Source organism: Trachypithecus francoisi, unplaced genomic scaffold, assembly GCF_009764315.1.
Source record: "Trachypithecus francoisi isolate TF-2019V2 unplaced genomic scaffold, Tfra_2.0 Lachesis_group5, whole genome shotgun sequence".
Classification (NCBI taxonomy): domain Eukaryota; kingdom Metazoa; phylum Chordata; class Mammalia; order Primates; family Cercopithecidae; genus Trachypithecus; species Trachypithecus francoisi.
The window spans coordinates 123,144-188,446 of NW_022681470.1; the positions used below are offsets into that span (position 1 = coordinate 123,144).

Below are 65,303 nucleotides of genomic sequence, written 5' to 3' on the forward strand. Positions count from 1 at the left end.
GACAAATACATGTGATACCCAACCAAGGATAACCTGCAGCCTCATTCCAACTTTCTCCATCATAACCTCAAGCTAACAGATAAAAATGTTGTCTCTTGCTTTCTTTAAAAAGAGGGAAAAGATCGTTTTGCAGTGAGAATAGGCTTTGGAGTGAATCCTGTCTCTGGCTCTGCCACAGAGCACTGTGTGAACCTGGACACACTGTTCCACTCGTCTGAGCCTTGGTTTCAGGAATGTGCAGGGAAGATGGCAGTGCCTGCTTCTCAGGATGGAAATGGAGACAGCATGTGTGTGACACGCCTGTTGCAGTGCAGGCACATAGCAGTGGACCTCCCTTGTCCATACTAGCAACATGTGCAAAAATAGGCAAGAGTTTGTGGTTGGTGGAACAAGGTCAGTGGGGCCAGTCAACCTGTTGCAATGCTCTGCATGTGCCAACGTGGAAGTGAACATCTGCTAGCAACAATGTAAGGTGTGTGCACATCTTGCGTTTTTCCTCCACCACCTCACCTGAGGAGACGTCTCACAGGGTGACTGAATGTCCAGAAGCCCCCAGAGGCTTGGACCCCCAGATTGGAGACTCCCCACAGAGTCCTTAGTATGGTTGTATAGAAAGAAGGGTAGCATCTTCATTTTTACTACCTTCTATCTGAAACGTAGCCTTTCCTTCCATGATAAATGGAGCCCACAAACCACAGCAAATCTACCCACCAGTAGTCATCATCGAGGTTTTCTTATGACGTGGCGTCTGCAGATGTCTGAACGTATTCTTTGCCTTCATCAGCTGCTCTAGGCTACCTCCTTATCAGTCCCACTGACAGGTCCTGCTATCTGGTACTATCCCACATGTTAGGGGAAATTTATGACTGTATTTTAGTATAATGATAATCCCGTGTGATTGAATTTGTTTAATGAGAAGGGGTTCTTGGATCCACAGCCTGCCACATTCCCATGGCAGACATGGTTTCTACCCCACTTCTGAAAACAGCAAAATCAGCCTCTCCCTCCCAGAACAGTGCTCTGTCCCTCTGCCCATGCAGAAAGTATGGCCCATGCTATACATTTTATGATTATTTTCTTTCCTTGGCCCATTAAACCTCTCCCCTTTTTCCTAATAATACTTACCCGTGAACTCTGACCAGCTGAGGTGGCTAGAAATAAGGATAGTTTCTGGCACAGGAATTTCAGGCCAGGAAGCCACACTTACAGTGTAGTCTTGGTTAAAATTTTGCAAGTTAAGTCCAACTACCTGCTGCAATGCAGCGATGCTGGATGCCTACCTGGGCTGGCTGTCAGCGTGGCCTGGAGCCTGAAGGGCAGACTGGGGTCCGTGAGGAGGGATAGGCAGAAGGAACTCTTTTGCCACTGCTGGTAGAAAGCCAGGGTCTGCATCTCTTATATCACATGGAGAATAGAATGTAACAGTTATTAAATTTGGGACCGCCCACCTCTGTGCCAACTTCCTACTTCCCCAAGCAGGTCCTCAGCAAACTGTGGCCCAGGGAGCACAGACCTGGGCTTACCTGTTGTTACTGTGGCAAAGCTGCCAGCGGCCCACCTGGGGACACCATTCCTGCAGAAACACAGAAGAGAGTCCAAGACACTTATCGGGCACACGGGGATTCACTGTCTATCACCTCCCACACCTTCCAGCTTCAGAACCATCCCACAGATCTCCTTGCGAGCATCCCGCTCTCTCAGGGCAGCGGAGATCATTCTTGGAACCAGAAACAACATTCTGCTCCATATTCCAGATGAAAGCACTCCCCAGGGGAGCACCATGGCCACCCTCCCTCAGCCCAGCTCCCGGGCTCGGTTCTGAGAGAGGCACACTCTCTGTTCTCCCAGTTAGACAAAGATTGTCTTCTGCACCAAATTCTACTTCAGGCTCTCTCTCAGCTCTCTTCTCAACTAGGCCTTGATTTTTGGGCTTCCATGTGGTTCTACCTTGTCCAATTTTAGCAAGAATCCTGTGATTCTGGGTGGGTGAAGGGTACTGAGAGCAGGATGCAGGAGCTGGGAGTGTAGAGACAGAAGAGCCAGGCCCAGGTGGAGTGCCCTGGGGGCCTGCAGAATGCCTGGCCCTGCCTCCACTGTCCTCACTAACCTGCCATTCTAGCCTTTATTATGTTATAACCCCTGGCATAGCATAGGAGGCCTCATCTGAAGGTCTGAACAACTGCCAGTTATCCTCATCAATTGAAACCCAAGTATCCAAGTATCAGCAGGTCACAGGCAGGCCAAGGCAGGAAGCAGTTTCACTCTGGAGAGGTTTCATTTTTACTTACCAACTGCAAGTCTTCTGTAAGAACTCTTTGTCTAGCCCTTTGACCATTCATATATTAACATCTTAACATTTTTTCCTTAACATTTGATGACAGTCATACATATATATAAAACTTATGTATATGAACTTACATATGTATATAAAACATGTATGTAAACATATACTATAACTTCTATATAAAGATATCCATTTTTATCACATTTATTGTTATTTGGTTCAAGGTCTATCATTTAACATTCAATTTGGGGGATCTTTGTTCTGGTTAAAATGCCATTAATTTTGATATAAGCAAATCTTGTAGCTTTTCCTACCTGTGAGCTCCATGGGATAAGATTTCCATCTGCTTTGTTCACTCTTGCATCTTTAACAAATGTGATGCTGATACTTAATAGGTGTTTGATAATTTTTGTTGGTGAATGATTCTTCATCTAATAATGGCAATGTTCTATTATTTGAGGCTTTCTGTGTAACTCTTCAAACATGGAAAACAACATGGAGTACTATGTGGTGATAGATTTCGACTTTATGGGCCACATTTATTGATTTTAGACTTTTAATAGAAATCCGCTGTCAAAAAATTAACCAGGCATGGTGGCGGATGCCTGTAATCCCAGCTACTCAGGAGGCTGAGAATCGCTTGAGGCCGGGCGCAGTGGCTCAAGCCTGTAATCCTAGCACTTTGGGAGGCCGAGACGGGCGGATCACGAGGTCAGGAGATCGAGAATTGCTTGAACCCGGGAGGTGGAGGTTGCAGTGAGCCAAGGTCATGTCACAGAACTCCAGCCTGGACAAGAACAGTGAAACTGTCGAAAGAAGAAAAGAAGGAAAGGGAAAGGGAAAGGGAAAGCAAAAGGAAGGAAAGGAAAGGAAAGGAAGGAAAAAGGAAAGGAAAGGAGAATCACCTGTCAAACCCCAAAGACTAATGAGCCAATGTGCCATAGTCAACATAAAGTTTTTATTTCAGCTAAAACCACTGAGAAGATGAACAGGTCATGTGGAATCAGCCACACTCCTCATCTCCTCAAATTCTGGAGCATCTTCTGTCCCTAGAAATGTGTGCAGGCAAGAGATTACAGGCTCGTTTTTTATTCATTATCACCCTCCCAAATGTAAAGCAATAGGCAACTATTCTGCAGCTTCTCCTCAGTCAGCACAAAAAAACACTTTCAAAATTCCATTCTCTGACCTGGAACTTCACCAACTGGGTGTCCCCAATCTCTGAATTTTCACCTCCTCTAGACATTCCTGATTATTGTGTAGAAATAGAACATATTTGGCAGCTCATGTACCCAACTTTTACACATGTGGTTAGACTAACAGAAGCATGTAAACTAAGCATTATTGGTTGTTATGACTGAATGTTGCCCCTAACAGTGTACACATTGAAGACCTAACCCCCAGGACCTCCGGATGTGACTGTACTTGTGTTACTGGAAGGAGGAGCTTGAGTGAGTTGTCCAGGTCCTTGGCATTTTGAACAAAGAATTTGGACGAAGCGCACAAAGCAACAAAGGAATGAAACACAGGAACAAAGTAGCAAAAGCAGGGATTAAAGCCAGAAAGCACTCCACAGGGTGGACTGGGTCCCAGCAAGCCACTCAGGGACCCAGTTACCAAGTTTCCTGGGCTTCGTGGGTTACCCCTTATCTGGATGAAGGATTTGATCTGTGGCTAACTGAAGGCTGAGGTGAGCTGGTAACCTGTGCAGACGAAGGGGTGGTCCCTGCTTGGCCCTCAGCAGTTCAAGGCACTCTCCCTTTGGCTGTAAGCCCTGGTGGGGAGGGAGGCATGGTAGGGAGCACAGCCTTTGATCCTTCGTTATCGGTGTGGGAAGATGGGCTTTTCCTTTCGGTTTAGCTGTAGGAAGTTTGAGTTCGTTGGCCTTAGGGGCCTCCAGACCCAGGTGTTTTCCTTTGGACCCAGCGTTAGGAAATAATCATGAATTGGCCTCAGATTCCTTGCCCCCAGACCTTGGAGCTCTTCCTTGATTTGGCATGAATTGGCATGAAGTTCCCTGCCTCCAGACCCTGTTTATTCTCCTGCCCCAGATCCTGTTCTCCTGCCTCATTTGGAGATAGGGTCTTTACAGGATAATTACGTTATAGTGAGGTTATTAGTGTGGGCCCTAATTCAATATGTTGACAAAAAGATTATACATGTTGTTATGTTGTTATGTTATCATAAACATTTGTGTACAAGTTTTTGTGTTTACGTGTTTTCAGATATCTGGGGTATATACCTACAAGTGGAACTTCTGAATAAGATGGTAGCTCTATGTTTAACTTTTTGTAAAATTGCCAGTGTCTTACAAAGTGGCCACATTATTTTACATTTGTTATTGTCTTTTTTATTGTAGCCATCCCAGTATTGGGCCCCAGGACAAGATGTACTCTGGTGGTGGCTCCAGTCCCATTCCTGAACCCAGCATAAATTCTTTCTCTGGAATAATAAGGTTATATGGACTCTAGGCAGCACCTGATACTGCACTTAGGGACTGTGAGCAACCTCGGGCTGTGAGGTATAAAGTATCAACTCATTGTGGGTTTTTTTGGTATCTTTTTTCTTTTGTTTTTGAGACAGGGTCTTGCTCTGTCACCCAAGCTGGAGGGCAGTGGTGCAGTCACAGCTCATTGTAACCTCAATCTCTTGGGTTCAAGCGGTCCTCCTGCCTCAACCTCCCAAACAGCTGGGCCTACAGGCACACACCAGCACTCCTGGCTAATCTCATCGTGGTTTTGATTTGCATTTCCGTGGTGGCTAATGATGTTGAGCATATTTTTATGGGCTTGTTGGCCATTTGTATATTTTCTTTGGAAATGTGACAGTCTTTTGTTACCTTTCCTTTTTACTTTTAATGGCTAAACACGATCTTTTCCCTTTTTGAGCTATTTAAGAAAAGCAGCACCTTAAAATAACATATCAACCATTAGATGAAGCTGTGGTCCAGATAACTCTCCTTTGCTGATTCTGTTCTTTGCACTCAGAAGTGCCAGTGTTCATGAAGACCTGCAGTCCCCACATGATGAGAGGCAAAAACAGGAGAATTATTAGTTTAGGTCACATTGAACACTGAGTTTTGTGGTGGGTGGTTTTTGTCTTATTTAGGGAAGTTTAAAACAATACATATTTCATCCTACTGACAGAGTTAAGCTTGCTTCATCTGCCTAGTGTCCTGAAGAAATTTCACAAGAGGTTATGAGAAAATGTAGTTTCAAAACCAGCAATGGCAGCAATATCCACAGCCGGTTATAGATATTTTATAAGCTTTTCTGTCTGAAAACCAGTTTCTAAAAATGAATTGGTTGCAAAATCATATGTATTTTAAAGAGAATGATAATTATATGGGGCAGTAGAAGAAAAGCTGGAAAAAGAACACAAGCAAACTTGAATGTTGATGCAATTTCATGCTGCTCTTCATGTATGTCTTTATATCTTATAAAGACAAATAGGGAGGTAAAAATAGGGAGATAATCAAAAATGTACATAATTGAGTGAAAATTAAGCATAAGCACAATTATTTAATGTGTAGAGTTTGTTTTTGAGATTGCAAAAATGTTTCAGAGATGAATAGTAGAGGTGGTTACATCACATGGTGAATGTACTTAATGACACTAAATTATACACTTGAAAATGGTTTCAATGGTAAATTTTATGTTGTATATATTTTGCCACAATAAAAAGATTTTTTAAGAGTCAGTAGCTCAAAAGAAGAGATAGAGATCAAATGGCTAACTAGAGGTGCCTAGCACTCACCTTTTCCACAAAGAAGAACCAAAGTAACAAATAGATAACCACACATTGACTAGAATGTGTAAGGAAGAACACTGGAATTCAGCAGATAGTGTTCAAATTCAAAGAAAAGAAACTTTGTGGCACAAAAACTCAGGATGGCAGCATAGAGAGGTAAGCAATGCAGCCTACCGAGATGTGCTTGGAGCCAGGAGGGACTCCCTCCCCATTGTGGAGAAAAGGTTAGCAGGAGGTCCCCAGAAATCTACATTCCCACCAGACACCTGCAGTCCTAGCTACAGGAGAGCCCTCAGCCCTCACAGTCCCTTAGTCTAGTATAGGGTACTGCCTAGAGTCCACATGACTCTACTACTCCAGAGAGAGAATTTATGCTGGATTCCCCCAATGCCCCAGGACCCAGGGCTGCAGCATGGCACCATTTTGGGAGTGGAGCCATCACCAGAGTACATCCTGTCCAGGGGCCCAATTGCTCCTTCATCTCCATCCCTGGGGTCTCATCCACATCCCACCACAGGTATCCAGAGTGCTGCTGCATAAAGACACAACTTAGATCTATTATAGCAGTGCAGCTGTGACCCTGGCACCTGAGCCTATGCAGCCCCTTATACCCCGTGGAGCCAGAAGATTGGTGTGTGTGCTCCCCAGACCCTGAAAGCCACCTGCCCGGGCTTTTGCTGCTTCTGATGGAGAACACATCCACTCTAGTGGTAGTGTCATCCCACACCTGCACATACTGCCCAAGGGCCAAAGGAATGGCCTGCCTAGAGCCTGCCACCAGCAACACCAGCACCCATGAATGCCACCCTTGGGATAAAGACTGACAGTAAAGGGATGGAAAATAATAATCCATGCAAATGAAAATCAAAAGCATCCAAGAATAGCTAATATTTATGTCAGACAAAATAGATTTAAAGTCAAAAAACATAAAAACAGACAAAGAAAATCATTAAATAATGATGAAGAAATAAATTTAGCAAGAAGGTATAACAATTATATACACACCCAACACTGGAGCAACAATGTAAAGCAAATACAATTAGAGCTAAAGGGAGAGATAGACCCCTGATGTAATAATAGTTAGAGACTTTGTGAAAGGAAAATAAATCTTGAGGCCCCAAAATCACTAAGCTAAAGGGAAAAGTCAAGCTGGGAACTGCTTAGGGCAAACCTGCCTCTTATTCTATTCAGTCACCCCTCTGCTCACAGAGATAAATGCATATCTGATTGCATTTGGTCTTTGGAGAGGCTAGTCAGAAACTCAAAAGAATGTAACCATTTGTCTTTATCTACCTATGGCCTGGGAGCTCCCTCCCTGCTTCAAGTTGTCCCATCTTTGCTTTGAGTTGTCCTGTCTTTCCAGACTGAACCAATGTTCATCTTACATATGTTAATTGATGTCTCATGTCTCCCTAAAATGTATAAAACCAAACTGTGCTTTGAGCACCTTGGGCACATATCCTCAGGACCTCCTGAGGCTGTGTCATGGGTGTGCATCCTCAACCTTGGCAAATGAACTTTTTAAATTAACTGAGACCTGTCTCAGATATTCAGGATTCACATTTTGTTAACCATGAAGGGATTCTGAATGGAGATGCCCTTTGACCTTTGACAAATCTCCTATTGGTGCTTGGTACCAGCATGAGCTAACTTTATGGCTCAAACTAATAGGACAATTGGCTGAGGTCTGGGAGCACCCCCTCCAGATGATACAGGGGCTAGAAGGAAATTATTTAGGCAGTTAATGAGGGTAAGAGAGTCCTCAGCAAGGTTTCCCTTTTAATAAAAAGCAGACCGCAAATCATTTCTTTTCTAACAAAGAGCAACCTGAAAAATCAAGCTGCAGACATAGAAAAGCAAGCTAGAAGCTTGCATGGGTGAATGCTGGCAGTTGTACCAGTAGGAAAAGGCTACCTGGGGGCCAGGCATGTTCAACATGGAGGCTCCATCTTCCCTTTTCTTTGTCAACCACATGTACAGTAAAGGAACAGACAACGTGGTGCCTGCCAGGTAGAGGACCCATCTGCACAATAAAAGATTAGAATGGGGCAACCAGCTTCTTTGTGTACTATGTAAATGGCACACCTGCTCCTACCAATCTCTCATCCCCTGTGTAAATCACACTATGCCTTCTCGGCTAGCTAATCCTTAAAACCACGTGCATTTCATCATGAAACCGGAAGACCCACTTGGAACCCCTTCTCTCTCTGGAGAGAGTTTTTTTCTTTCTCTAGCCTATTAAACTTCCACACTTAACCTCACTCTAATGTGTTCATGTCCTTGATTTCCTTGGTGTCAGGCAACAAACCTCAGGTATTACCCCAGGCAAACAATACTACTTCACAGAGAATACCTGATCTCCCAAAATTTGGTTAAGATCTAAAGTTTATTTTGCTCTACAACTCCACTTTTTGAAGTTTTACTTGCTTCCAACAAAGAAGGCAAGATTTCTTGTTTCCATGATGATGGAAGGCAGGTAATTCCTCTATGGAGTTTGAGCTCGCTCCCAACAGGGAAGATGAGTTTGAGTTTTTTTCCTGACTCTAGGGTGGTAGAAGGTGTCTTCAGTCCAAGACCCATCCCTAAGTAAGTTAACAACCAGCTGTTCTTAATTTCTCTTTACCATTAGAATGCCCAGTAATCATATTGTTGGGGATTCTTATTGTTTGTTCCAGACTTTCTTCCATCAGATTTGACCAACTCTACCTGACTTGGTCAAATCTGAGTGAGAATTTCAAATTATGGGTAACAGAGCCTCTCTAATTTGGCTAAAATTCCTCTCCACTGCAAAAGAAGGGAGAAAAAAACAAACAAACACATGCTTGGTTTCTGAGCGTGCTTCCTGTCTTAAAAAACAAATATTTTTTCATTTACTTTTCTTTCACACTATACCTCCCTCCCCCTTTGCCATATGCAGTACTACAAAATCTAGAGAAGACTTCTAGTGACTCAAACCCCTTTAAAGAATTCAGAACAAAGGCACCATTCACCCCTTTGGGCGTATTTTTTGGTAAGAAGCTTAAAGAGAAATAATTTTATATGAGAAAGAATCTTGTATGGTATATTTAGTCCTAGAATAAAATTACTGGTTGTTTAAGAAAGAGGGATATTCAGGACAAAAAAAAAAAAAAAAAGAATCAGAATGTTCAAGCATGTCGTGAATGGTCTGCATAAGTCAAAGTAAGAGAATTTATTTTTAAAAAAACTGTTACATGATCAAGTTGTCTATTAATTAAAAGAAAATTATAATAGTCTATCTAGAGATTGGGCTTGATGTAAAAAAAGAAAACACACACTAATTGTTAGAATAATAAATTTTTCTTAGGGGACTGATTTACTCTCAATTATAAAAGATTTTAATTTTTTTAACCAAAAGTTCAAATTGTATTGCATCTTGCCATTTTTGGTTCATCATGAAACCAGAAGACCCACTTGGAACCCCTTATCTCTCTGGAGAGTTTTTTCTTTCTCTAGCCTATTAAACTTCCACACTTAACTTCACTCTGGTGTGTTCGTGTCCTTGATTTCCTTGGTGTCAGGCAACAAACCTCAGGTATTACCCCAGACAAACAATACTGCTTCACAGAGAATACCTGATCTCCCAAAATTTGGTTAAGATCTAAAGTTTATTTTGCTTTAAAATACTATTACTATTTCTCACTTTTAAAGGGAATACTATTACTATTTCTCACCCTTTAAAAGTGAGAAATAGTAATGCTCTCCAGCTCATTTTTTAACTTATATAAGTTCTTTTCCTCAAGTTCTGTTTGTTGCAGCCTGATGATAACAATGTTTTCCTAAAGGTCTAAAGGAAATGTTTTCTTCCAACATAATATTGTATGCACTGCAGGTCTTTTCTTTTGCCTCTTGGTAATTGTCATAAGAGATTTTAGGGTTTATCAAAACAATTCCTATGCCATTATTATTATTATTTTTTGTTTGCTTGGAAAAACTGAAATTAAAATAATTTTTTTTATTTAAGGTTATTACATTTGTGAGTCTTTCTGTATGGGCTTTTAGAGTCATTGTGACATTGAGTAACAGGGCTTTGACTCCTGGGTCTAAAAAGGACACCAAGTTCTGCTAAATCTTAAACCCTGACAGCAGTTAAAGCCTCATCTTCAGGCCTGGTAAAAGAAGCCAATCAAAATAAACTGCAATCCAGAGACACAAGGCCAGAAATTAAAGCTATTCAGCTCCTTAAGGCCCAGGGTCTATCATGGAAGAGATGGGCATGTGAGATTGTAAGTGGTGATTTGAAAGATATAACAAGTTCAGTTTTTCTATAAATTAATCCTTAATTTGTCAAAGTCACACTGATGCAAGACCGGCATGTGGCCCGCTGTGTCAGATTAACAAAGTTTTCCTGAAGCATTAACTGACTCTTTAATAAAGGTTATAAATGTTATAAAAGACTTATGGAAGTTATATCTTATGATCAAGACTAAAATTTTATAGATTGCTTATAAAATTTTAAGAAATAAATTTAATTGGCTTAATGCTACTTTTATTAGGGCTTACTATTTCGGAAATTGAGTCTCCTCTCTCAAAGAATGAAGATTTTCACCTTTTTTTGAAATCCTTGAGTTATCACTTTGGTCAAATGAATGACTTATTTTACAATGACCTTTAATATCAAGTGTTTTAAATTTTTGATATTGGACAAACTTTCCAAAATCAACATATAAATTATGTCTTTTTCTGACTTAATCCTTTAAGATGTTAGGTTCCCTAAAGTTTAAAAATGACAAAATTTGACATATTTGGAATAAACTATAAGCATTATATATATTATATATAAGCATTATATATATAAATAAAATATAGGAAACATTGTCAAATATAAAATGGTATTTAAATTTCTTTGACCTACATTTGTATAAATATGTTATTGGTATGTATTCCAAAATTACGGAAAACTCCTGTAATTCTGATATGAATTAGTGTACATTATTAGTAATAATTATAATTGTTATGTTAAATTATCACGTGCCACAAAGGTAACAACTTACCTTGTCTATTGTGTCTTTGACTATGGCTGCCCTAAAACGTTTTGTCATCCATGGACAATTGTCTTGTTTTTGTCCTCTTTAAAAAGTGGTTTTAAAATCAGCTATAAAATTCTACCATCCTGGCGAACACGGTGAAACCCCGTCTCTACTAAAAAAAAAAATACAAAAAAACTAGCCGGGCGAGGCGGCGGGCGCCTGTAGTCCCAGCTACTCGGGAGGCTGAGGCAGGAGAATGGCATAAACCCGGGAGGCGGAGCTTGCAGTGAGCTGAGATCCGGCCACTGCACTCCAGTCCGGGCGACAGAGCGAGACTCTGCCTCAAAAAAATAAAAAATAAAAAAAATAAAAAATAAAAAAAAAAAAAATTCTAACAGGTGCTCTTGCATACAAGTTTCTGATAACTTTGGAGATTGTGACATCAGAATAGAAGAAAAACATTTAGGACTTATGGAGAACTGAAATGTTCATGACTGTCAAGCAGAACAGGAATTAACTACACGGGGTGAACTAATAGAAGACTAAAGTAATCTTTTTGACTTGTGCTTAAAATGTTGCTCATTCTTTTTTTTATTTTTTCAGTGGCAAAGAAACTTTTCTTTTGAGCTACTGACAGCTTTTAACAATTTAGTATACTCCTATGAACAAAATTTAGAATATATTTGTTTCTCTTTACCTGATTTATCCAGAATTTGGAAACTATTTTTGAGTATCTTTAACTCATGTCAATACAGTTATTTGCATAAGTGCATAAGAATCTGTTTTTATTTATAACAGGACACAATAACAGAAACTGGTTATTTTATGAAGGCTTTGGCTGGAATGGTGTGCTTTCCTTTAAGGAATCAAACTTGACTTATGGAGCCAATAAAAGCTACTTGGGAAAACTGGCCTCTTACCTTGTCTACACAGTCCCTGTACAGGATTCCTGACCTGTGGTAAATAAAGCATGTCACTTTCTGACAGGCCCAGGAGCCCCAAGTTTATCTTGGAATCTCAAGAGTAAAAGAATTCACCCAACTCATAGGTACTTGATGCTACAAACCCACGGCTGGGCTTGGCTTTAAAAAAGTCTTATTTGAGACTCCTTCTATGGAACAAAGTTCCATCAAAGCCAACTTAAAAGCCTGTGTAAAAAAAAAAAAAATTATTCTTGCTGCACTTTATACAAATAATTAGGCCAAGTATAATAAAGCAAATTAATCCTACCATGATTTGTCTTTAGTAAAAGTGGGAAACTGGAGAGAGAAAAATTATATTTCAAAAACTATAGTACAACTGTTGTTAGAGTCTAGTCTTGCCTAATGTTTTTCCATGTTTATTATTTTCTACAATTAAGACTGAATTCTAATGTTTCTGGGCTATAAGTCTTCAAAATGCTTTCAATTTTTTTCTTCTTTTTCCCCCATTTTTCCTAATTTAGAGTCACTGAAAACTAAGCTGTACTTTCATAAAGCCCTGTGAACTGAAGCTAGACAAGTTAAACTTTAGAAGAAAATAACAGTGACCTATTTGCATTCATAACCCACTTTCATACCTGCAGACTAACATATAGACTTCAGAGTAATATGGTCTATATCAATTTTCCATGATTGTTCTTTTGTTGTTGTTTTTCTCCCTTTCTCTCCCTATTTTCCCTTCATAGAACATGAGACTTCACAATCTGCCAAAAATGAATATTCCTAATAACTCAGGACCTACCCATCTAAGAATAAACCATCCTAGCCATGAGAGATCAGACAAAACCTGAGGACAAAGACCATTCTCTTCTAATGTGCTTTCTACAAAAGATTTTGAGAAATAAAAGGAAGAAAATGTGAAAGGAAAATAAATCTAAATGTGATAGGAAAATAAATCTAAATGTGAAAAAATAAATCTAAATGTGAAAGGAAAATAAAATCTAAATGTGAAAGGAAAATAAATCTTGAGGCTGCAAAATCACTAAGCTGGAAACTGCTTAGGGCAAACCTGCCTTCCATTCAATTCGAAGTCACCCTCTTCTCACTGAGATAAATGCATATCTGATTGCCTCCTTTTGAGAGGCTATTCAGAAACCCAAAAGAATGCAACCTTTTGTCTCTTATCTGCCCATGACCTGGAGGCTCCCTCCATGATTTGAGTTGTCCTGCCTTTTCAGACCAAACCAATGTTTCATCTTACATATGCTGAATGATGTCTCATGTCTCCCTAAAATGTATAAAACCAAACTGCTTGACCACCTTGGGCACATGTTGTCAGGACCTCCTGAGGCTGTGTCATAGGTGTGCATCCTCAGCTTTGGCAAAATACACTTTCTAAATTAACTAAGACCTGTCCCAGATATTCAGGGTTCACAACTTCAACACTTCACTTTCATCACTGTAAAAATTAAGCAGAAAGTCAACAAAAAAAAATCAGATTTGAACTACACCATAGACCAAATGGACGTAACAGACATTAACAGAACTTTTTATCCAACATCTGCAAAATACACATTCTTCTCATCAGCACATAGAACATTCTCCAGGATAGACCATAGGTTAGGCCACAAAATAAAACTCAACACTTTTAAAAAATCAAAACCATATCAAGTATCTTCTCAGATCACAAAGGAACAAAACTAGAAATCAACATAAAAAAAATTTTGGAATCTGTAAAAACACATCAAAAAAGTAAAAAGATTTCAATTACACAATCTAACAATTCACCTCAAGGAACTAGAAAAGGAATAACCAACCAATCCAAATATGAGTAGTAGGAAATAAATAATAAGGATCAGAGTAGAACTAAACAAAATAGAACTAAACAAAATAGAGACAAAAACAAACAATACAACAAAATAAAAAGTTTAATTTTTTTGAAATAGCAAACAAAATCAACAAGCCATTTTCTAGAGTAACTAAGAAAGAAAAGAGACTGGGCATGTTGGCTCATGCTTGTAATCTCAGCACTTTGGGAGGCCAAAGTGAAAGGATTGCTTGAAGCCAGGATTTCAAGACCAGCTTAGGCAGTAAAGTAAGACATCCATCTTTGCAAAAAAAATTTTAATCAGCAAGGCATGGTGGCTCATGCCTCTAGTCCCAGCTATTCAGGAGGCTGAGGTGGGGTTCAAGGCTGCAGTGAGAAATGATTGAACCACTGTACTCCCGCCTGAAAAACAGTGAGAACCCATCTTAAAAAAAAAAAAGAAAAGAAAAGAAATAGAAGAACCAAGTAAATAAAAACAAATAAAAAAGAAGACGTTACAACTGATACCACAACTGAACTACAAATGATCATTAGAGACTATTATGAACAACTACATGCCAACAAATTGAAAGGCCTAGAAGAAATGGATAGATTTTTGGACACATATAAGCTTCCAAAATTGAACCATGATGAAACAGAAAGCTAGAACAGACTGACAATAAGTAATGAGACCAATGCAGTAATTAAAAGTTTCCGATCGAAGTAGGAGGATTGCTTGAGCCCAGAAGTTCAAGTCTGCCAAGGGCTACAATCATGCTACTGCATTGCAGCCTGGATGACAGGGCAAGATCCTGTCTCTATTTTTTATAAAAGAAATCCCATCAAAGAACTCAGGACTGAATGACTTCACTGTTCAGTTCTACCAAATTTTAAAGAAAAACTGATGTAGTTCTTCTCCAACTATTTCAAAAAACTGATGAGAAAAAAAATCTTTACTAACTCATTCTACGAAGTCAGCATTACACTGATACCAAAACCAGAAAAGGACACATGCACACACACACACACACACACACCCCTCAAAGAAAACCACAGGCTGATATCCGTCATACAGAAATGGATCGACATATGCAAATCAATAAATGTGATATATCACATCAACAGAATGAAAATCCATATGATCATCTCAATAGACACAGAAAAAACATCTGATAAAATTCAACATTTCTTCATGATAAAACCTCTAAACAAATATGATACAGAAGGAACACACCCCAATACAATGTCTATATATGACAAATCAACAACTAACATCATATTGAACAGGAAAAAGCTTTTTCTCTAAGAACTGGAACAAGACAAGAATACCTACTTTCACCATTCTTATTCAACATACTACTGAAAGTTCTAGCTAATCAGGCAAGAGAAAGAAATAAAGGCACACAAATTGGAAAAGAAGAAATCAAATTGTCCCTCTGCAGATAATGTGATCTTGTATGTAAAATAAATAAATAAATAAATAAAAAGAACTCTGCAAAAACCCCTTAGAACTGATAAATTCAGTAAAGTTGCTGAATACAAAATCAACATACAAAAATCAGTAGCATTTTTATACACCCAATAACTAACTAGATGAAAAAATCAAGAAAGCACCCTCTTTTCCAATAACTACAAAAGAAATAAAATGCCTAGGAGCAAATTTAACCCAGGAGGTGGAAGATCTCCACAGTGAAAACTACAAAGCACTGAAAGAAATTGAAAAGGACACACACATACACAAAATGAAAAGGGATTCAACACTCCTAAATTGGAAGAATTGATATTGTTCCAATTTGGGAACAATACCCAAAACAACCTACAGATTGAAAAACACTAATGGCATTCCTCACAGAAACCGAAAACACAATCTTAAAATTTGTATGAAACCATAAAAGATCTTGAATAGCCAAAGCAATACTGAGTAAAAAGAACAAAGCTGTAGGCATCACACACGTGACTTCAAAATATACTATAAAGCTGTAGTAACCAAAACAACAGGGTACTTGTATAAAAATGGATACATAAAGGTCAATGAAACAGAATGGAAAATCCAGAAATCTATGCATTTATAGCCAACTTATTTTAAGAAAGGTGCCAAGAATATACATTGGGGAAAGGACAGCCTCTTCAATAAGCAGTGCTGGGAAAACTGAATACCTGTATAAAGAAGAATGAAATGAGACCCCTACTCCTCACCATATACAAAAATTAACTCAAAATGGACTAAAGACTTAAAAGTAAGACCCAAAACTACTAGAAAAAAATAATAGGGGAAATAGATGAAGACATTGGCCTAGGCAATGATTTTCTTAGCAAGACTTCAAAAGCACAAGCAACAAAAGCAAAAATAGACAAATAGCCTGTATCAAACTAAAAAGTTTCTGCACAGCAAAGAAAACAATCAACAGAGTGAAAAGACAATCTGTAGAATGGAAGAAAATATTTCCAAACCACTCGTTCTACAGGGGACTAATATTCAGAATATAAAAGGAATTCAAATAACAACAATTATAATAATAATAGTCTGATTTAAAAGTGGTCAAAGGATCTGAATAAACGTTTCTCAGAAGGAGAAATATCATTTCTTTTTTCTTTCTTTTAGGCAGTAGGATTTTTACTTACCCACCTTTCTGCTTTCTTTCAACATTATAAACATTATAAACCAAATTACTTTCTTTATGACCCAGAGTTATGATAGGAACCGTCTGGCTACAAAGGTATACAGGCAACAAATAGCACAATGAATAGAATAGTACCTCACATCTCAAAATTAACATTGAATGTAAATAGCCTAAATGTTCCACCTTAAATATACAGAATTGCAGAATGGATAAGAATTTACCAACCAACTCTCTGCTATCTTCAAGAGAATCACCTAACACATAAGGACTCACATAAACTTAGAAAAAGACATTCCATGCAAATGGACACCAAAAGTGAGCAGGAGTAGCTATTCCTATATTAGACAAAACAAACCTTAAAGCAACAGCAGTTAAAAAAGACCAAGAGGGACTTTATATAATGATAAAAGGCCTTGTCCAATGGGAAAATATCACAATTCTAAATATATATGCACCTAAACCTGGAACTCCCAGATTTATAAAACAATTCCTACTAGACCTAAGAAATGAGATGGAAAGCAACACAATAATAGTGAGGGACTTTAGTACTCAACTGACAGCACTACACAGTCATCAAGACAGAAATTCAGCAAAGAAACAATGAATTTAAACTATACCCTGAAACAAATGAACTTAACAAATATTTGCAGAACATTCTACCCAACAACTGCAGAATATATATACTATTCATCAGTGCATGGAACTTTCTCCAAAATAGACCATATGATAGGCCATAAAACAAGTCTCAATAAATTTAAGAAAATTGAAATTATATAAAGTACCCTGTCAAACCACAGTGGAATAAAACAAAAATACACTCCAAAAGGAACTTTCAAAACCACACGAATACATGAAAATTAAATAACCTGCTCCTGAATGATCACTGGGTCAACAATGAAATCAAGAGGGAAATTTAAAAATTATTTGAATGGAATGATAATAGTGACACAACCTATCAAAACTTCTGGGATACAGCTAAGGCACTCCTAAGGGGATAGTTCATAGCCTTAAATACCTACATCAAAAAGCCTGAAAGAGCATAAATAGACCATCTAAAGTCACACCTCAAAGAACTAGAGAAACAAGAAAAAACCAAATCCAAACCCAGCAGAAGAAAGGAAATAACAATGATCAGGGCAGAACTAAATGAAATGGAAACAAACAAAAAGAAATACGAGAGATAAATAACACAAAAAACTGGTTCTTTGAAAAGATGAATAAAATTGATAGACCTTTAGCAAGATTAACCAAGGAAAGAAGAAAGAAGACTCAAATAAGCTCAATTAGAAGTGAAATGGGAAATATTACAGCCAACACTACAGAAATACCAAAGATCATTCAAGGCTACTGTGAACATCTTTACATGCATAAAATGGAAAACCTACAGGAGATGGATGAATTTCTAGAAAGATACAACCCTCCTAGCTTAAATCAGAAAGGATTAAAAACCCTGAACAGACCAATAACAAAAAATGAGATTAAAATGGTAATAAAAAAAATTACCAACCAAAAAACTCCAGGACCAAATGAATTCACCGCTGAATTCTACCAGACATTCAAAGAAGAAATGATACCAATCTTATTGAAACAATTCCACAATATCGAAAAATTGGGAAATCCTCCCTAAATCATTCTATGAAGCCAGTGTTGCCCTAATACCAAACCAGGAAAGGACATAGCAAGAAAAGAAAACTACAGACCAATATCCCTAATGAACATAGATGCAGAAATATTTAATAAAGTACTAGCTAATCAAATCCAACAATATATCAAAAAGATAATCCACCATGATCAAGTGGGTTTCATATGCAGGGATGGTTTAATATATGCAAGCCAATAAATGTGATATACCACATAAACAGAACTAAAAACAAAAATTACATGATTATCTCAATCGATGCAGAAAAAGCACTTGACAAAATCCAGCATCCCTTCGTGATTAAAACCCTCAGAAAAATCAGCATCAAAGAAACATACCTCAATGTAATAAAAGCCATCTATGACAAAACCACAGCAAACATAATACTTAAAGGGGAGGAGTTGAAAGAATTCCCTCTGAGAACTAGAACAAGACAAGAATGCCCACTCTCACCACTTCTATTCAACATAGTACTGAAAGTCTTAGCCAGAGTAATCAGACAAGAGAGAGAAAGAAACGGCATCCACATCAGTAAAAGTCAAACTGTCACTGTTTGCTGATGATATAATTGCATACCTAAAAAATCCCTAAAGACTCCTCCAAGAAGGCTCAAAACTGATAAATGAATTCAATAAAGTTTCAGGATACAAAATTAATGTACACAAATCAGTAGCTCTGCTATACACCAACAGCAACAAAGCTGAGAATCAAATCAAAAACTCAACCCCTTTCATAATAGCTGCAAAAAATCAAATAAAATACTTAGGAATACACCTAACCAAAGATGTGAAAGACCTCTACAAGGAAAACTATAAAACATTGCTGAAAGAAATCATAGATGACACAAACAAATGAAAGCACATCCCATGCTCATGGATGGATAGAATCAATATTGTAAAAATGACCATACTGACAAAAACAATCTACAAATTCAATGCAATTCCCATCAAAATACCACCATACCACCATCATTCTTCACAGAACTAGAAAAAATAATCCTAAAATTTATATGAAACCAAAAAAGAGCCTGCATAGCCAAAGCAAGACTAAGAAAAAAAAAAAAAAAATCTGGAGGCATCATATTACCTAATTTCAAACCATAAGACCACAGTGACCAAAATAGCATGGTCCTAGTATAAAAATAGGAACATAGACCAATGGAACAGAATAGAGAGTCCAGAAATAAACACAAATATTTTTAGCCAACTGATCTACGACAAAGCAAACAAAAACATAAAGTGGGGAAAGGACACCCTATTCAACAAACGATGCTGGAATAATTGACAACCCACATTTAGAAGTACGAAACTGGAGCCTTATCTCTCAATTTATGCAAAAATCAACTCTAGGTGGATCAAGTATTTAAATCTAAGATATGAAACTATAAAAGTTCTAGAAAATAACGTCAGGAAAATTATTCTAGACATTGGCTTAAGCAAAGATTTCATGACAAAGAACCCAAAAGTAAATGCAATAAATACAAAGATAAATAGGAGGGACTTGGAGGGGCATGGTGGTTCACGCCTGTAATCCCAACACTTTGGGAGGCCAAGGTGGGCAGATCATGAGGTCGGTAGTTCAAGACCAGCCTGACCAACATGGTGAAACCCTGTCTCTACTGAAAATACAAAAATTAGCTGGGCGTGGTGGTGCACGCCTGTAATCGCAGCTACTCAAGAGGCTGAGGCAGGAGAATTGCTTGAACACAGGAGGCAGAGGTTGCAATGAGCCGAGATAGTGCCATCGCACTCCAGCCTGGGTGACACAGCGATACTCCATCTCAAACAAACAAAACAAAAACTCTTAAAAGAAAAGATGGGGTTAAATTTTTATGACCTTAGATTTAACATATTCTTAAATATGACACCACAAGCACAAGGAACAACAAACATTTCCTTGAAGAATTGGACTTCATCAAAATTTAAAATTTTTTGCATCAAAGAATACTATTGACAGTAAAAGGAACCCACTGAATGGGGGAAAATATTTGCAAATTACATATTACAAAGGTCTAATATCTATATTAAGTAAATAATTTTTACAAGCCAATAACAAAAAGGTAAATAAACCAATTTTAAAAGGAGCAAAGGATTTGAATAAACATTTATCCAAAGAATATATACAAACGGCTAACAAGCACATGACAGAGTTTTCAACATTATTAATTGATAAATGCAAATCAACACAACTGTCACAGGCGGAGGGTGTCCAGGTTCTTGGTGTTTTGAACGAAGAATTGAACAAAACACATAAAAAAAGCAAGGAAGGAATAAAGGAATTTACTGAAAATGAAAGTACACTCCACAGTGTGGGAGCGGCCTAAGCATAGGGGCTCAAGGGCCCTGTTACAGAATTTTGAGGAGTTCAAGTACCCTCTAGAGAATTGCACTGGTTACTTCGGGTACGCCCTATGCAAATGGAGAGGATAAATTACAAAGTTAGTTACTTGGCCTGCACTCTGGAAAGGATATTTCCTGTCATAGCTAAGTGTGAATTGGCCTTATGTTCTCTGCCCCCATGCCCTATTTTCCTGCCTCATCTCCCCCTGAGAAATGTGATCCCCATAAATCTTTATAGGAGGCAGAGGGAACAATCTGTAACTGCTTCATGCTGGCTTGGGGCATAGCCCCTACCTATTGGGGATCACGGAACTCTCACCCTGCTCTGTCTAGTGGTGGCAGGGTAGCTCTTTCATGGCCAGCAGTGGTATCTTCACTTGGAACTGGCTGGAACCTTTGTTGCATGATCATCTGAAGCTTGATGGCCTCTAGGCTAGAAGAAATGAATTTGATTAAAAGATTTAATGGGAACTTTAGGGGTTGGATACCTATGCTCTCAGGAATGTTTGTTATAGAGATTTGAAGGAGAAAAACAAAACCTGGTCTGTTCTAGAATCTATGCATTTCCTTAAAATCTTAGCACAGATAACTCCAGTTTGATTTGGTTTGGTTTGGTTTGGTCTGTTGGGGCTTAGTAAATGAGCTTAGTCCAAAACAACGGCCTCCCAGAATTTTTTTTTTTTAATTCCCCCATTTTGGTCACACTCTCGTAGCCTCACTCTCAGTTACCATCATTTTGGGTTTCCAGTCTCAGCACATTATTTATAGGTTATGGTGCCCTCATCGCTGCACATTTCTTTCAGCTCTTGTCATTCCAATTGAAGAGAGATCATATGACATTCTAGATATGGTTACATGCAAGCATTTAAAACCTTTGAGAGAATACAGTGCACCAGGGAGACTATTATTGTGACTATTGGGAGGATAACACCAAGAGTTTGGAGTATGCTCTTTACCCAAGGTCCCCATAAACCAAACCTCCTAAAATCAAATAAACCAAAGAATGGGCTAAAGAGTTTGTTCACTTGACTAAGCATTTTTTTTGTTCCCAAAACAAAGAAGCGAGAATATTCAAGCTGATGAATGTCCCAAATATCCTTACTTGCTCATTACACATTGTACGCATGTATCAAAATATCACATGCACTCCATAAACATGTAAAATATCAGCAAAAACAACAATAAAAACAAGTGAGAGACACCTTTCTGGTCATATTATCAGTATAATGTTGTTTCTATGCCTATTACATCAATTTTTTTTTAATGAGGGACATAAAAACTGAAGTCCAATAGAAAAATAGATAAAATAAATCCAATAGAAAAGCAGGTAAAAGACATACATATATTGTATATAAAATCTTAATGGACTTCAAATATATGAAAAATGTTCAAACTCCATAATTAAAGAAATGCAAATTAAAACACCCTTGAAATGTGATTTCCCACCTGTCTGACCGGCAAACATTAAAATGTGAAATGGAACCGTCTTTGGCAGATCTGCTCATAAACTGCTGTTGGGAGTGCACAGGTCAGCACCATCTTTCCATGGGGGAATTTGGCAAACGTAACAAAACTACTTGTGCACTAATGACCCAGCAACCCAACTCCCAGGAATCTTCTCTGAAGACACACCTTCCGTGTTAGTAGTCGCAGAGGTCTGAGTTACGCTGAGTTCTCCGCGGCATCCACAGGAGCCCACAGGAGCTTCAGCTCTTGCTTCCTCAGGAGAAAGAACTCGACTGAGGCGCGTGAAGCAGAAAAAGAGACTGAGGCAAGTTTCAGAGCAGGAGTGGAAGTTTATTTTAAAAGGCTTCGGAACAGGAAAGAAACGAAAATTTCCTTGGAAGACCCAAGGGGGCGCCTGAAGGTCCAAGAGAGAAAAAAGGGGGCCTTTAACCTCGATCCCAGAACGTTACAGACTCGCCTCTATCCGACCATTCTTCCCTTTGGCCGGGCTTTCCCGCGCCCCGTGCTCGCCTCACCCTTGAAGCTGAGCATGCGTAGTGTGTTAGGCGTTACACGCATGCGCTCTGAGGCTTTCTGGCCTTTTCCAGTGGCGTGGACCAGTAATGTCATACTTGACATTTTTGTCTTCTTAATGTGCCTGCCCAGCAAGTTTCTCTTCCCTGGGGCCTTCATTCAATGAACATTTCAATGTTTAACAGCTGTGGATCATCAGGAGATTTTCCTCTCCATGGCTCTGGAATTACTATTTTTACACAGGCAGTTTGATAATTGTCGAACCAGCACCTGACGTTTCTAGTGGGTGAGGGAGAACCCTCTCCTGCCCCACTCACGGCTATCCACCTATAACAGTCAGCAATAGAACAATACAAATGCCCAAGGGTATTCCTTGAAACATTGTCTGTGATTGCAAGATATTGGAGCAAACTAAAAGCCCATACAGTACAGAGCAGTTGCAAAGCCACACTGTGGATTCCTGTGACACACTGCAGAAGAATGTCAGACCGCATGAACAGAAGCAACAGATTTCCAGAATATACTGTGAAGTGAGAAAAGCGAAATTGCATAAGGGTATCTACCGCAGACTACTACTACTCAGGTGGGCCGCTCTTAATTGGTTGTTTTTACAAAGCTGAGATGACCAGCTGGAGTGATCTGGACAACAGACAGGCCAGGAGAAGCCCAAGTCCCCCAGGGCTCTTCCAGTGATGGGAGTGTGCCCCCCGCAAAGTGTCGATGGAAAGACACGCCAGAAGGTGAGCCCTAAGGCATAGCGCACACACCATCCGCAACTCAGCCTGGGCCGTTCCCAAGCTCCCAGAAGTGCCCAGGCCCCAAAAGGGGTAGAAATGGAGCGTGGAAAATTCTATTGGCCAAGAATGTCTCTGAACTTCAGGAGGAGAATGAATGAATAAGCAAGCAAACAAATAAAAGCTAGAATCATCCAGGTAAAAAGTGACTAATTTAGCTTATAGAGAAAAAAATACAAACGATTCAATGTAAGAAATAAAAAAGATAAACTTTAGTGCTATATTATGGTCACAGGGGAAGAAAAAGTGAAAGCGAGTGAGATGGGGTTGGAGAACACAAATGAGGCACTGAATTCCAAAAGAAAAAAGACAAATAGTGAGATGAAGACCTGGAGGCAGGAAGAAAGACAGCTGGGAGTCCACTCTGCCAACACCAGACTGAAAATCCTGGGGTGCACAAGTACCTTGTAAACCAAAAATAAAATTCTAAGGCCCCCCCAGCCATCTGAATGGACTTCTGGTCAGCCAAGTCTCTTTTAAAATTTAACTGAGAGACTGTTTTAGGCTATGACAGGAAGTGGGGGTTGGACATGTCTCATTATACCTCTCTGGCATTAACATCAACACAGACTTTAAGTCTGATAAGAAACAGTTTACATCCTATTCTCTCTGAAGCCTACTACCTGAAGGTTTCCTCTGCAAACAGGAACTTGGATCTCCACAATCCTTTATCTTAACCCAGACATTCCTTCCTATTGATCCCAGGCCTTTAGTCACACTCAACAAACTGTCAACCAGAAAATGTTTAAATTTACCTGTAGCCTGGAAACCCCCACTGTGAGTTGTCCCGCCTTTCTGAACCAAACCAAGGTACCTTTTAAATGTGTTTGATTGATGTCTCATGTCTCCCATAAATATGTAAAATCATGCTGTGCCCTAACCACCTTGGGCACATTTCTCCGGACCTCCTGAGGGCTGTGTCATGGGCCATGGTCACTCATATTTGGCTCAAACCCCAACTCTGCCCCTCCATTGAGGAGGAAGTATGGCTGTCTCTGGGCCCCTAGGCCACTGTGTTCACTTGAAAACGAGTTCTCAGTTTTGTGTTGTCCCTTCCTGCCCAACTGGAAGCCCATAGAGGATGATATCCAAGCCTAAGTTCTCACTGTGGCTAAAAGGTTCTAAAGGAACAGAAGCTGAGAGGAACCTGAGGGGTCCTGAAATCACCATTTCACAGATCTGTAAGGAACTGGAGACAGAAGGAAGCAGACTCACCCAGGCCACCTAGCTGCCAGCACAGAGCTGCAACCACTCACTCAGGTCTTTCCCTGGGGTTCTGTGGTCAGGGAGAATTGTGTGAAATCCCATGACCTACCTCCCTGGCTGTGTGACCTTGGACAAGGCACTGACCTCTGCCAGGCTCAGTTTGCTCATCTGAACAACAGGGACATGTAATACCTACCTCCATGGGTTGTCATGGAAATAAAATATGGCACAAAGCCCATTACTCAAAGTGAGTATTGACTTCTACTACCATCGCAGCTGATACCATCATTGTAGGTAATAATACTGGGTTGACTCCAAGTCACACATAGTTGGGTGGGGCCTGTGCTCATGTCTAGGGGAGTTTGTCAGTGTATCTTAGGGACTCTAAATTCCCTGATTCATGCTCCCTAGCCTTCACCTTTATGAACTCTTCCTGGTTTTCCCTCCTACCTTCTGGTTTAGCTTCCTTAAGAGCCCTCCCTCTTGGCAGCAACTATCCCCGTAAGATGTCAGCTAACAGTGATTAGAGTGTGACTCCCACTGAGGACTAGGTAATGGGAAATAAATGGCTCTTCAAGGGCCAAGAGAATGGCTGGAATTTGAGACTGACAGTCCCTGCAGAAAGTGTGGGTGGCAGGGGGTCCCAATTTCTTTGTGTTGGCGAAAGCCCACCAGCACTATTATTCTGTTCTTGTAACTTCTGCTGCTGGGGCTGGCAGTAGGAGACCCACCTCCTGTTTCAGGGTTAATGTGCAAGAGTCTGAAAGAGTCCTGATGCATCCTCATTCAAAACCTGCTCTGGTGATCATCCAGTACGATTTGCTGGCACTGTATTTCTTGAAGCCTCACTTTCCTCTGTAGCTTGGCTGGTTGGAGCACTTTTGGGGAAACCAGAAGCCCCAGAATCACTTGACACAAGTAGCTGCTTTCTCAAGTTTAAGAGCAACCCTGCCCTAAGTCTACTGCCCATTCTGCCTGGGACCTCCCTTCTCTGAACCCTCCTCACTCTTGTTCTCAGATCTAAAGCCAGATTTGGGTGCTTAAGGACTCAGCAAAACATTTCTAGGTTCACTTGTTGAGTTTAATATGTACGTTGAAGATTTATTTCTGCATTCTCTATTTTATTCCATTGGTCTATTTGTCTGTTTGTGTGCCAGCACTATGCTGTTTGGGTTACTACAGCTTTATAGTATCTTTTGAAGTGAGGTGGTGTGATGACTCCAGCTTTGTTCTTTTTTCTCAGGATTGCTTTGGCTATATAGGGTCTTTTGTGGTTTCATATGAATTTAATTGCTTTTTCTATATCTGTGAAGAATGTCATTGATATTTTGATAAGGATTGCATTGAATCTGTAGATTGCTTTGAGTAATACAGACACTTTAACAATATTAATTATTCCAGTCTATGAACACGGGATATCTTTCCATTTTTTTTCTGTGTCCTCTTTAATTTCTTTCATTAGTGTTGTATAGTTTTCATTGTAGAGCTCTTTCAACTCTTTGGTTAAATTCTTCCCTAGGTGTTTTTTTATTGTTGTTGTTGATTTTATTTTGTTTTTGTAGCTGTTATAAATTAAACTGCTTTCTTGATTTTTTTCAGATTGTTCACTGTTAGCAAATGGAAATGCTACTGATTTTGCATGTTGACTTTGTATCCTCCAACTTTACTGAGTTCATTTAGCAATTCTAACAGTTTTTGGCGTGATCTTAAGGTTTTTCTACATATAAGATCATGCCATCTGCAAACAAGGACAATTTGACTTTTTTTTTTTTCTCAAGATGGAGTCTCCATCTCTCATCCAGGCTGGAGTACAGTGGCGCCATCTTGGCTCACTGGAAGCTCTGCCTCCTGGGTTCAGGCCATTCTCCTGCCTCAGCCTCCCAAGTAGCTGGGACTACAGGTGCCCGCCACCATGCCTGGCTAATTTTTTTGTGTTTTTTAGTAGAGACAGGGTTTCACCATGTTAGCCAGGATGATCCCAATCTCCTGATCTCGTGATCCGCCCACCTCAGCATCCCAAAGTGCTGGGATTACAGGCATGAGCCACCGCGCCCACCTGACTTATTTTTTTTCTATTTTGAATGTCCTTTGTTTCTTTCTCTTGTCTAATTGCTTGGGCTAGAACTTTCAGTACTGCATTGAATAAAAGTGGTGACAGTGAACATCCTTGTCTTGTACCAGATCTTAAAGGAAAGGCTGGATGTTAGTTGGATGTTAACTGTGGATTTGTCATATATTACCTTGTTTTGAGGTGTGTTCCTTCTATACCCCGTTTGTCAAGGGTTTAGCATGAAAAGATGATGAATGTATGTGAAGTGAAATAAGCCAGGCACAAAAAGACAACTATTGCATGTTTTCACTCATGTGGGAACTAACAAAGTTTATCTCATGGATATAAAGAGTAGAATGGTGATTAACAGAGATTAGTTAAGGCAGGGGGGAGGTAGGGATAAAGAGAGGTTAATTAATGGGTAACAAAAATTCATTTCAATAGAAGGACTAAGTTCATGTGTTCAATAGCACAGTAGGCTATCATTTTTGTATTTCACAATAGCTAAAGAGGAAGATTTGTGATGTTCCCAATACAAAAAAAATTGATACAAGTCTGAGGTGATGAATATCCCAGTTATCTTGATTTGATCATTATGTATTATATGCATGTATCAAAATATCACATGTATCCCATAAATATATGTGCAATTATTATGTATACATTGAAAATGTACATTGAAGACACATAGTGATAAATGGTTTTTACTTTGGTTCAATTTATATTTCAGATTAAAGGTTATTTGGAGATTTAGTTCAAGAAACTTTTAGCTCAGATGTGCTAAACCCAGTCTTGAGCACAAAGAAAGGAACCCCACATCCTCCTTTTGTCTTCCTGGATGAGGCAGTGAGAGGGGGTCAAAAGGGCTTGGGGGTCTGATGGAAACAGTACCTTATCCTAACCCCTTCCATGAGGCAGAGTTGTTGCTGGGAAAAGCTGACCCCTAGGGACTCTTCTGCCTGTTGTCTTGAGTCCAGGTGTTGCTGAGTGAATGCTCAACTCACTGGGTTGTGAGCAGGGTGTTGCCTGTCACTTCCAGGAGGGGAGAGTGGAGATGCCTGGGACTAGCATGCAGTGAACTGCATAGTGACCCAGGGGAACTATCGGAGAGGCTTTCATGTCTTCACTGGGGTGGGGGGTAGTTACAAGGGCACGTTTGTTGGTTTGCTGATGCTCATGAGACTGCACACATACATTTTATTGTATGTAAATCCTGCCTAAAATGTAATTCTGCATACAATTTCATTCTAAATAAAATAAACCAACATGGGCAAAAGAACTTTACAAATTACAAAGTACTGTGGAAAGATAAGGCCATTGTCATTAGTCCAACCATACAGTGTGTAGAATTCTGTGAAGTTTCTCAGACATGGGGGCTTATCCTAGAGCCCAGGCTTGGCCTAAGGAAAAGTTACCAGTAAGGGGCTTTAGCTTAGGTGCAAAGTACAAGACCTGGCTCAGGGGCCAGAGGACAAGAGTCTAGAGTTAAGCATGAACAGCCAGGAGGATAAAAAGGTAGACACACAGGCAGGAGTGGCACTCTGCTCAATTCCCTGCTCTGGGTAAGGAGGTGGGAGCCAGTAATGCAAATAGAAGTACATTAGGGTACTAGTTTATACTCCATTAACAGGATGAAAAGCATCTACCCCTGGGCAGTACCCACTATTTCTGTTTAACTTTGCTGCTCTGTCTTTCTGCTCTCTTTCCACCTTCAGCCTGCAGTCTAGGCAAGCTTCCCAGAATGGAAACCCAATCCCACTCTTCCTATCTCACTTAACTATACATTGACTCCCCATGGCCTTCAATTTAAAGCCAGAGTCATCTACAATGCTGTGGAGACCTCCTGGGCTCTGTTCCTGCTTGCCCTTCCTGCAGGCTCCCATGTGACCCTTTGCAGTTCCCCAAACATGTCGCTGCTTCCTCACATCAACATGGAGCAATGGGGCTTCCAGGAGACATTAAGAATGGGCTAGCTGGTAGTTTCGACAATGCAGACGGGAGGCAGAGAAGTCCCCGTTGCTGTCTGTGAGGCCATGGTGTCAGCAGCCACGGAGGGCCCAGGAAGGGTGAGTAAAGTGTATACAAGATTCTGAGACTGAGACAGAAGCAGCTGTAACCTTAGTGAGGCTGGCATCGTCAGAGGGAGCTGAGCAGGGACAGTTCCTTCTACATCAGCATTTCTTGTGGCCTCTCTTCCCACTGTCTTTAGGGAGCACCTTCCAGACTGCAATCTTCTACTGTTAACATTTACTCCTTGCCAAGCTCTGTGCTAAGCTTCACAGGGAGAACTATGTTGACAGACCTCACAACCCCATGTAGCAGACCTTATCACTATCCCCATTATACACTTGGGGAAACTAAGGCCCAGAGAGGAAAAGTCTCTTGCTCAAGGTCCTGTGGCTGGATTTACCAGCATAAGTGATGGATGTCACTGCCAGCCCTGGCCCCTGGGCCATTCTGCACAGCCCTCCAGGCACTTTCTCTTTGTACTTATCAGCTGGCTACAGACAGAGCACTTAACTGAGAGTCCAATGGGTCATGGGGGATGGTGGAACTGTGGGAACAAAGAAGCATGACGCCTTCCTTACTCCTGGAGAAGAGCAACCCTGGACAGATGTCCAACCAGGAGCATCTATATGGAGTTTAAGTTGCTGAGAAATAAACTCCCATTGTGTGATTTTTTTTTTTACTAAGGTATACTTGTTATAGCAGCACAACCTAGCCTATTATATTAAGAAGTAATAGCAACTTTACAATGGAGAAACCTGAAAGATATTAACCTTAACCAAGGTTAACATCACCAGTAATATGACTCGTTGACATCACGTGTCTCCTGATAAAATGCACTGAGACGGGCGTATCATTGCCATGGTTTTCTTGCCAAAAATGCATAACCTCAATCTGATCACAAGAAAACTTCAGACGAGCTCAGATTGGGAAACATTCTACAAAATGGCCAATAATCTTCTTAATTATCGAGGTCTTGGTAGATGCCAGAACTGCCGCCATTTGAAGGAGACTGAGGGGACATGACAATTAAATGCAAAGAATTGGATCCTGGATCAGGAAAAAAAAGACATCCATATAAACTGGTGAAATGCAAATGAGTTCTGTTCATGAGCAATATTGTTTCTGTGAACATTTCCTGCTTTCAGTAACTGTACCGTGATTATCTGACATGTGAATGTGAGGAGAAGCTGCATGAAGGAGATAGTGGAATTCTGTGTACTAATTTTTGCAAGTTTTCAGTAAGTCTAAAATTCCATTTCAAAATCACAAGCTGAAATCAGTAAGAGTACACGTGGCGATGAGTTGCCATCCAAGGACCTTTACGGTGGCTTTGTCCATGGTGCATTGCCAGCAATCCTGGCTAATGTTGACCCACATCAGTTTACAAAAAAATATTTATTACCGCAAACCCCATTTTTCCAAGCTCAGCTCAAGGCCCACCTTATTTACTAGACCTGGACCTCTGGGCATATTCGATTGAATGGTTTTCTTGCTCCCTTGGCGTTTGATATGGAGTTAGTAACTCTGTGTTTGATTACAAGCTCTCTGAGGGGCCGGACTGGGGGTCTGTGGCCACATTCCATTCTGCACAAGGCTGCAGAAAACTTCCTCAGCCAGGAATGGAGCCTGGCATTGCAGCTTTCCCAGTGACTTACCCATGTCCCTGCCTGGGAAGGCTAGTCAGTAGGAGCATGCTGGTCTTCAGCAGCCCCTCCAACCCTCCTTGGGCCCCCATCATGATAGGACCCTGAGATGATGCTGTTTTCTTCACTCGCTGTGGACTTCTGACCACAATCAGGACAACTGTTGAAGAGCCATATATTGGCCAATACTGAAGGAGCTTCTGTACTGGGGTCAACACAGGCCTTATAAGGTAGGCAGGGGAGCTCCTTGTGTGTGACAGTGCGGATGGTGGCATGTCCATCCCCAGAGGTGCAGGGCTGCAAGGTCAAGGGGTTGGCTTCCCAGAAGCAAGATGAGCAGGGATGTCATCAGATCCCAGAAACAAATGTGCACAGTTTCAAAGGCAAGGACCCCACCTGCAGCCCAGGAGTGGGAGGTGGTGCAGGATAACAGCTCAAATGAGGCCCAGCCCAGAATGCATCAGGACAGATTTGGGCAGTGAATGAACCAGCGCTTTAATAATGGAGAACAAGGCAGCTGTCGGCATTACCTGGAGACCTGTGACTCCCACTTACTGGGCAGTTAAATGGGGCAGGGCGGGGAAAGAGGGTGTCAGCACCCCATGGGGTGCTCTGGACCTCAGAGCAGCAGAAATGGGGTGCTGGGCAAAGTGCAGCCCCAGGACCTCAGGGCCGCAGTCCCAGCAGAAGGAGGCTGGCAAAGGCCAAGAGGCTGAGGGAAGCTTTGAAGCCCATGGTGTGGGAAGTGGTCGGTGTAGACATGGGGGTTAAGCTGTTTACATTTGCACACTCAAACTTTCGAAAGATGACTCCTCCAAAAGTCTTATTTTCACCAGACAGGAACTGACAGGTGGCGTTACTGACATTGGAACAGCCTTTCACCACGAGACTGTTAGACTCAGTGTCTGTGAATGCAAAGGAGACAGGAGGGATGCCACTCAGTCCTTTGTCCTTCCACCCACACCTGCTCTCAGTTTGTCACCTGCAGCGTGCTGGCCCGGTGACCGGCAAGAGCTGGTGTGCTCCTGAAACCCAGGCAGGAAGGAGCCTGCATGTTCAGAGTCAAGAACACCATGTGGCAATAGCAGAGAGACCCTGGAGGTCAGAGGCCTAGACTCCCACCCCCACCTGACCCTGGAGGAAGCAGACTCCTGGAGGCGAGTGGCCAGCCCAGGCTAAACAGTGAAGGTCAGAGCTGGACCTGGGACTCACATCTCCTGTGTTCCTGTGTAGCTGGAAGGTGAGGAAATCAGGAACAGGTTCCAAAGGCAGTTCTCTGTTCTCAATTCAGGAAGGGGTCAGTACCTTGGGCTCCCCCTCCCCTTCCAGGCTTTGTTTTCCGTCCTCACTCGTCTCTGGACCTGAGTCCTCCCTGCCTGAGTTTTCCCCGAGAAGAAGGAAGGGCCACCAGGAGGATGTAAGAGACCACGTCTTGTCTCTGCCGTAAATTGGAGTTCTGCTATGTTTAATCATGCTTTGAGATTCAGGTACTAGAAAAAGGCCTAGGGCGCTTGTACAGAAGATGTAATTATGATAGCAGCCACTGGTTATTGAGCACATACTGTGTTCCCTGATTGCTCTGTCAGCTGCAATTCACACAGCCCTGGAGGCAGGCACCTCACAGAGGCCAAGGGACTCACGGAGACGAAGTGACTCCACTCACCACTTGTCAGAGGCAGGGCTGCAATCTGAGTTCAAGGCCGGCTCTAGGACTAGGCATGGTGGCTCACGCCTGTAATCTTAGCACTTTGGGAGGCTGAGGTGAGAGGATTACTTGAAGCCAGGAGTTTGAGACCAGACTGGGAAACATTGTCTCTACAAAAAATTAAAAAGTTATCCAGGGGTGGTGGCACGTGCCTGCAGTCCACTACTGGGGAGGCTGAGATGGGAGATTGACTTGAGCCAGGAGTTTGAGGCGGCAGTGAGCCAGCGATCGCACCCCTGCATTCTAACCTGGACGACAGAGCAAGACCCTGTCTCGAACAGCAACAACAACAATGGCTGATTCTAAACTTGCTTGGAAAAGGAGTGGGAAACCTCCAAATGCTGTTTTATAGCAAACATCAGTGCTGACGTTTTTTGTTTTGAGATGGAGTCTCGCTCTGTCGTCCAGGCTGGAGTGCAGTGGTGCAATCTTGGCTCACTGAAGGCTCCATCCCCCAGGTGCAAGCGGTTCTCCTGCCTCAGCCTCCAGAGTAGTTGGGACTACAGGTGCACGCCACCACACTGGGCTAATTTTTGTATTTCTAGTAGAGACGGGGTTTCACTATGTTGGCCAGGCTGATCTTGAACTCCTGACCTCAAGAGATCAGCCTGCCTTGGCCTCTCAAAGAGCTGGGATTCCAGGCGTGAGCCACCGCACCCGGCCAGTGCTGGGATTCCAGGCGTGAGCCACCGCACCCGGCCAGTGCTGGGATGACAGGCGTGAGCCACCGCGCCCGGCCAGCGCTGGGATGACAGGCGTGAGCCACCGCGCCCGGCCAGCGCTGGGATTCCAGGCGTGAGCCACCGCGCCCGGCCAGTGCTGAAGACTGAGTTAGAGTGAGTTAAAGAGATGTGTTTCATGGAATATTTCTACTGTATTTAAAAAAGTGATCTTGGCCGGGCACGGTGGCTCAAGCCTGTAATCCCAGCACTTTGGGAGGCCGAGACGGGCGGATCACAAGGTCAGGAGATCGAGACCATCCTGGCTAACACGGTGAAACCCCGTCTCTACTAAAAAATACAAAAAAATTAGCCGGGCGGGCGAGGTGGCGGGCGCCTGTAGTCCCAGCTACTCGGGAGGCGGAGGCAGGAGAATGCCGTGAACCCAGGAGGCGGAGCTTGCAGTGAGCTGAGATCCGGCCACTGCCCTCCAGCCTGGGCGACAGAGCGAGACTCCGTCTCAAAAAAAAAAAAAAAAGTGACCTTGAACAAAAAGAAACAAAAATACCCCTACATTTATGATAGCTTTGATCTGTCTGGCTTTCAGCGTAAGTCAAGTCCTATGAGAAAGAAGAAAATCGATCCCTTTTATCAGACCTGGGGACAAGATAAGTAGACAGAGAAAAATCTTTCTGATGTCATGTTGCCTTAGGACACAGCTTTAGAATTAAAAATCACAGCAGTTTAGACATCCCAGAAATTTTAAAAGTGAAAGGCGCTTTAAATGGATATTACTAAGGAAAGAAGCTGTTTTGAAAAGGCTACATACTGTATGATTTCAACTATAGGATAGTGTGGAAAAGGCAAAACTCCGGAGGCAATAACAAAGATCAGTGGTTGTCAGAGCTTAGAGGGCAGGGAGGGGTGAGTAGGTAGAGCACAGAGGAATTTTAAGGCAGTGGAAATGCTCTATATGGTTACAGTGGTGAACGTATATCATTATAATTTGTCCAAACTCACGGAACATACAACACCAAGGGGAGCCCTAATGTGAGCTGTCAACTTTGGATGATGCTGTATCAATGCAGCCTCATTGCTTAGAACAAATGTACCTCTCTGGTGAGGATGTTAGCAGCGGGGAGATTATGCTCTGGTGAAGATGTTGGCAGCAGGGAGGTTATGCTCTGTTGGGGATGTTGGCAGCAAGGAGGTTATGCTCTGTGGGTATGATGGCAGCGGGGAGGTTATGCTCTGTTGGGGATGTTGGCAGCGGGGGATTATGCTCTGGTGAGGATGTTGGCAGCGGGGAGGTTATGCTCTGGTGGGGATGTTGGCAGCAGGGAGATTATGCTCTGTTGGGGATGTTGGCAGCGAGGAGGTTATGCTCTGTGGGTATGATGGCAGCGGGGAGGTTATGCTCTGTTGGGGATGTTGGCAGCGGGGAGATTATGCTCTGGTGAGGATGTTGGCAGCGGGGAGGTTATGCTCTGGTGGGGATGTTGGCAGCAGGGAGATTATGCTCTGTTGGGGATGTTGGCAGCGAGGAGGTTATGCTCTGTGGGTATGATGGCAGCGAGGAGGTTATGCTCTGGTGAGGATGTTGGCAGCGGGGAGGTTATGCTCTGGTGGGGATGTTGGTAGCGGGGAGGTTATGCTCTGGTGGGGATGTTGGCAGCAGGGGAGATTATGCTCTGGTGGGATGTTGGCAGCGGAGAGGTTATGCTCTGGTGGGGATGTTGGCAGCGGGGAGGTTATGCTCTGGTGGGATGTTGGCAGCGGGGAGGTTATGCTCTGGTGGGGATGTTGGCAGCGGGGAGGTTATGCTCTGGTGGGGATGTTGGCAGCGGGGAGGTTATGCTCTGGTGGGGATGTTGGCAGCGGGGGGTTATGCTCTGGTGGGGATGTTGGCAGCGGGGAGGTTATGCTCTGGTGGGGATGTGGCAGCGGGGAGGTATGCTCTGGTGGGGATGTTGGCAGCAGGGAGGTTATGCTCTGGTGGGATGTTGGCAGCGGAGAGGTTATGCTCTGGTGAGGATGTTGGCAGCAGGGAGGTTATGCTCTGGTGGGGATATTGGCAGCGGGGAGGTTATGCTCTGGTGAGGATGTTGGCACCGGGGAGGTTATGCTCTGGTGAGGATGTTGGCAGCGGGGAGGTTATGCTCTGGTGGGATGTTGGCAGCGGGGAGGTTATGCTCTGGTGGGATGTTGCAGCGGGGAGGTTATGCTCTGGTGGGATGTTGGCAGCGGGGAGGTTATGCTCTGGTGGGGGTTGGCAGCGGGGAGGTTATGCTCTGGTGGGATGTTGGCAGCGGGGAGGTTATGCTCTGGTGGGATGTTGGCAGCGGGGAGGTTATGCTCTGGTGGGATGTTGGCAGCGGGGAGGTTATGCTCTGGTGGGGATGTTGGCAGCGGGGAGGTTATGCTCTGGTGGGGATGTTGGCAGCGGGGAGGTTATGCTCTGGTGGGGATGTTGGCAGCGGGGAGGTTATGCTCTGGTGGGGATGTTGGCAGCGGGGAGGTTATGCTCTGGTGGGGATGTTGGCAGCAGGGGAGGTTATGCTCTGGTGGGATGTTGGCAGCGGAGAGGTTATGCTCTGGTGGGGATGTTGGCAGCAGGGAGGTTATGCTCTGGTGGGGATGTTGGCAGCGGGGAGGTTATGCTCTGGTGAGGATGTGGCAGCGGGGAGGTTATGCTCTGGTGGGGATGTTGGCAGCGGGGAGGTTATGCTCTGGTGAGGATGTGGCAGCGGGGAGGTTATGCTCTGGTGGGATGTTGGCAGCGGGGAGGTTATGCTCTGGTGGGATGTTGGCAGCGGGGAGGTTATGCTCTGCTGGGGATGTTGGCAGCGGGGAGGTTATGCTCTGGTGGGATGTTGGCAGCGGGGAGGTTATGCTCTGGTGGGGATGTTGGCAGCGGGGAGGTTATGCTCTGGCGAGGATGTTTGCAGCAGGGAGGTTATGCTCTGGTGGGGATGTTGGCAGCTGGGGAGGTTATGCTCTGGTGGGGATGTTGGCAGCTGGGGAGGTTATGCATGTCAGGTGGATGGGAAATTTCTATCACTTCCGCCCAATTTTGCTGTGAATCTAAAACTACTCTGAAAAATAAAGTGTATTTTTAAAAAATAGTAAAAAGACGTTCAGGGCTGGGCGCTGTGGCTCACTCCTGTAATCCCAGCACCTTGGGAGACCACGCGGGCGGATCACCTGAGGTCAGGTGTTTGAGACCAGCCTGGCCAACATGGCGAAACCCCGTCTGTACTAAAAATACAAAAAGCAGTCGGGTATGGTGGCACATGTCTATAATCCCAGCTACCCAGGAAGCTGAGGCAGGAGAATCGCTTGAACGCAGGAAAATCGCTTGAACCCAGGAGACTGAGGTTGCAGTGAGCTCAGATCGCACCACTGCACTCCAGCCTGGGTGACAGAGCAAGACTTCATCTCAAAAAACAAAAAAACAAAAAAAAGAGGTTCAGTATAAGCGGTTTTTCATAATTACAGTTAAACACCGATTCATGATGCTAGAATTGACACTTAACAAATATTGAAATGAAACTGTACCTGGATATTAGTGCTCTTAAACTCTTATTATTTGGAGTCATATTTTGGCAGAGACTGGCTTGTTGTTCATTTTAGCTTCATGCCTCTTTCTTTCCTTCGGGGTCATACTACCTGACTATGTCAGGCTCCCTTACAGCCAAGATGACTGTCTTTCTGGGTCCTAACCAGTGAACTGTGGGAGGAAGTGATGCATTCACATCCAAGCCCAGCCCACAGAAACCCACCTGCCTTCCTCCACTACCTCTCTTTCCTCCTGCTGGCAAAGGATACAGCACAGAGCTGCCAAGACCTGGGGAGTGGGGGCCAGAGCTACGGGACAGAAGGAAACCATGGCCTGGACTCTGCAATTAACTGCTCCAGCAAGAAATAAACATCTATTGTATTGAGCCATAGGCTTTGGAGGTTGTTCTTTAACTCTTTAACTAGTTAAGGTTTCTAAATCTTCTTAGCTTTAATTTCTAAGACAGTGTATACTGACAGACGGAGTCCACATAAACAGAAGTTCTTTGGGGTCCTCAATAATTTTTAAGACATAGAGTCTTAACAGAGGGCCTGAGATCACAAGATTTGAGAACTACTGATGGCCTCTAATGTCCCTCTAACACAACCTGAATCGCTAAGAAAGAGGGGAGGCATGGAGGAAGTGCTGGTTTGCCCCATTTGTTTCCTGCGTAATTGCTGTAAGTCAGATGTTGATGCCATCTGGATACTCACTGAAGTGCCTGGACCTAAGATGTCCACCCAAGGGAAAGGAGAACAGGTGAAAAAGGAAGAGCCATGGCTGGGAGGACACAGGAAGGCCACTCGCACAGCCAGCACCCACCCAGGGCATTGCTGGTGTTCTTAACACCAATTAACTCACCTTAACTAATATATGTAATAACCTTTAACTCTTTGGGCAAATGTTAGATATGTATGTTTTACAATGGTTAGTATCAAATTGCTTTTGTAGAAAAGGACAATTGGTTGGACTTTAAAACCCAATTTGACTCTTTCCGCCAGGTGATCCAAGCTACCAAAAGCCAACACCTCTTAGTGACAAGTAGAGAAGAAAAGTGTAGATATAAAAGGAAATAAAAGTTACACCAACCCTCACCTACAGAATGATGCAACCTGGTAAAGAAGTAAATGTGAGGAGGGGTGTGATGCGCTTAGACAAACGTGACTGGATTACAAGCCACAGGAGAATAGAGTTCGAGGGAAGCGTAGCCCAGGATAAACAGCTCTGGTCTAAGTAAGCCAAAAATAGCAACGAGCTCAAGGCTACAAGAACAGCCTCTTTATTTAAAGACATTATGACCTTTATCCCCCTTGTTCCACTACTCCCCTGGTCCTTCTGTGTTAACCCAGAATTTATGAACCAAGACTTGACATGTTCCCAGCTCAAGTCCCATAGAGGAATTGGAGCTACAAGACTTACCATTCTCAAATTCTGCAACTAGAAAGACACACTGTTCTTCTTCATAACATTTCCAGGGATTCCCACGACAGGAAGTGCCATTAGATTCATAACAAGCAAGGCACTCTGCGTTGCTGGACACATTCTTCCGGGGAGGGTCTGGAATAGTCAGAGTTATTGCTCAAGACAGTGTTATCATACAGAACATGGGAGGAAGGGGATAGGCAACCAAAGAAACCACCAAAGAGATCCTGAGAACGGAGCAATTACATCCTTGGGAATCTCAGATCTAGCCTTGAAAACACCATGTCCCCTCAAAATATTTATTACACACAGCTCCACAGATCTGCCCTTACAGACTGTCTAGTCTTCAAGAACTATGGCCATCGGTGTGTTGGGGTATAGACTGAGAAAGGTAAGATTCTGAGCTAAAACCAAACTATAGTCAACATCAACATTAGCCATCATGAACATTTGCCAACAAGTGGGTGACTGTTACCAAATCTTGCTCTGAACAAATAAACACAGGCCATTATTTAACATTATGACTAGAAGAAAAAAATGTATAATGAGACCAGCTCTGCTCTTAATTAACTGTGCTTTACGACCATGGCCAATAAACTTTGCCTTTTCAGCCACATTTTCTGTTTTTCAAAGAGACCTTTGGTGTAGATCAGCAGGTCTCAAATCGTGGTCCAGGATGTCCTGAGTCCCTGAGACCTTACAGGGAGTGCTGCAGGGCTCAAACCATCGTCATGATAATACTAAAATATTATTTACTTATTTCACTCTCTTTCTCTTGTGAACATAAAGTGGGGTTTTCCAGAGGCTCCATGATGCGTGAGACTATAACAGACTAAATGCACAAGTAAATATGAGAATCCAGCTGTCTTCTATTAAGTCAGAAACTAAAGAATTTGCAAAAAGTATAATAACAATGCCACCCTTCCCATTGTATATGTTTCTTTTGGAAAATATATTAATGTTGATGTGTCATGGGTTTTGGTTATTTTGGCGAACTAGTTACAATTTCTAAATTTTCTTAGCTTTAATTTCTAAGACAGTGTGTATTGACAGATGGAGTCCACATAAACAAAAGTTCTTTGGGGGCCTCAATAATTTTTAAGACATAGTGTCTTAACAGAGGGCCTGAGATCACAAAATTTGAGAACTACTGATGGGAACTAATGTCCGTGTCACACAACTTGCAATATCTGTCTTCACTAAGAAAGAGGGAAAGTGCTGGTTTGCCTCATTTGTTTCCTGTGTAATTGCTGTAAGTCAGATGTTGATGCCATCTAGATACTCACTGAAGTGCCTGGACTTGAGATGTCCACCCAAGGGTAAGGAGAACAGGTGAAAAAGGAAGAGCCAGGGCTGGAAGGACAGAGGAAGGCCACTCACACGGTCAACACCCACCCAGGGCATCACCCACACGGCCAGCGCCCACCCAGGGCATCGCCCATGTGGCCAGCACCCACCCAGGGCATCGCTGGTGTTGCTGCACTCCTTTCCCTGGCAGCACTGGCTTACAAAATGAAAGTGTTCTTTAGCAGACACGTGGACAGTGAAGGCTGTAGCGTGTGTCTCCTCACTGCAGTTCTCCGCGGAGCAGAACATTTTCTGGTATAATCTGATTAGTGTCTCTACACAAAGACAAACACAGACTGTCAACCCCGATAAGGAGGAGGTGTGGGGAGGGTGGAGACCCGGAACAGCAACTGTTTCAGGCAAAGGCAGAAAATGCAACCTCGGTGTAATGCAGTTTTGAAGACACTGGAGAGGGTTTTCTGGAAAAAATAATAATAATTCTTCCCCATCAGGCAGCCCCTCCTTTGAGCAGGAGACTATCAGAAGTGCAGGTTAAACTCCAGGCAAAAGTTATTGGGAGCCTGAAAATGGGTGGTCCAGGTGAGTAGTCCCTGAAGCCACCGGTAAGTCCTAAGGTCTGTAAAAACGATCAAACAGACATGATGAGCCTTATGTACAATATGACATCCACAGTTCCTGCCTAAAAATTGAACCTGAATCCAGTCAAGCTTCTAGCCAGAGCTGTCTAATATGGTAGCCACTAGCTATTTGTGCCTATTTAAATTTAAATCTTATTGATTAAAATCAAATCAAATTTAAAATTAAGCTCCTCAGTCAGAGCAGCCATATATGAAGTGCTCAGTGGCCATATGTGACTGCAGAACGGCACGGTGTTCACACAGATACTTCCACCACTGAAGAAAGTACTACTGGACAGCCCTGATTACCTATGCAAGAAATACTGAGAAGAGGAGAGCAAGTTATATCATACCACTAGGAAGCAATCAACCACAGCTAGAACATGGGACAGCTACAGGGCAAGTGACCCATTTCTCCAACAAACCAATAGGATTGAACAAAAAATGACGGAAGCTCTTATAAAATAAGTTAGGTTTAACAGACCAACAGCAAAATGGGGGATGTGGCTGGGATCCTCATTCCACATGTAGACCATATCATGACATCTTTGAAACAATTAAGAAATGTTTAAGATGGCCTGGGTATTAGAAGAAATTAAAGAAATACAGTTAACTTTCTCAGGTATGATAATAGTATGTGTCTTAGTTCATTTTGTGTTGCTATACCAGAATATCATGGACTGGGTAATCTATAAAGAGAATAAATTTATTGTTTACAGTCCTAGAGTCTGCAAAGTACATCAAAGTGCCAGCCTCTGGTGAAGACTTTCTTCTGCATCATCCCACGGCAGAAGGGCAAGAGAGAGTGAGAGCAAGTGAGGGAAAGAGGGGGCCAGACTCCCTTTTATCAGGAACCCACATCCACACTCATGACATTAATGCATTTGCAAGGGCGGAGTCCTCATGGCCTAATCACCTCTGAATGTCCCACCTCTTAATGCCATCACAATGGCAATTAAGTTTCAACATTAGTTTTGGAGGGAATATTCAAACCATAGCAATATGGCAGTTATGTAAAAAAAATTATGATCAGAGATAAATAGTGAAGTATTTATGGAGAAAATGACCAATGACATGTACACACATACGCATATATATGTGTGTGTCATGTCTATTTATATAATGTTTAATTTAAAATACCATAGCCAAAAATACTACAGTAGGAAAAAAAACTATAGTGAAGAAATAGCTAAATGTTTAACTGCCGACACAGGGTAGTGGCTACAGGGCAGTTCATTGTACTCTTCTTCCCACTTTAAACATACACGAAGTGCGTTTGAACGTGTCTATTACAAAAAAGTTCAGAAGAAATCTAAGTGCCCTGAGAAAGAGGGTGCAATCGTGGTTACACTCCACATGCCCTGTGGGGGGGTCTTGAATGAAGGAAAGTATGTTTGATCCAGAAGAGGAGGAACCATGAGGGAGAGATAAAAGGGCTGGGAAAAGGAAGAATGAAAGCTTCCAGAGCAAATCTGCCTGGTAATTTAACTAAGAGCTGCCCTTGCTTCTCACATCCACGTACGTGCGTCCAGAATGAAGCTTTGTGATCAAGGGCATCGGTGTCCAAAACACGAGGGTCTCCCATCTGCTTTGACCCCGTGTTCTTGTCTGGCTCCTGCTTGTCTCAGCCATGCGTTGTTTCTCCTGGGAGTCACCTTTGTGGTTTCCTCTCTCCGTGGACAGCATGTCCCCATCTCTGCCTTTCTTTCCTGCCTGGACGTCGTCTCCAGCTCCCTCCCGGTGCAAGCCCCAGAGGCGGGAAGGACACACACCCCCCCGCTCACCTGGAGAGGAGCTGGCTGAGGAGCTGACACAGCTGGTGTTGGCATGTGAGGGACATTCAGAGGCAGTGCTGTTGACACAGGATTGTTCCCATGAATTACACTGCACACAGCTCAGAGATTCTGAGGACACAAGACGTCCAACACCGGTCAACATTCAGTAGACATTTATGGAGCATACTCTACTCTAGGAAAGCACTGCTCCCACCTTGCAGTAAAAGACAGATGGGATGGCATCCCTGCCCTCTGGGGATCCCTGAAATTGATGCTATAAGATGAGCCACCCTAATTAGTTTCTCCCACTGCTCACTATTCCCCAGTGGAAAGATCCAATCTTCAACAACAATACAGAGTGGCCCCTTGAAAGCAGGCTGCACAGACAGGTCTCATGGTCATCACTAACCATAATTTAACATGCGAGGCCCTCGGGGCTTTGAGAGCAAGAAGACACTGGTGAGGTGGAAAAGAGGGTCTCCATTCTAAAAAGGGGCCATGTGAGTTCTCTTACCTACAGCTGCAACAACAAGCACTGCAGTGATACCAGCAACGAGGACGCCCTTCATGGTGCTGGAGCTGACTTCTCCCAAGGATGGGGGCCACGGGGCCTCGAGCCTGAAGAGACACACAAAAGCAGCCCCGGGGCCTTGGAGGGCTGCCTGTCATCCCCTGCGGGTTTTGATCACACTGTAACAAGCCCAGTACTCAGTCCAACCTTGTGACAGAAAGAATCAAAATCCTGAGCTGGGAGCACAAAGCTGACTCCACCCTGCTGCAGACAGAGGTCCGAGTTTCCTGAGTCTCAGCCTGCAGGAGCATCTACACGCGGGTGAGAAACACAGCCAGGGGCCGGTTCCCATGGGGCCAAGGCAGTTGCAAAATGTGTGGGCAGATGAATTTTTAGTTTCACTTTTGGGACGGGGTCCAAGAAGACAGAGCTGGGCTGGGGTCTGTGCCCCTCCACTCCCCCAGAGCATAATGTCCCTCCTGCAGCCAGTCTCTCACTGCATCCATATTTTACACTTAGGGGCTCTGTTGCTGCCACCCACCACCACCTCCGCAATAGGCAAACATCTATTGAGCACTTACTCCATTCCAAGCACTTTACAGGTATTAATTTATGTAATTCATCTACTGGAGCAGGCAGGTACTATTATTAGCATCCTAAGAAAAATCAAGCCTTAGAAGGATTGGGTATTGCACTGAAAGTCAAGGTCTTACTTCTGGGAGATATCAGAACTGGAGTTTAGCCTATGTCCCTAACCGCGAGCCCACACCGCCTTCCACTATTCCCACAGTCCTGGGCCTGCAGCACTAAATCAGAGTCCCCCATGCACTTCCGAAGAGTGTGTCACCAATCTCTCTGCACCTTGCATTCCCTCCCTGCAGATTGTCTGAGTTAGACCTTTGAGGATTGCAAAGGCTTGGTCACATTCATTAGAATTCGAAGGAACTCCCAGAATTCCAACTTGCTTGTGTATCAAAGCAGCAGAGAGCAGGTGTGTGGCTCTGGCCTGAGCCCTTCTTGATCATTATCTCATTTACCGTATACATGGTCACTGTGAGCCAGGCATGACTATTTACGATTCTTCGATTCTTCGAGGGTAGATAAAATGAAACATTCTGTTTCTCAGTAGCGCTGGCTACATTCCCAGTGCTCAGGGGCTACATGTGGCCGCAGTATTGGCCAAGGCAGGCACAGGACACTCCCATCATTGCGGGGAGTCCCAGTGGACAGTACTGTAGTACGGCAGAGGCTGTTAGCCCCACTCTACAGGCGGGAAAACTGCAGCAAAGAGGGATAGCGAAGTAGCCCAAGCTGGCTCCACCTAGAAGGCCAAAGCCGTGCTCTGTTCTAGGTCCTTCCAGCTCCAAAGCCAGGGTGCACCGTAATAGCTGCTACTACTCCCACCTCACCACACATAGGCACATCACACCACACACACACCACACCCTACACAACACACACCACACCACACACACCACACACACCACACACAACACACACACACCACACACCACACACACCACACACAGTACATCACACACACCACACACACACCACACCCTACACAACACACACCACATCACACACACCACACACCACACACCACACACACCACACACAGTACATCACACACACCACACACCACACACCACACCACACACACCACACACACCACACACCACACACCACACACACCACACACACAACACACACCACACACCACACACCACACACAACACACACACACACAGTACATCACACACACACACACACCACACCCTACACAACACACACCACATCACCCTACACAACACACACCACATCACACACACCACACACCACACCACACACAACACACACCACACACCACACACCACACACACGACACACAACACACACAGTACATCACACACACCACACACACCACACCCTACACAACACACACCACATCACACACACCACACACCACACCACACACACCACACACAACACACACACCACACACAGTACATCACACCACACACCACACCACACACACCACACACAACACACACAGTACATCACACACACCACACACACCACACCACACACACACCACACACAACACACACACACCACATCACACACACCACACACACCACACCCTACACAACACACACCACATCACACACATCACACACCACACCACACACACCACACACCACACCACACACAACACACACAACACACACAGTACATCACACACACCACACACACATCACACACACACCACACACCACACCACACACACCACACACAACACACACAGTACATCACACACACCACACACAACACACACAACACACAGTACATCACACACACCACACACACCACATCACACACACCACACACCACACCACACACACCACACACAACACACACACACACCACATCACACACACCACACACCACACCACACACACACACCACACACCACACCACACACACCACACACAACACAAACACACACACACCACATCACACACACCACATCACACACACCACACACACCACACACAGTACACCACACACACCACACACACATCACACACACACCACACACCCTACGGTGATACCCTGGTTGACTTATTAGGGATTGGTAAAGAGGAAGGGAAACCAGTTGGTCTGGGAGAAGAGGTCCATCCATGATGCCAATGACCCCACCATGTAGATCCAAGGAGGAAAATAAAGTATGTCTGGTCTGGAGCTGGTAGCAAACATGCGGCAGCCCTGCACCCCTGCATGCCCGGGCACCCCTACATGCCCGGGCACCCCTCCAGGCCTGCAACTCCAGCTGCTTGCTTTTCTCCTCAGTGGGAAAAGAGTTTCAGGGGCCTGGCCTTCTGGGAAAAGGCTTCTCAAGCCTCATAGTGTGATGGAGGAGGGGAAAGGAGAGGATGAGATGAGATGAGGAGATCCCAGCAGCACATCAAGTGCACAGATCACCTCAGCCTATGGTGAAGACCTGACACTAGCCTCGTTTTCAGGGAGAAATTATGGAGGCCCAGAGAGTTCAGGACCTGACCCAGGGGCACACAGCAGAGAAACAGAGCCTGGGAGTGACCCCATAGCAGGACCCAGGGCCATGCTCACCACCACCTCTGTGGGTAAGAGGGACCAGTGAGGCTGGGGTCAAGGCAGGGGCCCCCACCTGGGACAGGAGAAGAAGTGGCATCGGAGGCTGTTTCACTAGGTACTTCCCATGTGCAAAGTTTTATTGTGGAATCTTTTCAACAGCCTGGCAGGGTCCTGCTATAATTGCTTTCATCTTCCACAGAGAAAGCTGGAGCTCAGAGAGGCTGTGAGGACACAAAACCACACAGAATGAAGGATGCCACACACAGAATGATGCACAGAAGACACACACACACTGCACACAAACCACACACGGAATAGCAGATGGCAAAACAACAAGAAAGCTACGTCCCCAGCCCACATCCTCCCTGAACTCCAGACTCCCCTCTCCTGAGCATACGACGGCCTAGGGCAATGCCAAAGGAGCAAGGGCCACAAGAATCTCCTGGACCTGGCCAGGGAAGGACCTGAGCTGGTCCTGAGTGCCCTTCCTGTGGTTTCAGCTTCTCCCAGGGCTCGGGCCCTGGCCTTGCAGTCCTCTCACCTTCTGGATCTGGCCTGGTGATTGTCCTACAGAAGGAGGATCCCGGTAGAAGCTTAGTGCTGGTGTGGGAGAGGCCTTATATAGCAGGTGGCCGTACAATCAAAAAGCACAGCTTCTTCTGGGGAGGGACCTCTGGGTCAGACAGGCTAAGGCTTCTGGCTGTCAGACTGTGCCCTGGCCAATAGGGCTACAGGCTGCTCAACTCTTTGGCATCTGTGCAGCGCATGTCCTCTCTCAGACCTCTAGGAATTGGGAACAACTTTGGTCAAGGCCTGCCTTTGGCAAAATGTAAAGAGGAGTAAGTTATCGTCCACACTCTCCCAGTCTCCTCACACTGTGCCATGGGTGCTCCTGGTTTTGAGTGTGGACTTGAGTTATCTTCCCTCCTCATCTTTACACTGTCCTGGCACTTTACACACAGACACACACACGGTGGGGAGTGGGGGGAGCCCACTCATCCGAGGATGCAGAGGTTGAGGGATCCATATCACACCAGTGTCCCCCAGCCTGTGTTTAAACCTTGCAGTTCCCTGCTCTTGAAAATACCCCTTGGCGATGGCTACCCTGCCCATGCCTCAGCTCTCTCTTCCTTCCCCAAACTCATGCATTCATTTAATAAACATTTTTTGAGCACCCTCCGTGTCTTAGGCCTACTGTAGGAAACCGGGAGGTATTTGTGAGCAAAAAGACAAAGACCTTTGCCCTCCTGGAGTGTAGTCTAGAGAGGGCTACAGACAGCATAAATTAAAGTGGTAGATAAGCAAATCACAGGGAAAGTCAGAATGTGGTGACTGCTCTGGCAAAGAGACAGAGTAGGATGAGGCATCAGCCATGCTAGGGGCGAGCAGGTGCAGGCTTCCACTTTCAATGAGGAGGCTGTAGTCAGTCTGATGGAGAAGACAAAATCAGAGTTATTTTTATAAGCAGAGACTCCGGCCATCTCTTTTTCTCTCCGCTCCTCACCATGTGCCTTCAGGCTGCTTATCACAGCATTTTCCTAAAAAAAAAAAAGCAGCTTCCTCCCTAACAGAACCATATTGTTTCCCACCACACATTAGTCAGTCACCTGGCAGGGTACGGAGGGCCCGACGAGCCCACGAACACTGTTCTGAGAGAACAGCTCTGGTGTCAGACTGAGTCCTGACACACGAAAATCGGGTTGATCAGTGTTAATTCCTCTCAGAAGGCACCAGATACTCAGGCAAATGGACCCAATGCAACCACAAAGATCTGAGTCTGAATCCAGACTTTGTCCCTCACATCACATGAGTTACTTATTAACCTCACTCGTTGGGCCAGAGCTCTTTGTCTTTAAAATGGAATCATCAGGCCCTGAAGAAATGCCTCCTGATGATTTATTTACTCCTGGAATCATCACCCCATTCCTCTGTGTTTTTTCCAAGGCCATCTATCTATCAATAATGTCCTGAGGACGCCTACCTCATGGGGAATTATTATTAACACCATGTATGATTTTAACTGGGCCCATTTATCAACAAGGACACTGAAGACAACGGAAGCCCCCTGAACTAGGCTGCGCAGTCTACATAGCTGCTCACAGCGGTCCTGGGTTTGAGGCCCCAGGCAGTGTGCCAAAGGTATCACCAGCTGCCGTGACAGATAAGGAAACAGGCCCAGGGAGGCCTTCCCTATAGGCCTTCAGACACCTGGGCCACCAATCTTCCCATTTCAACATGGCTGATACGGGACGCAGCCTCCACCCGTGGGATTGGAGACATTGACTAGACTCCCCTTGTCCCTCCTCCAGGAGTTCACCTCTCTGTCATCAATGTGGGGTCCAAGGACCGGAATCAGTCACAGGGAATTATGAAAAAGCCCTCCTCTAAAGCAGACTCCTCCTGACTAGCCAAGAAATCCAGATACCCAGGAGAAGCTACGTCTCAGCAAGCAGCCCAACTTTTAAACTAAGAAGCCCTCGGCACACCTCGGGCAGGCTGGTTCCATCATCTTTTTAGAAGAGGACAAGGTTGCCTGTCCTTACAACCTGCTGAGCTGAGGCAAACCTGGAGCTCAGCTGAGTCCCAGCGAGTCATCCAGTGCTAAATCTGGAACCACTCTGGGAAATGGCCTTTTCCCAAAGTTTCCCTTGATGACCAGCGAAGTTTGGAGGTGAGTTTCCAGAGGAGTCCACCCATTTTTGAATAAGCGTGTGGAGGTGTGTAGGGTCAGGTCAGAGAAGCCACAGTAGGAATTGTATCCAACAGGAGTCCAAGCCAAAAACTCAGCAAAAGGATCAAGGGCATCCACCCCGACCCGCCTTCTCTTTGTGTTTGCTTCTGGGAGCCTTTTATTGTCTAGCTTATTCCTCCAGCTTGGAGATGTGAGAACAGGCTAAAAAGAATGAATTATTGCCCGCAACATTCCTGTCCCCCCCCACCGCCCAACCCAGTCACCTTGCAGAGAAAATGAGCATGTCCTAGAAGATAAACTTCCCCAATTGTCCATGGCCTTATGTAAGATGATGATCCCCTGAGTCTTGGGTTTCTCATCTTTCAAGTGGCAAAAATGGCGCTACTGCCTGAGAAGCTATTCTGAAGGTTAAAGGAGGTCACACAAGCAGACGATGAGGAGAAACTATCATGTCATAAAGGGCTCTAAAAACAGTGGCTACTGCTGCTATCATTGTTCTATGAGCTCATATCAATGACTGCATAACCCAGAGGGGCTTTCATATCTGCACAGGGCAACGGTCTCAGGCGAGGTCCAGCCTCAGAACACACTTCTACCGCAATTAGATACCACTTCATGCCCACTAACACGAATAAAATCAAAAAGAAAGAAAGAAAAAGAGAGAAAGAAAGAAAGAGAAGGAAGAAAGGAAAATTGCAAGTGTCAGGATATGGAGAAACTGGAACTTTCATACATTACTGGTAGGAGTGTAAAATGGTGCAGCCACTGTGGAAACAGTTTGGCAGTTCCTCTGAGAGTTACCAATGACACAGCAATTCCACACCTAGGTATATACCCAATATAATTGAATGAAAACAACTGTTTATACAAAAACTTGTATATGAATAATCATAGCAGTATGATTAGACTTAATTTACAAGCATATATATATATGAAAGTTATGGGTGCACCTTTATACCCATAACTTTCTTCACATCTCTCTTCCCCACTTCTGGTTTCTTTTTACCTTTTCAAGTAAATGACTTTAAAATGACTTCCAAATTACACAAAATTATTTTTTATAAAATGCAATTTACAGAATTATATATTAATTAGAATTTTTATTTCTAGTAATCTTAAGTTTTAGTGAAAACAAGAAGCAAGAAATCTGAACTGTATGTCAGATGTTAGCATTTTATACATAAAATTATTTCACAATTTCAGAACCATGTTTTCTCATATAATAATTATTTACATCGGAAATGACCCAGACATTCAATAAGCATTTGTTATTTAATTTAAAATAATGTTAAGATTTTACATTACACAAAAAGTCCACTTATAGGTATTTATCTCATTTACATGTATTTAATTAATTTTTTAACAATTTAGATTACTCTTGAAAACCAAAGTATTATATAAAGTTAATCATTATCTAAAGTTATTTCCCTAATAACCACAGAGGTCAATATAAAATTTATTGATTTAGACAGAAATGTATGCTGATGACTCTAAAGATATTTTTATTATTTTAATAATAACTTTTGAAGCCAGTTTTATTTATCAAAGATTCACATGAACTTGAAAACTGTTTAGACTTAATTTATGAATACTCATTTACTTATACGCAAATTTGGTAGCAAGACAAGTGAAACAAAAAGCTGGTTCTTTGAAAAGATAAATAAAATTGATAGACCACCAGTGAGATCAACCAAAAAGAAGAAAACAGAGGATCTAAATAAGCTCAATTAGAAACAAAACAGGAGATACTACAACTGATACCACAGAAATACAAAAGACCATTCAAGGCTACTATGAACATCTTTACATGCACAAACTAGAAAACCTAGAGGAGATAAATAAATTCTTGGAAATATACAACCCTCCTAGATTAAACCAGAAAGAAATAGAATATTTGAACAGACCAATAACAAGCAGAGAGATTAAAATGGTAATTCTTAAAAAAAAAAAAAAGCCAATATAAAGAAGTCCAGGACCAGACAAACTCACAGCTAAATGCTATCAGACATTAAAAGAAGAGGTAGGTGCAGTGGCTCACACCTGTAATCATGGCACTTTGGGAGGTCAAGGGGGGTGGATAACTTGAGGCCAGGAGTTCAAGACGAGCCTAGCCAACATGGTGAAACCCCGTCTCTACTAAAAGTACAAAGATTAGCCGGGCATTGTAGCGCACACCTGTAATTCCAGCTATTAGGGAGGCTGAGGCAAGAGAGTTGCTTGCACCCAGGGGATGGAGGTTGCAGTGAGCCAAAATTGTGCCACTGCACTCCAGCCTAGGTGACAGAGCGAGACTCTGTCTCAAATAAATAAATAAATAAATAATTGGTACCAATCCTGTTGACACTATTACAAATGGTAGAGAAAGATGGAATCCTCTCTAAATCATTCTGTGAAGCCAGTATCACCCTAATACCAAAACTAGTAAAGGTTGTAACTAAAAAAGAAAACTACAGACCAATATCCCTGATGAACATAGATGCAAAAATCCTCAACAAAATACTAGCTAAGCAAATCCAATAGCAAATCAAAAACATAATCCATCACAATCAAGTGGGTTTCATACCAGGGATGCAAGGATGGTTTAACATATGTAAGTCAATAAATGTGATACACCACATAAACAGAATTAAAAACAAAAATCACATCATCATATCAATAGATGCCGAAAAAGCATTTAACAAAATCCAGCATCCCTTTATGATTAATACCCTCAGCAAAATCTACATAGAAGGGACATACCTTAAAGTAAGAAAAGCCATCTATGACAAACCCACAGACAACATTACACTGAACAGGGAAAAGCTGAAAGTATTCCCCATGAGAACTACAACAAGAGAAGGGTGCTCACTCCCACCATGTCTGTTCAACATAATACTAGAAATCCTAGCCAGAGGAATCAGACAAGAGAAATAAACAAAGGGCATGCAAACAGGTAAAGAAGACGTCAACCTGTCGCTGTTTGCAGCTGGTGTGATTGTATACCCAGAAAGGCATGTAGACTCATGCAAAAAACTCCTAGAACTGGTAAATGAATTCAGCAAAGTTTCAGGATACAAAATGTACACAAATCATTAGCTCTGCTATACACCAACAGTGACCAAGCTGAGAATCAAAACAAGAACTCAATCCCTTTCACAATAGCTACAAAAAAAGATTAAATACTTAGGAATATACCTAACCAAGGACATGAAAGACCTCTACAAGGAAAACTACAAAACACTGCTGAAAGAAATCATAAACGACACAAACAAATGGAAACACATCCCATGCTCATGAATGGGTAGAATCAATGTTGTGAAAATGACCATACTGCCAAAAGCAATCTACAAATTCAATGCAATTCTCATCAAAATGCCACCATCACTCTTCACAGAACTAGAAAAAACAATCCGAAAATTCATATAGGACCAAAAAAGAGCCTGCATAGCCAAAGCAAGACTAAACAAAAAGAACAAATCTGGAGGCATCACTTTACCCAACTTCAAACTATACTGTAAGGACATAGTCACCAAAACAGCATGGTACTGGTATAAAAAATAAGCATACAGGTCAATGGAACAGAACAAAGAACCACGAAATAAAGCCAAATATTTACAGCCAACTGATCTTTGACTAAGCAAACAAAAACACAAAGTGGGGAAAGGACACCTTATCCAACGAATAGTGCTGGGATAATTGACAAGCCACATATAGAAGAATGAGATGGGATCCTCATCTCTCATCTTATACAAAAATCAACTCAAGATGGATCAAGGACTTACATCTAAGACCTGAAACCATAAAGATTCTAGGAGATAACATCAGAAAACCCCTTCTAGACTTTGATTTAGGCAACGACTTCATGACCAAGAACCCAAAAGCAAATGCAACAAAAACAAAGATAAATACATGGGACTTAATTAAACTAAAAAGCTTCTGCACAGACAAAGAAATAATCAGCAGAGTTAACAGACAACCCACAGAGTGGGAGAAAATTTTCACAATCTATATATCCAACAAGGGACTAATATCCAGAATCTACAGTGAACTCAAACAAATCAGCAAGGAAGATACAAACAATCCCATCAAAAAGTGGGCTAAGGACACAGATAGACAATTCTCAACAGAAGATACACAAATGGCCAACAAACATATGAAAAAATGCTCAACATCGCTAATGATCAGGGAAATGCAAATCAAAACCACAAGGCAATACCACCTTACTCCTGCAAGAATGGTCATAATCAAAAAATTAAAAAATAATAGATGTTGATGTAGATGCACTGAACAGGGAACACTTCTACACTGCTGGTGGGAATGTAAACTAGTACAACCACTATGGAAACTAGTGTGGAGATTCCTTAAAGAACTAAAAGTACAACTACTGCCTGATCCAGCAATCCCACTACTTTGCTAGAGGAAAAGAAGTTCTTTATTATTTATTATTATACAAAAAAATTATTATTATTTGTTATTATGCAAAAAAGATACTTGCACATGTATGTTTATAACAGCACAATTTACAATTGCAAAAATGTGGAACCAACCATAATGCCCATCAATCAATAAGTCCATAAAGAAAATTATATATATATATGCACACAATGGAATACTACTCAGCCTTAAAAACAAATAAATTAATAACATTTGCAGCCACCTTAATGAGATTAGAGACTATTATTCTAAGTGAAGTAACTCAGGAATGGAAAACCAAATATTGTATGTTCTCACTCATAAGTGGGAGCTAAGCTATGAGGATGCAAAGACATAAGAATGATACAATGGACTTTGGGGACTCAGGAAAAGGGTAGAAAGGGGTGAAGGATAAAAGACTACAAATTGGGTGCAGGGTATACTGCTTGGGTGATGGGTGCGCCAAAATCTCACAAATCGCCACTAAAGAATGTCCTCATATGGCCGGGTGCGGTGGCTCATGCCTGTAATCCCAGCACTTTGGGAGGCTGAGGAGGGTAGATCACCTGAGGTCAGGAGTTCGAGACCAGCCTTACCAACAAGGAGAAACCCCATCTCTACTAAAAATACAAAAAAAATTAGCCAGGCAGGGTGGCCCATGCTTGTAATCCCAGCTACTCAGGAGGCTGAGACAGGAGAATCACTTGAACCCGGGAGGCGGAGGTTGTGGCGAGCCGAGATAGAGCCATTGCACTCCAATCTGGGCAACAAAAGTGAAACTCTGTCTCAAAAAAAAAAAAAGAATGTACTCATGTAATCAAATACCACCTGTTCCCCAATAACCCATGGAAATCAGAATGTTATATATATATAAAATAGGTAACAGTTGTTTTATCATGATTAAATTGGTATCAAATTAATAGGCATAAGTGAAAAAACTAATCATTTACTAGTCATAAAAAATGCAATAATATCATTCACTATATATTACCAAGAAAGTAACTCAGATAAGCAGCAGGTGACGAGAAGACCATCCTGAAAATTCTGGATATATCCTTATGTATATCCTTAAAAATCACTTACTTACTTTCCTTTATGTAATTTTGATTTTAATTTAAATGTCATGTATTTTCAGCTAACATTTAAATTAGTCTTTTGTTGTAAAACTTCAGTTGTTATAAATAATGAAACATTTTCAGAAACTTGCTTGAAGGTAGAAATAATTCTTTCCTTCTATGATATAATTATATCACATTAAATATTTACAAAATTATGTTTGAGAAATATATTCTGACCTTGAACATAATCAGATTCAAGAACAATATTATAATAGAATGAAGATTTATGGGGAAATGTTGCAATCAGTAAAATCTTCAAGACCAGGTAATAGTAAAGAAGATACCCGTCTGGAATATTGCAGAGTGGTTGATATCACATTTTATCAAAGGACGGTGATGTTCATCTTCTGTTTCCCACAGAACTCTGGATCCAGTTAACAGAGGTAGGGAGAAGCAGCAGCAGTATTTCAAATGTCCACATTTGATCTGCAAAAGATTCTGAGCAGGTAGAAAAAAATTGCATTCTACTTCAGTCTGTGAAATTAAGGTTCAGTTATTTTTCAAGATTGGGAGGACATCACAGTGTTGATTTTTTTTTTTTTTTTTTTTTTTTTGAGATGGAGTCTCTCTGTCACCCAGGCTGGAGTGCAGTGGTGTGATCTCGGCTGACTGCAAGCTCCGCCTCCCGGGTTCACACCATTCTCCTGCCTCAGCCTCCCGAGTAGCTGGGACTACAGGCACCCACCACCACGCCTGGCTAATTTTTGTATTTTTAGTAGAGACGGGGTTCCACCATGTTAACCAGGATGGTCTCAATCTCCTGACCTCATGATCTGCCTGCCCCAGCCTCCCAAAGTGCTGGGATTACAGGTGTAAGCCACCATGCCCGGCCACCTGCAGAGATTCTTAACAGAGGAGCCAATTCATTGTAAACTTCTTGGCCATATTTGGTCCAAACTTAACTTCAAGGAATTTCAGCATGAGCCCATTTTCTTTCTGTAGGACAAACATCTTCATTATAACATACAATGTCACTGTTAGAGTACACACCAAGTAAAAATTAATCACTTTCATTATTTTAGCTACAAAAGTTCCTTTCTTTAGATTTAGCCAAAGGCACTTAGTAAGCATTGAGACTGCTACCAAACTTAATAAACAAGATACCAAGAAAGCTTGATTCTCTAGCTGCAGTAAATATCCCAGGAAGAGAGAAAATACATAGATTTTATAAACTTCATAAACCTCATCACTTTGTCCAGTGAAAAGATATCTAGCAGGAACAGAGATATTGCTTGAAGAAACTGGATAGTGGCTGTACTCCCCATCATCATAAATGTGTCAAGGGAAGCACTCATCGACAAGTAGCAAAACCTCTCTCCATAAGTATTTAAGTTGCTTTTTCGTAGCCTGGAAGTCCAGTAACTTGGCAGGCAAAACATGGCAGTGCCCAGTTTTCTCTTAAAGAAATGGAGTATTCAGTTCTTGTTGTATTATGTCTACCCTGGTAATAATAATCCATTGCAACAGCAAGCATTCCTGCTAGCCACATTCCATTCATAAGCCAACTTGTAACAAATAAAGCAACAACATATATTCCTTACACTCCAAAAACAATGCCAATAGAGAAATACTCCACCTCAGTCATCTCATTGCTACCAGTGGCTTGATATAAAACACTGGCAATGAGTTCTGGATATGTGGCAGGATGAACCGCAGACAAAGCTCCTCAGACCCCAGATTAAAGAAGGAAGAGGTTTTCTATTCCGCCGGGAGTGTCGGCAGACCCATGTCTTAAGAGCCGAACTTCTTGAGAAAGAAATACTTGGCCTGTGTAAAGGTTTACAACGTTAAGGGTCCACGTGACAGGGTCGTGATAAATCCAGCAGCGTGGGAAACGTGGCTGGGGGCTACATGCATCAGCTAACAGAACAAAAAGTTTTACAGTGCTTTTTTCATACAGTTTCTGGGATTTACAGATAACACAAGTAGTTTAGTTCAGGTGTCGATGTTATTATTATTACTTTCTTTAACTCCTAGGGTCGGGTGGTGGTGCCGAGGTTGTCTGGCTATTTATCTTACTTTTGTTTCTTTCTAACTTTTTGCTTTCTCTCTTTCCTCCTGTCTTGTGAATTAGGCAAGGTCGGGGGAGGAGGGCAGCAGGATTAGTAGTGGTCTCCTTCCTTATCCCCCCTCTTTGAGAATTTTCACTAATTAGTGGGAGTTCTCACTTTTATTTTTACTTTCCGAGTCTCTTTGCGAGACAGAGCGATAGTGCTTTATGTAATACACTTAGGCTGAAGTTTTCTGAGGACCCCATGGTAGCTACAAAACCTTTTATCATTTGAAGGAGCAAGCGTAATACACAGGGGAGCAGCAAGCAAGTTTCTATTACCACTAATATAATAAGGGCTTTAAATTCTTTATAGCTGGAAACTGTTTTCTAAATGAAGACCTAGGATCAAACCTGTGTTAAACCTGCACAGGCACATGTACCAACTTTGTCATGTCCTAAGCAGGTTAGTTTTTCACTGGGTCTTAAAAGTTTTTTCTTAGTGAGTAACACAGTATTTTTTAATAGCAGAAGTTTTTAAGAGCCAGATGCGTGAACTTGTGGCGTCTGTTTGGGGAAAGAGTTAGTTAAAGTTATCTTGAGGCATTAACTCTTTACCTCTTTTGCTTCTCCAGGCCATTGGTCTCTTATGTTAGCCCTTTCATCAACATTACATGAAGAAACATCTAGGCTGCCAGCAATGTTTTCAGCCAACTGAGCAAATAGGTTTTTTCCTTTTTTTTTTTTTCTAAAGGAGGAGGATCCGGTAACTTCTGGTTTATATGTTTAAAGAATGACTGCAAGACTCGGAATTGTTGCTGGGCTGGATGGGTCTGGGTCTCCTAAGTAGTATGTGTGCAGTGAGGACACCTTATGTAGGCGTTTCTTCTAGCATGGTTATGGGGGTTAACAACAGCAAAACAATGTACAGTATATTCATATCCAGCAAGGACAAAAGAGATCCTTACCTGGGAAAAAGGTTGAATACAGCGACAGAATAGGAAAACAGTATTACAGGAAAACTGTTAGTCTTAAGATTTTTAACTACATTGACTTGCTTGATGAGTCCTCAAGCTTTGGCCACGCGTAGACTGGTCAGCCTCCGGAGTGACCAGAGCAGGGCTGTCGTCCTCAGCAGCAGCTTGGTCTCATCTCAGGATCAGCCGGGTTGGATGATCTGCGTCCTGCTGGCTGGTCCCCTTGTCCTGAGCTGCCGGTGTTAGCTGACTGGTGGATCCAAGACACAACACCTGCAATTTTAACAGCAGTGGGAGTGGACAAGATTACAATATAGGGCCCATCCTATATGGGTCCTAGAAAAATTAGATTTTACTTTAAGCAGAGTCACTAGATTTAAAAGGGTGTCAGGCTTATAGGCATTTTCATTTATTTAATTATGAACACTTCGTATGGTTATTTTTAAAGCCTGCATTTGCTTTTTTAAGGTTAATTCCTTTAGTTTCTGGAGGTCACCTTTAATCTGACCTATGATTTGGGGGTGGCCAACCAAACAAAATCTTATAGGGCAAATATCTAGTTTGTTTGGTGGGGGTGCCCCCAACGCGGAGGAGGACCATAGGCAAAAACCTGATTTTATCTTAAATGAATTTCCTGGCAATATTTCTTTTTCAGTAGCTGCTCGAGTGTCCAGTTCATGACTTCCACCTTTTCTTGAACTTTGTGGCCAATAGGCTGTATGTAACTTCTGTTTCATTTTTAATGGTCTTGTTAACTCTTGCACAATTTCAGCTACAAATGCTGGCCTATTATCTGACTTTAAAGTTAGAGGTAGTCTAAACCTGGGGAGAATGTCTTTTAATAGTACTTTAGTCACTTCTTGTACTTTTTCTGTCCTCGTGGGGAAACTTTAACTTAACCTGAAAAGGTGCAAACAAGCACGAGCCTGTACCGATAGCCTCCAGCATGGGGCAGTTCCGTAGTCTATAAGCAAGTTTTCACAAGGTATGGCTCTTTCTCCTGTTTAAGTTTCTTAGAGGAGGGGTTCTTCCCTCTGCCCTCTGCCCCTGCTGTGTAACTCTCTGTAGTGGCTTAGCCTTCAGTGAGAAATTGGAATCCAGATACAGCAGAATCTTGCTGCTTTTAACTTTTAATGTGACCATGGGCTCCTGGGAGCCTAATGAGAAGGTGCCGGGTCTGCCCTAGTCTTTACATTCTTCAGCTCCTATCAGCCTGAACAGATCAGTATTTGGTTCCTCCAAGGTGCGGCAGCCCTTGGCCGATGGCCTCTTTGTCTTGCGGCCTTGGCCATTTCCTTTATTGCCTTTTGAACACTTACCCTTCTGGTGCCCTTTCTTTTTGCATCTCGCACATTAATCTCTCTCTACCCTTGTCCGGCTCTTGAATCCTAATTTGACTTCTTTCACATCTACATCCACGTCCATGTGCTCTCACATTGCTAATTTTTCTTTTTATAAGAGCTGTTGCTAAATATTGGCGTTTTTCTTAAGTCTTTAATTTACTTTTTCTTCCCCCCACTTCTGAGTTCTCCTGCTCCTATGGCCAGCTGGTGGGGCTGGGCAATGGCACAGGCCCTGCCCCCATGCACTGCTGTCTGTCTCTCCTGTTTTCTTTTGATTCTCTTTTTTTTCCACACTTACTTTTAGTCTTTCTTTTTCTTTTGCTCTTTCCCAGTTTTGTTCCTTGGTCACAGTTAACTTACACCTTGGTGGCCACTTTTATAGGCTAGGTGGCATTCATGCCTGCAGCTTCTGCTTGATGTTACCCTGGGCTTGCTTTACAAATGAAGTATTCACTTTATACTGATTTTCAGCATTCTTCGGGTTAAATGGCATGTAAAGCCAGAATGCTTTATAGAGTCTCTTATAAAACTGTCTTAGGCTCTTGTCAGCTCCTTGAAGCATTCCTGAAATCTTTTTTATATTACTTGCTTTTTTTCTACCAACTCTTAGCCTCTGCAGAAGTGCTTCTCAGTACCTCTGCAAATGCTGAAGTTGAGTTGCATTCTCTGGGTGTTTTTTTTTCCCTCTTTTTCCTAGAATTTAACAGGCCCTTTTCTTTATATAATTTTTTATGCACTTGGAGGGTTAAACAGGCATACCAGAGTCAGTGAAAATGTTTAGTCTTACCTTTACTGAGTTCTGAGGCCCAAATTAAAGCAATGAGCTCAGCTTAATGACAGTATCCAGGGCTACCACCGCATATTCTGCACATCTCTCTCCTTGTGAGTTGATGAAGCTGTTCCCGTCCACGTGTAGCTCCTAGTCTACTGATGCCCAAGGCTGGTCCCAGAGGTCAGGTCTGCTGGAGTAAACAGTCCAACACCTCCACACAGTCATACTCGACAGGACTCTAGCTGTCAGGAGCAAGGTAGGGGGTTCAGGGTGTTTCCAGTTTAGTAGATCAATGGTTGAAAAGGGCTGATAGATGAAAGTCTGTTGCCCCGCCGGATGTGAGCCTGGTCATTGTAATAGACAGGTCCTCACGTCTCCCTGAGAGGCATTTACGTAGCTTGAGCAAGACCAGATCTGAGACGGCCACTTGACTATCTTGACTTCCTTCCTTGGCCTCTCAAGGCTCCGATCCTCCCCTTCAAGGTGAAACCTGGGGCGTGTTAGCTCCTGAATCTAGTTTCTGAGGGGTCTGTTGGCCTCGGTAAAGCGGGGTAGGCTGGGACACATGGAGAAAGAATTTCTATGATCTCTGGCGGCTCCTGCAAAACCGGCTTCTTTTGCTGTTTCTGGGACTCCCTTTTTTAACTCTGTGTCTGCTGGCGAAGTTGCTCTTACCCTCTTACTTTTACTTTTGGCTTTTTTGCAATAAGCTGTTAAACAGGGTTAAATTTATGCCAGTTTTGTCTATATTCTATTTAACCATGAGTCAATATAAAGGGATTTGATCTAGGTATACTGGCTGTCCTCCAACCCCCATCACCACCTTAAATACATGGCCAATTGTTCCTTGTCTATAGTTCCTTCAGTGGGCCATCCAACACCCAAAGAGGGCAGTTCTAATTCACAGAGAGATTTTAACCTCTAAGGGGTTAACTTAACTCTATAATCTCCTGCAAAACCTTTCTTAGGGTTCTATAACATGCATTTTAATAGAGTAAGTTTTGATGATTTGATGACTTTCCCTTTTTCTTTTTGGATTTTTTTTTAACACAGTTCCTAGCAGAGTGGGCTTACCTTGTGTCTGACCTATTTTTCTTTTGAGACAAAACAACATTCACACTACAAAAAGGAAAGGGTAAAAAGTCACTCACTCATCTCATTCACACTAAATCAAAATCAAAACTAAAACCAAAGTGTTGTTAAAGGCACACCTGTTCATCAAGCAATTCAAGTCAAGTCAAAATGAAAACTAAAACCAAAGTATCAAGCAATTAATTCAAGTCAAGTCAAAAACAAAAACCAAAGTGCCGGTACAGGCACGCTGTGGGTGATCAGGCCATGCTTCCACTCAAATGGGTGGGCAAGTTCCAAAGACCAGTCTTACCAAGTTTCAGATGTCCGGACTTAAAGTGCCAGTTCCTTCCCGGTGTTCAGCCACTGTGTTGATATTCCATGGAGGCCTGCTGTGCACTGCTCTAATGAGGCGTTTCATGGGGCAAATGCCTACCCGGGAGCGCTCTCAGGATCCGCATCGCTCAAGCTGGCCTGAGTCCCCCGCAGGGATGCTCCACAGGGCAGGCCTGAGCTGCCCAAGGGGCTGCCTCGGCTGTCCGTTTACCACCTCGTTTCCTGGTCAGGGAACCAAGAAACGTAGCAGGACAAGACGCAGACAAAGCTCCTCAGACACCGGATTAAAGAAAGAAGAGGTTTTATTTCGGGGAGCGTCGGCAGATTCCCATCTTAAGAGCAGAGCTCCCCGAGAAAGAAACACTTTGCCTTTTAAAAGGCTTACAACTTTAAGGGGTCTACGTGAAAGGGTCATGATAAATCCAGCAAGCGTGGGAAACGTGGCTGGGGGCTACATGCATCAGCTAACAGAACAAAAAGTTTTACAGTGCTTTTTTCATACAGTTTCTGGGATTTACAGATAACACAAGTAGTTTAGGTCAGGTGTCGATGTTATTATTATTACTTTCTTTAACTCCTAGGGTCAGGTGGTGGTGCCAAGGTTGTCTGGCTATTTATCTTACTTTTGTTTCTTTCTAACTTTTTGCTTTCTCTCTTTCCTCCTGTCTTGTGAACTAGACAAGGTACAGGGAGGAGGGCAGCAGGAGAAGTAGTGGTCTCCTTCCTTAGATATAGAAACATTTGCTACACTGCATTTATGCTATTCAGAGATACAATTTTGTTATTGTGTGTCAGTTCATAAACACCTCTTCCAAATGAAGGTGATGTTAGCATATCTTTATGAGTGATAAATGCCACTGTCACCCTGAAATGTAATTTCCCGGTCAAGCTCCTGCCTGCTGGAAAGTGAGAATTTCTGTTCATGGTACAAGTAGAGATCATATATCATACCACTAGTAATGGCTGCAACACAGCCAATGAAAATCTTTGCAAAGCCCTGAAATTATACACGTCTTGGAGCTCCTTCAGAAACTGCAATGTCACTGATTTTCTCTTCTTTGGCAGATTCCTTATTTTCTGAAGATTTTGGCATTTTTCTTTAACGCAGCTCTACAATTGGTCCTTATTCATCTGCCATTGTCCACTCAGGGCTCAGGGCGCCCTTCCAACTCCCTAATGGCCTGGAGTCTCCCTCCCTCCACCTGGCAGAACCCCCCAGACCTTGGCCCACTCATAGCCATCACACCCCCAGTACCTGACCTGCCCACTTCAAGGTATATTTTTGATGAAAAATGTTATAAATAAAGTAATTTTTTTTTAGATAGAGTTTCACTCTGTCACCCAGGCTGGAGGGCAGTGGCGTGATCTCAGCTCACTGCAACCTCTGCCTCTGGGGTTCAAGCGATTCTCCTGCCTCAGCCTACTGAGTAGCTGGGACTACAGGTGCCCGCCACCACACCTGACTAATTTTTGTATTTTTAGTAGAGACGGGGTTTCACCATGTTTGCCAGGCTGGTCTCGAACTCCTGACCTCAGGTGATCCACCCACCACAGCCTCCCAAAGTGCTGGGATTACAGGCGTGAGCCATCACACCCAGCCAAAAATAATTTTATATGGAAAGAAAATCTTATATGATAAATTTTTGCCCTAAAGCAAAATAGCTGATTGTTTAGGAAAGAGAGAAACGTAAGACAAGTCAGACGGTCTAAGCATGTGACAGCCTATATAAGTTGTAATAAGGTTCATGAAGGAGAATTTACAAGAGGAATTTTGTATGTGATTAAGCTGACTATAATTAAAAGGGAATTATTTATAATAATCTCTCTAGCATTAATCCCCTATGTTAAAACAGGGTTTTCTTACTGTACTCATTTGCTCTTAATGAATTACAAAATGTTTCTTTTTAACTTTATAACCTCTTTTTTTAATTCCTCAGACTCATATCTCAGAGCTTCAACTTTTTCTGTGTCTCACTGCTTTCAACTTGTTCTCCCCTTGAGAAGGCTTAAAACGAAGGCCTAAAACTCTCCTTTACCTTTTTCATCAGCTCCCGTAACTTTTTTCCTCCACTTATAACTATTGTTGTGGCCTAATGCTAAAATGTTTTATCTTAAAGGACCAGAAAAGCAATATTTTCCTCCAGTATAACTTGATTCTGTGCTCTGGGCTTTTCTTGATATATCTAAATTTTGCAATGTGATCAGGACACTTGTCATACAGTTACTAAGAATTATGTAATTCCTTGTTATACATAACCTTGAACACATTCTTCCCAATTAAATTGAAGTAATTTCTTTCATCAGGTTTAACCTCCAGGTTATCTAATGGGTTTCCCATAAGGAGAACAGCATGTTATGTTTTGTCAAAATAATTCCTATGCTGCCTTTTTGTTGGTTTGTTGGTTGGTTGGTTGGTTTTTGAGACAAGGTCTCACTCTGTCTACCAGGCTGAAGTGCAGTGGCACAATCTCGGCTCACTGCAGCCTCGACCTCCCAGGCTCAAGCAATCTTCCCACCTCAGCTTCCCAAGTAGCTGTGACTACAGGAGCGTGCCACTATTCCTGGGTACTTTGTGTATTTTTTGTAGAGATGGGGTTTCACTATGTTGGCTAAGCAAGCTCTGTTGTCTTTATTGGGTTTTCAACTGCCTAGAAGAAACAGATCTAAAAGGGTTAAGGTTTTTACATCCATTGCAACCTTCTATATTGCCTTTAATGTCTTCTGATGATCACTTTGGTTAAATGAGTACTATTTTACAATGACCTGTGATTGTTTTAATCAAATCCTTTGAGTATTTTAACATCTTTGACAAACATCTTTAAAACTGAATCCAGAATTGTGTCTGACCTTTTGCCCAAAGCTATATAAATTAAACACCATAAGATTACAAGATCTTTTTGCAGCTTCCAGTCAGGTCGTGGACTCCAGTATCACTATCTCCAACCCCTTAAAAAGGTCCTTATCAGGTGCTATTAACTAATCCTTGTGCTGTTAAATTATACAATTTTGACTCATGAGTGCACATATATTATCCAAAGAAGACATTGACTCCTGCCAGTATCTGACACCCCAACTCAAGTTCATTAGAGCCTTGTCTCTGGACCCAATCAAACGTGACAACCAAAGTAAACAGCTTTTATGAGACACAGGGACAGGCCAGTATTCAAAATCATTAGGATTCATTTAATAATTTTGCCTTTATCTAAAATAATATAATTTGTTCCATGTCTTGATACTAAATAACTTAAATGTTTAATTACCTTTAAGCTTCCTTTTCTGCCATTCTCAGAACTAGGCAGGGCTTATGACATTTTGATTTAAAGCTTTGCTAATTATTTATATTTTGTTTCGCCTCTAAAAATCTAAAACTGTTCAATCCCTCCAGGCCCAGGGACTGTTACCGAGAAGATGTGACACAGCTTGGCTCTGCATCTTCACCCCTGTCTCACCTCGAATTGTAATCCCCACGTGTCAGAGGAGGGGCCGGGTGGGAGATGACTGATCATGGTGCAGACACCTCCCCTTGCCGTTCTCACAATAGTGAGTCCTCGTGATTATTCGATTGTTCTAAAGTGTGTGGCACTTCCTTCTCTCTCTCCCTCCTGCCACCGTGTAAGAAATGTCTTGCTTCTCCTTCACTTTCCACTGTGATTATAAGTTTCCTGAGACCTCCCCACCCATGTGGAACTGTGAGACAGTTAAACTCTTTTCTTTATAAATTACCCAGTCTCAGGTATTTCATTATGACAGTGTGAAAATGGACTGATTGAGAAAATTGGTACCAGGAGAGTGGGGCCCTGCTATAAAGATACCTGAAAATGTGGAGGTGACTTTGGAACTGGGTAACGGACAGAGGTTAGAACAGTTTGGAAGGCACAGAAGAAGACAGGAAGATGGGAAGATGTGGGAAAGTTTGAAACTTCCTAGAAACTTGCCAAATGGTTGTGACAAAAATGCTGATAGTGATATGGACAATGAAGTCCAGGCTGAAGAGGTCTCACATGGAGATGAGAAACTTATTGGGAACTGGATTAAAGGTCACTCTTGCTATGCTTCAGCAAAGAGACCCATGGCATTTTGCCCCTGCCCTAGAGATCTGTGGAACTTTGAATCTGAGAGAGATGATTTAGGGTATCTGGCAGAAGAAATTTCTAAGCAGTAAAACATTCAAGACATGACCTGGATGTTCCTAATAGCATATAGTCATATGTGTTCACAAAGAAATGATCTGAAATTGGAACTTATGTTTAAAAGGAAGCAGAGCATAAAAGTTTGGAAAATTTGCAGCCTGGTCACGTGGTAGAAAGGAAACGCCCATTTTCCGGGGAGGAATTCAAGCCCAAGCCAGCTGCAGAAATTTGTGTAAGTAATAAGGAACCAAATGCTAACAGCCAAGAAAATGAGGAAAATATCTCGGGGGCATTTCAGAGATCTTCGTGGCAGCCCCTCCCATCATAGGCCCAAGGCCCAGGAGGGAAAAAAGATGTTGTGGGCCAGGCCTAGGACCCAGCTGTTCTGTGTAGCCTCCGGACTTGACAGCCTGCATCCCAGCCACTCCAGCTCCATCCACAGCTAAAAGGGGCAAAAATACAGCTTGTGACCATGGCTTCAGAGGGTGTAAGCCCAAGTCTTGGTGGTTTCCATGTAGTGTTGGGCCTGTGGTGCACAGAAGGTAAGAGTTGAGATTCGGGGATCTTCACCTACATTTCAGAGGATGTATGGAAACTCCTAGATGTCCAGAGACATCCCCACCAAAATCTCATCTCAAATTGTCATCTTCATGTGTCAGGGGAGGGGCCTGGTGGGAGGTAATTGAATCATGTGGCGGGGAGAGTGGGTACTTCCCTCTTGCTGTTCTAATAGTGAGAGACTTCTCATGAGATCTGGTTGTTGGAAAGTATGTGGCACTTTCATTTCTCTCTCTTTCATGCCACCATGTAAGACACACCACTTCACCTTCTGCCATGATTGTAAATTTCCTGAGGCCTCCCCAGCCATGTGGAACTGTGAGTAATTAAACCTCTTTCCTTTATAAATTATCCTATCTCAGGTATTCCTTTATAATAGTGTAAAAATGGACTAATACAAGGTGGGTTTGTGAGATTGCAAGGGCTGGGATTTGGAGGATAAAATCAATTCAGACCCTCCAAATCAAGCATCTAGGGAACACTGATGCAAGGGGTGGGCTCTCAAGGCACTCAGTAGCCTCTGTGGCTCTGCATGGTACAGCTCCTATGACTGCTTTCACAGCTAGTGTTGAGTGCTGCACCTTTTCCAGGTACTTGGTGCAAGCTATCACTGGATCTGCAAGCTATCCAGATCTCTAGGTTCCGGAGGATGGTGGCCCTCTTGTCACAGCTACACTAGGCAGTGCCACAGTAGGAACTCTGTGTGGGTGCTCTGACCCCACATTCCCTTCCTCACTGCCCTTGGAGAGTTTCTCCATGAGTGCTGCAAATTTTCCATATCTGTACGCTTTGCTTCCCTTTTAAACATAAGTTTCCATTTAATACCAATCTCTTTGTGAATGCATATAAGCATACACTTTCAGAAAGAGCCAGGTTACATATTGAACATTTTGCTGCTTAGAAATTTGTTCTGGGCCGGGCGCGGTGGCTCAAGCCTGTAATCCCAGCACTTTGGGAGGCCGAGACGGGTGGATCACGAGGTCAGGAGATCGAGACCATCCTGGTCTACACGGTGAAACCCCGTCTCTACTAAAAAATACAAAAAACTAGCCGGGCGAGGTGGCGGGCGCCTGTAGTCCCAGCTACTCGGGAGGCTGAGGCAGGAGAATGGCGTAAACCCGGGAGGCAGAGCTTGCAGTGAGCCGATATCGCGCCACTGCACTCCAGCCTGGGTGACAGAGTGAGACTCCGTCTCAAAAAAAAAAAAAAAGAAAAAAAAA

At 42.8% G+C, this 65,303-nt stretch overlaps 2 protein-coding genes, 1 long non-coding RNA gene and 1 pseudogene across 8 annotated transcripts in view; all 4 read right to left on the reverse strand.

Annotated features, from left to right (window-relative positions):
- The window catches only part of LOC117074753 (protein RoBo-1-like), a 7,734-nt gene extending 6,340 nt beyond the window's left edge, over positions 1-1,394 (reverse strand). For all 6 annotated transcript variants that reach the window (XM_033196528.1, XM_033196525.1, XM_033196527.1 and 3 more), the window contains exon 1: positions 1,281-1,394. The gene's annotated coding sequence lies outside the window, so the exon portion shown is untranslated. The remainder of the gene's footprint in view (positions 1-1,280) is intronic.
- Positions 1,395-30,501: 29,107 nt separating this feature from the next.
- Positions 30,502-42,859, reverse strand: LYPD8 (LY6/PLAUR domain containing 8). The gene is made up of 5 exons (XM_033197674.1): positions 41,591-42,859; positions 41,086-41,205; positions 38,834-38,998; positions 37,374-37,511; positions 30,502-30,936 (listed from the first exon to the last, which is right to left on the reverse strand). Exons 1-5 carry the CDS (start codon positions 41,643-41,645, stop codon positions 30,698-30,700), a joined length of 717 nt encoding a protein of 238 aa, XP_033053565.1. The 5' UTR covers positions 41,646-42,859; the 3' UTR covers positions 30,502-30,697.
- A 4,417-nt stretch (positions 42,860-47,276) lies between these two features.
- On the reverse strand, positions 47,277-54,563 carry LOC117076077 (annotated as a pseudogene).
- Positions 54,564-57,508: 2,945 nt separating this feature from the next.
- On the reverse strand, positions 57,509-60,029 carry LOC117075771. Its single transcript, XR_004434112.1, has 2 exons — positions 59,373-60,029; positions 57,509-58,544 (listed from the first exon to the last, which is right to left on the reverse strand). It is a non-coding gene; the product is annotated as an uncharacterized LOC117075771 (long non-coding RNA).
- Between the last annotated feature and the right edge of the window lie 5,274 nt (positions 60,030-65,303).

Excerpts from the sequence above, each read along its gene's own strand:
- LYPD8 (XM_033197674.1), bottom strand. The coding sequence starts at position 41,645 with ATGAAGGGCGTCCTCGTTGCTGGTATCACTGCAGTGCTTGTTGTTGCA. Across the intron at positions 41,206-41,590 it reads GCTTGTTGTTGCAGCTGTAG|AATCTCTGAGCTGTGTGCAG; the intron begins GTAAGAGAACTC and ends TTGTGTCCTCAG. Across the intron at positions 37,512-38,833 it reads CAACACCAGCGATGCCCTGG|ACCCTCCCCGGAAGAATGTG; the intron begins GTGGGTGCTGGC and ends TGACTATTCCAG.